Consider the following 72,089-nt stretch of genomic DNA (forward strand, 5'->3'; position numbering starts at 1 on the left):
ACAGGAGACACAGCCACAGAGGCCAACAGAGTGTTCCCTTTGCTGGGTCCCACCAACGTATCTGCACCACTTGCAAAACAGGATGTCTCAGAGGTGGGTGGGATATAGGGCTTTGATCCACCCACTCCACCTTTCACAGCTCTCATTTTTGCCTCCCTTGTTCACTGCTGGGGGAGAGGGAGATGGCCCAAAACCTGTGGCAGTGCTGTCCTGCTGCCTCAGGAACACACCTCTCCTCAGCACCCTCTGCACTGGGATTGCATCCCTGTCCTGGCATGGACTCCCTCAGTGCCAAGTACTGATGTTCACCCAGGGGCTCCCAAGGCTTGTCCATGCAAACCAGGCTGGGGCCACCTCCTGCTGGATGCCTTCAGGGATTAAGCGGGAAGGTCCCCAGGCTGTGGCAGTGGGCAGCTACCTGCACCTTGGGAAAGTGCCTGGTCATGGTCTGTGAAAGCTCACAGCTGTCTTTCAGTGTCTGCTTTTTCTCTCTCATGAGTAACATGATGTTTCTTGACACTTTCACCTTCCTCTTCCTTGTGTGTATCCAGGGGAAAGTGTCTTTGACTCACATTCCCGTTTCACCGTGACGCATTTCAGCCCTGCCCTGCTGCAGCCTGCTCTGACCACTCGCCTGAGAGCAGCACCAGAGATTTGCCAGGATTTGTCTTTCCTAACTACATTTCTGATGAGGAGCCTTTGCGTAGTCTGTCTTTGCGATCAGCCAGAAGTTGTAGGTCCATGCTCACCTTTCCTAGTCAGGCTGGACTTCCAAACAGCTTAAATTTGGCTTTCTTTTGCCCCTTGCTACAGGAAGAAAGCTTGAGCTATTGCTTTCAAAGGTCTCTTCATCTCAAGGGCTTTTGTGATACCCTCGTGTCATTGTTTGAGCAGTGGTGATGGAGGCATCCAAAACTAGATGCTCAGGTGTTTTCACTACCCCTCCCGCTCATCTCAACAGCTGTAGAAACACAGTTCCTGGCCATGGAACACACACGTCAACCTACAGCCTCTGGCAAAGGCGATGTCTTACCTTTGTTTCCCTTTCAGGAACAAGCATCCACAGCATCCATTTCTCCTAGGCAGATAAACCCAACTTTCAGAATATGAAGAACTTTGCGTCCATTTAAATACTTATTTGCTAACACAAAAGCAAGTGCCCCCATGATTTAATATTCTTTGCGAAGTAATTGGATAGAAGTCCTTTGTTTCTTTTCCTCCTGTCAGCTTGCATTTGTTTAATTTGGCTGTCGTGACATGATGTGACAGATCCCATGCTCTGTTTTTAAAGATAGTGAAACTCTGGGATTCTTCTTTCTGCATTGTTAGAAATTTATGTATTCTCCCCATTCACTCGTACATCACTATTGTGTCAGATTACTGACCCCCTTAAGAATAAATGCATTTTAATACAGCTGACCCAGAAACCTCCCAGAGGGGAGATAAAGCCTAGCTCTGAGAACCAGCTGAATTTGCTGTAACTTAGAGAGGAATCAGAGAAGGGTCCAAAGTGGACAATGGCTCAGTGCCATGGTTATTTCCCATTAACATGCCCACATTTCCTGCTGCTCGCAGCATTCTGGTCCCAGGGTTGCATCCACTCCTCCAACTGGGAAGGAGCTGCTCACACAGAGTTTTCAGCAATGCTTTCGTGGAGATACAGATTCAAGAGAAGGCAACAGGGCTGTCACAGAAACCAGGGATCCTGATGTCTGGTACAGCAGGCATTGAGGGTAGGTGTTACTCAAGCACAATGCCCACAAGGGCAGGAAGGCAGGAGACACAGCTGTCTGCAGGAGTTGGGGAGGCGCATCACAAATAACACCTCCTACTACATTTGCCTGGCTGGCAGTGTTCCTGGCACTTCTCTTTAAGGAATGTTTCCCATAAGAAAGGAGAAACAGTAGGAAATTGCAGATTCACACTTGTATGTAAATGCGAAGCTGCAGAGAGCAGGAGAAAAAAAAATGTCATCTTTCTCTTTCTAGAAGTTTTTATACAGTTTTCTCAAATTTCATGCAGTGAATCTTGCTCCCTGTCCATTTCAGCAAGTTGTTTTAGAATGATTTCTGTAAAATGCATTCAAAGCCCAAAGGATGTGCTCAGTTCTGAATACCACAGGCGAGTAGCACTTCCACTTCTTTTGCTTTGAGGTTTCTGAGTCAAGTGTTTGTGTCCCTGTAGGGGTCTTCGGCTCAAAGGAAATGTCTTCAGATTATAGCCGTGGCAAACGGGGGGAATTTGTGTCACCTTGGATGACTACAGTTACCCATCATGTTATTCTGACACCTTCCCCACGCACCACAGGCCTTAGGTGTTTAATCTCTCTACTATAGTGCCAGTGACCAAATAAAGACTTTTCAGACAAAACTTCTTTTAATTTACAAATTGTGTGTTGAATGTTAACCTCAAGCAGTTTATAATGGCCACAGTGTTATTAGCCCTAGGAGTCTCATTTTGCAGTGGCCCTGGCAAGGACCTTTCCCCATGGGAACAGCAGATGCGGGTGGACGCTGCCGCTCGGGAGCCTGCCCACGTGTTCTGTTTGCCACCACAGCCAGTCTGACTGTATGGAGCCTGTGTCCACAGAAGGGATGGAACCTACTGCCGATGAACTTCCCACCCACCACTGCTGAGGCCACCAGGAAGGTACTTCAACTCAGCAATATGTTTTGCACCCACCCTCCAAGGGACCAAACCCTCCATAATGGTTTCCCTGTTTCCCACATGTATGGAACACTGGTTTAACCTATTAACACAGCAACATAGCAAAGAATGAGCCTTTCTGCTATTTTATTACTGATGATCAAGGGTGGAGGGATGAATCAGAAAGTGGCTAAGTTCATTTGCCTAATCTTCCAGGGATAGTGCATGCAGACTGGATAGGCTCTTCTAATTCATATCTGCCTTCCCTGAGGGGGGTATGAAAGCCAAGAGGAAAAAATAGCTGAGATTTCAGATCTCAGGTTGATTTTGCAGCATGGCCAAAAAAAGAAAGCAAGCTACTCCTCTTGTTTGGAGCTGAAGAACATTTGCTCTGGAAGCCCTTGAAAGAAAATAAACACCATGCAATATGGTGTTGTTTGTACAATCAGTTTTCAGTGAAAAACTTCACTTTAAATTGTTACGAAGATCTGGATCACGTATGTGAATTTAAGGGCTATGCAGTAGCCAGGGTAATATTTATACAAATGCCTAATTAGAGAATAAAGCAAGTTACACAGAAGGATGCATTTCTGAGGGCTGTTCTCCTTGTCTCCAATACAGACCCACAGATATGCATATGTATACATATATACATACATATATGCATATATGTATGTATATATACACACTAGAGTTTATTTAGATCTAAGGCCCATTTAACAACCTGGCTTTAAGACTCATGATGAGATTAATCGGGCATGATAATTGTATGCACTTGAAAATGACTTAGCAATTATACTTGAAGTTACCAAGACCTTCTATGATGAATTACCTTAGGATTTTAATTCTGAAAGAGGTAAGGACAAGGTTAAAAAAGGTCTAGTTTCAAGAGAGTTGAGCACTAGATAATTATCCTGTGCTGCTGTGTATTTACAGCATGTACTGTTGCCATAAATCTTCAGACCTGTTGCAACGTAATTATTTCTGTTTTCCATAATATGAAATGGAAAGACTTGGGATTCCCTGTTCAAATCCACGGATACTTTTTGTCTGTGGCCCAGAGAGGGGACCTGGCTGTCTCTCAGGTCACTTCGGGTGACTTATTCCACCCTCCTTTCCTTATGCACCAAGACATGGATTGAGGTTCCGGATATCAGGTACATGTTTTGGAAATTTTAATGGAAAAGGATTTAAAAGATCTGTGTTCAGAAACTGAAGCATTTAAATTCTTAAAAAATGTGGTGTAAGTGGCTGTTGCTTTCCTGTGTCAGCTGAACTAAGGGGAAGATGGAGGACTGGCACACAGAAGCACACTTTTTTCATCTACAAAATCTGTGCAATAAAAGCAAAGAAGCCATAAATTTCTCTTTCTGTTCTCAGCCCCTCCAGGGCATACAAGGCTGTGGTCCTGGTATGAGCTGGATGGATCAGTGGTCTCAGCCCTACGGGGGACCAGGGGATGGTTTCAGCAGCCAGGCTTGGCATGCTGGGTCTTCAGTGGCTGGGTGGGTGTCCTCAGGTGTGGTGTCAGTCCCCAAGTGTGCAGGCAGGACTGACACACTTCTCACAGCAAACGACAGGCAGATCTCAGCTTGTCCCCAGCAACATTACTGCGTCTTCGATGGAGTTGCAAAAGCAAAAGATTTCATCTCCGGTGCCCAGGCAGAATGAGAAGGGGAGAGGTGGGGTTGAATGAAATCTCTGCAGCACTTAAGTTCCCAAGTAAATACCTAATTAGAGAAATGTTTGATTTCAATAATAAATGAGCAGAATATCAGGAGACATGAGTACTGGCAAAGTACATCTACAGCAAAGTCTTTGCAATGGGGGCATTTTTTGGCCTGCCCTCCTAAGATCCTCATGTAAGTGGAATAAGCATGTGTGCAGCTGCTAAGGGTAGGGCATGACTTTCTTCGCTCTTGCTTGAACAGTTTGGAGGCACCCATCGGCAAACCCACCCTCATCAATTCTGCATCTTCCTGAAAATGTACTTTTAAGCACCTTAATTGCATTTCAGAGATAACCCTGCAGGCAAAGTGACAGGAAGAGAAACCATATGGAGCAGTTTGGCGGTCAGGCTCTTTGTTTTAAATCAATCAAACATCTGCGGCTAATGTAGCTTTGGGCTGCTCCTCAGGAAACATTAGCCCTATTAGTCTGGGCTGGCAGGAACACAAAATAATATATTTATGGACAAAGCACATGTGCATTACTGTTGGAGAGCAAGCGGAGGAGGAGGAAGAGAAGATCTGTGGTCAGCACTTTGCCTTCTCAGGAGGTCAGCTCCAACAAGCAAAGAGCAGGAATGTGGAGTTCTGTCTCCTTGCCCCATACCACCCACTTCTCTTCCTGGTAGCAGCCTCAAGACCTGCTGCCCCAAACTCTGAGGGGAAAGACCGCCCAAAAGAAACTGCATGGCTTCTTACCTTAAAGGAAATAAGGTGGGACAGTGCAGTGGGATGTGTTGCAGTCTGCAGGGGCAGCAATGGAAGAAAAGCACCAAGTGGTGGGGCTGCCCATGTTGTGGCTCCTCACAACACCACATCTCTGTAGAGCTGATGGACCATAGCAGGCACAGCACAGGTATCACATCTCAGCCCTCCCCTCTCAGCACACAGGGGGCTGAGTGCTACCAGGCTGAAAACAACACCATTTTGCATCAGGGACTACAAAAGTCGAGGTGGGCTGGTTCCCTGTCTAGTGTTCCCTTTTAAATCTAGACAGCCAGTTCATCCCATTTGCCTCTCATGTCGTGTCTTTATGTGTGCTTAGGTTACAGCAGCAGCGACAAAGATGAGGTGGGAGATGGAAGGGGTAACAAGGCTTTTTCATTTACATTGTCATGCAGGCAAATACAGATGCATTTGCAGGTGCATCAATAAATGAGAGGACCGAGGACATACGCCTGCCACAGAGCACTTCTCCAGTCTGTCTGCCCATACCCCAGTTTCCTGGGAAATAGAGAGCCATGACTGAGAGCATGAAGAACAGGAGTTTTGGGGAGGCTTTGCAGCCAGCCACTGCCCCTGTGCAGGAGGTAATTTACACTAGAGAAACTTTAAAAGGTGTGAAAATACTGTTTGTACTTTTAATTAATTCCCCAACCTGCTTTTTAGGCTTCTTTGTTTCTATTTCCTGCAGGGGGAAACTGAAAAGCCTATGACACTAGGGGGGATAAGGTAGAGCAGCCATATTTTCTAAGGAAAAATACATCACTGACACATCTTGATTCTGCCAAAACAAAATGTTGTGAATCCCAAAAACACAAATAATTGCAAGTTTAAGAAAAAACTCATTCAGAATAAGGAGTTGTATATCAGGTAGACTGAGACAAACCTTAATGACTGAGACCTGTCCCTTAGTGACACTCTGAAATAATGACACAGCTATGACATTTCAACTAGACTTTCATTCCAGCACTAAATGAACGTGTCTTCCAAAATATAGTCTAATTAATCTATTTCTATTTTTTCTGATGCTGATAACACTGGGTGAAGTCAGGGATTTGGGGGTACCTTAACTGTGACTCTCCAAATTTTATTGTTTTATTCTATCTTTGCACCTCTAGAGATTATAATGGCAGGGGCTGAAGAGAGGAGGGTGGTAGAATGTGCAATTTGGGTATTATTTTTTTAATCATGCATCCATGGATGCATTTAGCATTAGTGTGTATGTATCTGTTTGAGAAGTTTCCTCTTTTGCCCACGTTGAAAATATTAGACTGGTACAGTGACTGTGAAATGCAAAGAGAACACTTTTACATAAAGGAAACATAATTACTTAAATCTGGAGAATACCAGCTCTATTTCCATTTCTGTTTTTTCATGCCCATGCCTCCATGTAAGCTCTGGTTTTCCTGGGGGGATGCAGAGAAGCTAAGCTGGTTTTGTTAGGCAGAGCAGCTGAAGCAGGTAAGTCTGCATGCCCCACAGACCTCCCCACTGCCTCTGCAGCTCACGTCCCTCACACGCCCCTCATCATCCTCCTGCCCGTATCCTCTCCCCATACCTCACAGCCCTTGTGCTTCTCCAAAATGTGTGTCAGCTCCCAGAGTTTTCAGTTGCACTAAGACCATTTCTGCCCCAGGAAATACCTCCATTTCTGAGCAGACATGTAATTTCACCTTCCTCTTCTCTAAAGGGATAGATGAATTCTGCCAACTCATGACCCCATTCTCCCAGGAGGGAGCTCCATCCCCTGTGAAATGGGGCAATCTCTGGGACAGCCATTGTTGCCTTTTCCTTTTCCAGAGTGTGACAAAGCTTCTGTGCTCAATGGCAGGGGAAGGGCTCACCTTACCTTCCTTCGAGAGCCTGTGAATGTAACCTGTATGAAATACTTTTTCTCTAAGGGAAGGCTGGAGAAACATCTACACTACACATTTTCTCTGGTGCATTCATGAGAAGGCACAAGTCTGAAGACTGCTGCTAAATTTGTTAAAGGATGTATTTTCCAAAGTACTTGTAACTCAGGCAAATTATCCAATTTATTTGCAAATTTTTTGAAAATCCATCCTCTACTCAAAAGAGCAAGTGCTGTAATGGTGTCGGAGACACACTGCATCCCTATCAATCGCTCACCACCTTCTCCAAGTGCAAAGAAACAGCACAATTTTCAGTAGCAGCCCCATCTTGCAAAGCACTCTGTGTTGGTTTGAATTCTTCCAGCATCACAAGCAAAAGGTTTCCTTGGGTCACCCAGAGCTGAGGGGCTTCAGGAGGAAACCAGGGGATAACTCAGCTGTGAGAACAGGGAAACTGCTGCTGGTGGAGCTTCTCAGTGCGGCCATGGGTCTCCTGGGAGGGTGAGAAGAATAAGCAGGACGTGTTTCTGGGTGGAAAAAATGGTAGAGGGGAGTTTGCTTTGAAAATAACATGTACTTCCACCCACAGACCACATCCCATGATGCGGAAATACAGGAGGTAGCTGAGGTCTTGCAGCAGACTTCTGAGCCTTGGATGCCCCATGGTTCCCCCGGCAGCTCAGCGGAACAGGAACCTGTGTTTTGTGGGTCACAGAGTGGGATGGCATCCCAGGCAGCACACAGGGTTTGAATGGACTGAATTTCCATAACTTCCACCGAGGATATTACAATTAGGAATCATCCTAGCCCATAAGGTGAAAGACAATCATCATACATGATGTATTTGAAATCATCAACTACAACAAGGGGAAGTTTTTCTTTCTTGACCCATACCTTGTGGGAACACTTTTTCCAAGGAAAGGAAGTGAGATCTTTTCATGAGAAATGATAGGAACTCAAACCAAGGGCATCAGTTTTCCATGTGCAACTGAGGGTCTCTTGTGACTCCTAAGAGTTCATCCACAACCTCTCTGGGCAATCTGTTGCTGCATTTTACTACCCTCATTGTAAAAAACTTCTTCCTTATATCTTATGTAAACCAACCCTCTTTTAGTTTATAGCCATTCTCCCTTGTCCTAGCACTACATACTGCTGTAAAAAGTCCCTCTCCAGCTCTCTTGTAGGCTCCTTTTAGGTACTGGAAGGCTTCTCTAAAGTCTCCCCAGAGCTTTCTCTTCTTCAGGCTGAATAATCCTAACTCAGCCTGTCTTAATAAGAGAGGTACTCCAGCCCTCTGATCATCTTCATGGCCCTCCTCTGGACTCACTCCAGCAGATCCATGTCCTTCCTGTGCTGATGACCCCAGAGCTGGACACAATACTCTAGGTGGGACTCACGAGAGCAGAGAATCACCTCCTCGACCTGCTGATCACCTTCTTTTGGTGCAGCCTGGGATGTAGTTGGCTTTCTGGGCTTCTGATCACCTGTTGCTGGGTCGTGTCCAACCTTTCATCTACCAGCACCCCTAAGTCCTTGTCAGCAGAGCTGCTCTTAATCTGTTCACCCCTCAGCCTATACTGATACTGAGCTTTGCCCCAACCCAGGTGCACAGTACCAAGTGATCTTTGGCCCATGGCCTCCAAGCTGGAGCCCTTTGGCCTCTTGCCCCTTCTTTAGTTGTTCATTGAGGAGGTTGTGCTCAGGTGGGCTGCAGCAGCCCTTTACAAACAGGCAGTGAGGAGCCTTGCCCAGCCTATGTGGTGGGTTCCCAGATAAGGTGAGCTGATAAAGGCTTTTTGCATCTTCACCCTGACTGGCACCGCCTCTGTGACCTTTGCAAGACCCATTGTCCCACAACATAAAGAGCATCTCTAACCTTCCCCCTAGGTACCAAATTAAACAATGTTTGTTTTCTTTTGCTTTCAGCAGGTTCTCTAATTATTAACTGTGCAGAGGACTCAGGGTTTACTGCATGGGTTACTTCCTCTTGCTGGGGGAAGGTGCTCTGCACAAGCTGGGGGCTTGTTTGCTCCTCGTGCTCCTGCAAGATAAGAAAGACATTGAACAACAGGAACCCAATCATCTTCCTTTTTCTCCCTTGACCATTACTTTGATTCATGGTACTTTTTGTTTGTCACTGATGAGTAATGAGCTATTTCATCTTCATTCCAGATCTATGCAGAAATGATAGGTACACATCATGCAATGTAAAAGATATAGAGATTTAACCCCTTGGCCCAACAATGCACTGGTAATAACATGTGCCTTAGAAATACTGCTGTAGTAGTGGAGGGAAGAAGTATTTTTTTTTTAAATCTACCTTTGATTAGAGACATACATTTTTGGAGTGACAGCCTGCCAGAAATACAGTGTTACACAAGCTCTCATCATCTGAACCAGCATCCTGGAGTTGCTCATTTTTCTCTCTCAAGGTTGTATTGTTATGCAATTTCAAAAGCAAGGCAGGGACTAAAGGTGTACAAAGACAAAGAAGGTTTTGATGCACTCCCAGGAGCTCAGGTCCTTTAGGACTGCTCATTTAGGTACATATGTTTGAAATATTTCCCATGTTTTTTCTCAGTTTGGCCCTTTTTTGGCACAGGCCCCATGCAGTCTGGGGCTCAGAAGTGCCACCCAGCCCTGTATGTCGGGTGCCTTGGGGTCCCACTCTCCCTGTGCCAGGCTGGAGCAGTGCAAGGAAGGTGCTGTGCCAATATCCCAACCACGTTTCCATCCTTCTGTAGCACATGGCACATACTTTGGTCCCACCTTGAGCAACGCTAGCCAGAAAGCCCTGTGCCAGGTCAGCCTGGTGGTCCCTCTACACCAGTCCCCTTCCTCCAGCAATGCACAGTACAGCAGAGGCTTGGTGCCTTTGGGATCAGTATAGGTTGGAGGCATTGGCACACCAGCTGGCAGGAAGCCCTTACTCATACCCACCTGACTAACCCCAAGTGCTGTCAGGATAATATATACGTGTGGGTTAATAGAAGTGCTGAAACGGTGATGGTTTCCCAGAGTCCACCAGAGCTGACTCACAGAACAGAGCTTGGCCAGAGATGACAGGGCCATAGAAATCAGGGCCCTGACCTGCTTCTCTCTCAATTATTTATTTATTTTGTTCATCATCTTCTCCTTCTGCTGTTGGCAAGGAGAAGAATTCATAAATGAAGGTAATAAATGCGGAATAACAGCTAATCTTAATTGACCAAAGCTTTCCTCAAAAGCCTGGATTGTGCTGGATGTAATACGCTCTAAATGTAAAAATGTAAGCTAGGAAATTACACTGGTGGTTTTACATGCCTTTAATCTGCTGGGTTTTATGCTGCCAAGCAACAATTCAGGGTGGGATCCATCTGTGAGGGGGATTTTTTCCCCTAGAAGAGGAAATCTGCAGTTCAGCGTCCTTGCATTGCTGCTCCGTTTTGCTGCCTCTGCTTCCCAAACCTGCAAATTTGGGCTCCAAAGTGGCACCAGTTGGTAGGGTTTTATTTTCTGCCTAATCTAACTTTGTCTTTCTGATCATCTGCCACATGTTTGGTGCAGCCACCATGCCAAGACACCACTGAGATGTGCCCGAGGGGACCCCTGTATTTTGCCAATGACATTTTACCTTGGTGGGTTACTGATTTTCTCTCCAACTATAATGCAGCATGGACTGTTATTTTTTTCAAGGAAGTATTTTTCCTCCCAGGAAGTGGATGTTGATGGTAAGATGTCCCCTTATGTTCCATCAACTGCAGCACATTTGGAAAAACTGGTGCAGGATACCTAGGGGCTCTTTAGGGCTGAGGGGAAAGAGGAGGAGGCCAGGCATAGCCCCAGCTATTCCCTACAGGGAGACAGTGCTTGGTGCACCTCTGTCAGACTTCTCTTCCCATCAGAGGGTATCAGAGGGCATCCAATATTTTCCAGTGCTCCAGGGAGCCAGGGCTCTGGTGGCTACTCCCTCTCCTGCCTTGGGCTTGCAGCACCATCTCACTCCCCACATTTTTTATCTGTAAGGAGGTGTCTGGAATGCTGGGGCTGGGACATGTAAAGGATGAGGGCCAAAGAAGAGAGGAAGGTGAGGAAGAAAACCTGAAGACAACGGCATTTTTGCAGTCTTGCCAGGATGCTTCTGCTTGGGGTTTCTTTCCTACCTTCCCATCTTGGGTAGGTCCCCGCCTTGCCTGTCATGCCAGCTCAGCTGGGCTTGTACTGCGGCACTTTCCTGAGAACATCCCAGAGACTTCAAAACCTCCTCCTCGTCCTGGCAGAATGACTTGCAGCTTTTCTGAAAACTGGCAGGCAGCCTTGGTGCTTTACCATGGGAAGAAGGTTAACTCCTTCCCTCCTTTTCTCCTTCCCTTCCCCCCAGCCCAGTGCATCATCCTGCTGGTTTGTCCGGGAACTGGCTCTAAGGAACAAAAGAGGAGGAAATAGTTTATTTTTAAGAGCATTTAGCCCTCACAGCTCCTTGGCTTGGTGTGTCAGGAACCCAGCCTTGCACAGACAGCCAGAGGTTTCCTCCGTCTGAGGCCATGAGATAAAGACATTTGTACGAGGTTTTTGAAAGGGGCAATTGTTGAGGGCTTGGGGGCCGGTTATTTGCAGGGTGTGGAACATTTTTAAGTGTGGACAAAAGATTTATCCTTCAGTCATTGCAGGGAGGAGCTGGCAGCGGCTCAAAGGGCGTCCAGTTCCAAAGGAATATTTTAAAGTTTTCCTATTTTCTAGCTCTGCATAAGAGCAACCTGCAGCAATTGCACAGCTGGGCTCCTGCCTCCTCTTCCTAGATTTGCCTTGGGCTTGCAGCATCATCTTCTTCAAGAACACTCATTTTCTTGGTTAATTTTCAAAAAATTACTTTTTCTCTTCCCCCCAGAGGAAGCTCTGCAGGTAAAAAAACCATTGGGATTCAATGGACTGCAGCTGCAAACCTGGCTCCCTGGTTTGCACCCAGTCAAAGTGTGACCCTGGGGTGCTGCCTTCATTCTCCTCTGTCCCTGGGCTCCTCTGCACCCCCCATCTCCCCAGGGACACTCTTGGTCCTGGCCACTGCTCAGGTGGGAATTACCACCCTTCACCCACCCTTGGCAGAGGCTGGCCAGGATGGTCACAGTACATGTAGTGGGAGAGGTGATGGATGAGGAGGAAGATGACTGAGAGGCTGCCACAGCAAAGGAGTCCAGTCCAGTAAGCCAGATTTTAAACTTTTTCCTTGTTCTTTTTCAGACAAGATTCTCACTCCTGCAATGTCAAGATTTCAGATTATTGGGAGATAAATTTAGAATAGATCTGAAAAGTAATTTAGAGACCTAAAAATAGCCTGTGAGCCTGTCTATCCAGTGACTGTAAAACCAGAAGGGAGGAGGAAGGAGAAAAAAAAGACTGGGGGAGTGGGGTGAAATAGGAATAAACTATTATGAAAGCACACAGCCATGACACAGGGAAATCTCTCGCACATGTGTGCCTGATCCCTGGGATCTGGAACTGGCTTAACTTGTCCTGGCATGCATTGAGAAAATATGGCCAGCTATTCTGATATTAAAATCAAGAGATGCCATTTCATGTCACAGTGGGTAGCCCTGTGCAACTGCTCACTGCTTCACCCTCTGTACCCTCTTCCACTAGGGCATCATCAGTGCCTGTAGCCCTGCGAAATGTGATCCCTGATCTCCTTTCTTTCTTTCCCCGATAAAGTTGTGGGAAACACCATTTGCCCTCAGTGCTGAATCAGATGTGGAGTCGGTGGGAATCAAACAGCAAAGGGGAATTTTCTTCAGGAGTTTTGGGAAACTGAGTAAACAAAACATGGCTGGTGATGGGGATTTGCTGTAGCAAGGTTGGACCTGGCGACCACTGACAGCCTCACCTGGCATGGTGAGCCAGGTCCAGGAAAACCCAGGAGCCACCAGGAAATCCAGCCAGGAGCAAAAGGAGACGGGTTAGAAGATAAGTGACAATGTATGAGTAAGGTGTCTGTGCCAAGGAGAAGCCACCCACAAGCACAGGGCCGCAGTCCATGCTGAAGGAAGGACCAGAGGCAGGCAGTATAATGCAGGCAGGACTGGGTACTCCAGCCAGAGCTGAAACAGGTTTCCTGGTCCCCCATGAAAAAAATAAGTGGGACCAGGGTACTCAACCACCATCACAGCACCAGAGGCCCAAGGGGGAGTGTGGCAGCCCTAGAGGGGCATGAGGAGGGAATGGTGAGGACTGCAGATGTTTCCAGCTTGCTGCACATGAGATGCAGAGAGGATATAAATGCTGGTGCTGTGAGCTAAGCCTTGCCTCGTATCACGCCTTGCTTTTATAACCTCTTCTTTTTAATATCCTGTTGAGACAAACAGCCTGTGCATGTGTGCTGGGGGGACCTGCCAGGCAGCTGAGCATTTTAAAGCATCTCGCCCTGAAAGATGCTTAAATGTCCCAGTATTTCTTAAAGCACTTCAGCCTGAAAGATGTTGTAAGAAATTCAGTAGTGCAGCAAGTTCTAGGCAGCCAAATTGCTCCTGTCCCAACCTTGATCCCTCAGGAGCAACAGAGAGATGTGACATGGCCATGGGTCAGGGTCGCACACTTTGGTTTGCTGGTGACAGACCATGGAGGACAGGGTTTGCAGCAGGACAAGGAGACAATGTTATTGGTGCTGAGATGGTCGGTCAAAGGACTGATAGGATGTCATGGACATCTCCCATGCAATCTTCTCAAATGCCACTGGGACACTATAATGCTTTTGTTTAGCTGGAGCTGCCATGCATGGTGACTAATACAGGCATTGAGCAGATGAAACATGATTTTCCATATGGTGACACTGCTGGCCACTGTAAGTCTGCATCATAAATGCACTCCTGGATGCAACTATATCATCACCTCTCCTTCTGTACGTCCCATCGAAAGAGGTGATGTAGCTGCAGGTATTTCTCCTTGCCCCCTTGGCACAAATCCCCGCTTCCAGAGCGTTGTTAGATGTCCAGAAGCACATGTGAGTGAGGCACACAGAGAGCAAGAGCCTCCCCTTTACTGCCACCTATGTCACCTGATGACTGATGCCCAGCACAGAGTTTTCCCCTTGAACTGTGAATCATGTTCTGTAATAGGTGCTTTTGAGGCAGACACATCATCCTTTATGTGGTCTGTCACCACATTCCCAACTCCAATCAGAAAGAGAGATGCAGACAAGGACAATGGCAGGGGCCAAGGTGTCATCTCTTGCACCATCAGCGCACAGACTGGGAAGGAGGGTGCCCAGCAGCCACAACCAGCAGTACAATGCCTACGTGGGCTTGGCCATGGCCATAATCCCCTAAACTGTGGGGTGAACTTTCAGCCTCACAGGCTTATCCCAGCACCCTTTGGCATCCCAGTCAGCCCCATGCTCCAGTCATAGAAGGGCCAAATCTGGTTGTCACCATCCTGAGTGGGAGACTTGACGTGATGGCAGCAGTCACACCTCTTTCCAGCTCCCACGGTCACCAGCCCCACCTGTAAGTTATGGTGAACCATCCCTTTCCCTCAGCAGCAGCTGGTGCAGCCTCAGTTTCCCCAGTGAGAAACTGCGCTGAGTGGGAATGTCCAGGGAGGCACATCCTAATCCCCTGTCCCCAATTATCCACGCCAGGTGCTATTTGGTGTCTGCCTCAGAAAAAGCCCCACTCTTTTAATGAAACATGTAGCTCAGGCAACTCATAACCTGTTTTTGCAGGGCACACTAAGCCTTTTGACTGGTCTTCCCCTGGGGTAATAGGCCTTGGGTGTTGGGTTCCTGCAGCCCATCTCCACGGGATGGTCCCACCTGGGGGATAGCAGGGTCTGCCCCCACCAGAGCTGCACAGACCTCTGTCCTAACAGTGACATGCAGTGGCGGCAGGCTGCAATGGAGGCTTGAGGTACCTTTGTGCTGGTGCAAGTTACAGCATGTTCTGTAGCTGTATTTATACTGTTTTTTACTAAAGGGTCAATATTATCCTGATAATGAATTCTGCCCTTGTTTCCTACAGCGTTGTTTCCTTCTAGCTCCAATTCTGTTACCTGTGAGTGCACACATAGAGGTCTACTACAGCATTTTCTGCAGAGACCTGGCTAAGCAGCAGCAAAGCTGCCACCGCTTTCCCTAGGGCATGGCCAGCCAGGTGCTGCTGCAACTTCCAGAGTGAGAGGCGAGGCTGGTGCAGGCTGGGGGATCCCTGTGGGATATACACTCACATGCCGTGTCCCACTGGGCCCATCTCTGAGCTGTCTCCCCATCTTTGGGGGTCTCGACCCTTGGACATGAGAGAATCACTGGAAGGAAGGGAGCTTCTCCCATGCCCTCGGTCCCTCTCAGCAGGCTGCCTGGGTGCAGCACCCACTCAGCCCTGGCAGAGCATGCCCAGGGCCGTGCCCCAGCACATACTTCTGCACTGCTTACCTGCTGCTGCTTGCAGATCAAGTAGCTAATGTCTAAGCAGTCCCATTTAAACCCACAATCAAATTACAGGAACAAAATTAGAAGCCAGACTGGAGCCACTTTAAAAGTTGCCCCTTATTTAATAATTCTGTCGCAGTTATTTTTTCCTCTTATCACCATTTATTCTCATTCTGGGGCTGGTCTAATAGAGGAGGTTCATATGTAATAATAGAGGAGGTTCATTTGCGCTCCCCCTCCTCTTTCCAATGGCTAATCTTTCTGCACGGATTTCATTTCTGCCTTGTGAAAAGACATTGGGATAAATAAAACAGTGATGCAGTACTACAGAGGTCTACGTTAATGGGACCACATCACGCTCACCTCTTCTACGACCTGCCCTTTGCTGTATGAAAGGAGTGAATCAAACGGATGAAATTCCTATTTCATCCCTGCCCCACACCTATAGATATCAATCTATCATGTGTGGAAGAAGAAATTGCAGTGCAGCTCTTTCCCTAAAAGCAGCGCTGTGCAGAAGCAGAAGCCCGCAGGAAGTGCTGGGGTGGTTTGGGAGCGCCATCTCCCCTCTAGTGGGGTCTGCGCAGAATTGATGGAGAAATGGAGGCAAGAGCCTCGGCTTCCCAACCGACGTAAGAAAGGAGGCGAGAGTCTCCCCTTGCCTCCCTGCTCCTGCCATCCCTGCTCCGCGCGGCTGACAGTGCAGGCATGGAGATACTGGAGAGGCGGGAATGTGCAGCCCCAGCTGGGAACACGTTTGTGCTGAAGGAGCCGGGGGAAATCCCGTTGTAATAATTTGCCTATTAATTAAAGATGTGACTTGATGAGAGGTTGGATTCCTTCACTTGGCTGGATTTTCATCTGTTTCCAGATATTGCTGGGATAAAAATAATGCATTTTGTCACTAACCCTTCATCATTTTAGCAAAAACTATTTTTACAACCCTCATCAAACAAATCTATAGCCATTCTACAATAGGCAAACACTACTGTGTGGTTAATAGTTGCTGTCTCCCAAACTGCTGCTGAAATCTGCCAGTATTCAAATAAAGCAAAATAGTTTATGCAACATTTTGGTGACAGCTGCCTCTGTTTGACACACCTGAATCCTTGTTTTCTGTGAACAAGGCATGACTAACTCACAGTAGGTACCAACTCAGGCTTTGCTGGCAGCAACCATGGCAGGTGCCACACAGCCTGTAAGCTATTTCACGGTGATGCACAATGTCCCAGCAATGTCCCTGCTTTTGCAGTATTCCCATACCCACTGGAATGGGGGCTGCAGTATGGGAGATCTCCATGAAGGTAAGTTGGGTTGGATGGGGCTTTGAGGGTTGAAACCAGATGATCTTATAGGGTTCTTACAACCCAACCTATTCTGTGATTCTACAATTTGTTGTAGAATCCCAACTGGGAGACCTCCTGCATGGCCAGGCCTTTTGCAGGGCATGGAGGGGGGCTGAAAGGTAGGAGTCAGTGCTAGGGGATGAGCCAGCTGGCAGGTTACCTCCTCGCTTTCCTCTGTGTCTTGCCTGCACCCACTATTAACCTGCAAATTTTGTTTGTAGAAACAGCCATGTATTCCCAAAGGCTTCAGCTGCGAGCAGACTAGCTGCTGGGGGAATGCTTGGGTAGAGGTGTTTAAGACGCTCAGGAGGCTCAAAGGTTTCATCCTGCAGCTCAGGCAGCTAGATGCAGGGAGTTAAATAATCAGTCAGGGTTGTGCAGCAAGCAGAACTGAGAGCATCACAGTGCTCAGGGCCTGCAAGCCTGGAAAAAAAACAGGGCCAAGGGCTGGATGAGGCTCCCCATCCCACCACTCTCAGGAATCATCCTGGTGCTGGTCCTTCTTCCCCCATGCATGACCCCACTACTGGAGTCTTCCTTCCTGTATCTGCGGAATGGTTATTTTTTTTAACCCTCTACTCATCAAAGCATCTACTCATGAGGTAAAACTGGCCACTGGTGCATGGGCGAACACAGGGGCTCAGTGTCCAGTAGGACAAGCTGAGGGAGATGGCAGGCACTGAGGGGAACGTGAATGTCGGGGAGACATGAGCGATAATCTCCTTTTCAGAGGGGTTCTCTAGCTGGGGGATTTATAACCACTGAGCTGTTTAGCCTCCATTTTAGGTTTGAGCTCTGAGTGAATGCAAGTATTTTTAAATAAAAGTCAAAGCAGAAAGGCAGCTGGATATCAGGCAAGCATTTACATATGCTACAAAGGAAGTGATAGCCGCACCTTGCTCCACAGACAGCTCCAGTCATTTACACATCAAATAGGTGAATGCAAGAGTGCAGAAATAGACCTGTAAATATATGGATATCCTATTTTGCAGTAGTTAATTTTCAAAGCACATCTACTTCTTAGCATATATTTTGGGTCACAGTCCACAGCCCTTGCCCTGCTTTCCAAAACTAGCTGTTTCAGTTTGCTAGCCTTCCTCTACAAGTGAAGCATAAAATGCAAGTAAACACCTAACTTCTAGTGTTGTCACCCCTTTCATCTTGCTGCTAATTACTAATGCAAATTATGTACATATCTAAAAATGTCTTAGGTTCAGTGCAGTACATTCTTGCTACTTGTGTTCCTTATTTTTAAAATATATGTGGCAAATATTTCCAGATTTTATACTTTTACATTCTCCTGACCACCTCCAAACCGTGAGGTAGGATATCTCTGTGATCACAAGGCAACAAGGCAAACTGGAACAAAGCCAAGACCCTCCGCTCCTCTTGTAAAAGATGAAATTATGATCTTTAGTGACAAGCCTTGTTGTACATTCTGATTTTTCACCTTACCTCAGGCAGTCCAGTGACCCCCTACCTCATGTTTTGCTATCAGCTCACTTTTGATTTGTGAGAACACAGTTTCTCATGATTTCTTGAGCGCTGTAGGAGACAGCCATTCTTTAAATGTTTCCCATCCGAGTATGATTCTTGAGTTAACGGTGTCCAGCTTGGGAAATACCACTTGCATTCAGAGGACAAGCCTTAGTCAAAGGAGGGATACCAAAACTTTACAGTGCCCCATATAGCATAGATCCATGCTCTCCAGCCAGTCTTCCCTCTAGTTGGTGCTGCAAGGCATCTTCCTTGCCCCGGTAAGCTGTGTTACTCTGCACACTAGGCACCCCAAACCTTTCCCTCGCCATTTCCCTTATCCTCACCCAGAGCCGAACTGGCTCTTGAACATTCCCACAGGTCCGCTTTTCAGCTGAATTTTGCTATTTTCAGCTGCCTTGTTTCTTTCCAGCTCACACTGTTTCTTGTGGTGTACGCTGTCATTCCAGTTATGTGTCTCTGCTCTATACACTGGTCTGTCCATCACCTGTCTGAAAACCTGAAGGCTCCACCCATTTTCATCTACTGCCACTGACACCAGAAAGCAGCTGCAGCACACACCTGTGCCTTGTTCCGATCTTACCAATCGCACTAAAACGTGTCTCTCTCCAGTTACCTTAGTGCCTCACCCTTTCACAAGTTTCACTTGTGTTTCCTACAAAACATAAATCCTCAGATAAAGGCTTCTGGCAACATTAGTGTGCTGCCATGCTTAAACATTGCAGGATAGGTTGATGGTGACCGGCCAATGTGAAAGAACCCAACAAAACAAGAGATTAGGGAGGAGCCCCTAAGAAATTACTCCTTTAAGCAGCAGCTGACTATTAGCCTTAGGCTTCTGGAGATTTACATTTGAATAATTGCAAGCAAAACAGGCATTCCTTTTATGTCTGCCCATACATTAATTCCAGATTTTTTTTATTGTATTCAATCTTGTTTTAACCCCAGTGAAAAAGTTGAGTAACTGTGATCTGGAAGGGCTGGGAATTTGAGGAACCACAATGCGGACCACAGAGAGCATTTTAGACAGAGACTGGCAGATCAGAACAAACAGTTGTAGGAATGTTCACAGAATCATGGAATATTTTGAGTTGGAGGGGACCCACAAGGATCATGGAGTCCAACTTGTAAGTGAATGGCCCCTATGGGGATCAAACTCACGACCTTGGCATTATTAGTATTGTGCTCTAACCTTAGAAAGATAATTATTAAAAAGAAATGCCAGCATTGATTTAATCCACGTGAAACCAGATGATGACATTTCTCTTGTTTGGACCCATTTTTCCAAGCTCAACATGTATGAACTCACATTTTCCATTTCCATTTCACAATCAGATACAAACAGGGACTTCCTTGTGATGGTTGTGAATGTTTTATTATAGAGTCTTATCAGTAAGTTCTCTGAAAATCAGTTTTTCGGAACTAAAATCTAATCTGGCAGGGTTCAATAAGTAACAAGATGAACTCAGCCATGCAAACAAAATATTACTAAGTTACTTTAAATAAATTTTATCACAACAACTTCAGGAAGAAGAGCATGTCCTGGAGGCTTAGGCTGTTAATCTTGCATTTCTATTAATATTTTGGATTCTTTTTGTTATGCTCTAGCCTCTGGTACACAGCTGTCTTCATTTTGATGCTAGAACAGGATAGATCTTTGGGTGCCTTTATGCCTGTAACTCTTGTCTTATTTTATAGTGCTGTAATAAAAATAGCACCATCAGAGTTCAGTGCTCACCACAGTACATTGAAGCAACTGGTCATTGCACTGAAATAGAACTTCTAGGGAAACTGAGATTATTCCTAGACAGTAATTGCTCACAAAAGGTGTAGCTCCCAAGTATTTCCAGTATGTGCCATTCCTTTTCTGTTCAGCACCTCCTATGACATTTATTCCGGTAATTTGATCAGGTTGTGCTGCAAGCAATAGGATATTCAGAATTCCATCTTGACCTTCAGAGCAGCATTTAATACTGCCTGGAAGAATACCAAGAATCATTTTCCTTGTACATACAATCAACATTCTGAGCTTGCAGCTACTTGTTGACAAGCGCTCAACAGTTTCAGTTAAATACATGTAAACCTAAGAACACTGAGACATTTGAAAATAAGCATTACCATATTTTTAATGTATTTGGATGGTTTAGCTCAACTTATTAATAACTCTTGATTTCCAGGACTTAATTGCACATAATTTTTACAAAAGCAATATCTTGTCTTAACATTAATCAAATATAACATTTAAGATTTATTGTGCAAAACATAAGCAGTAAGTCTTATTAGTACAATAAGCTGAAAAAGCAAGGGATATTTAAAACAATATTCACATGTGGTGTGCGAGTTTTATCCCTACTTCCAATTTTTGACGTGGAATCTAGAATTCCCATCAGTAAGTGCTATCCAAAAATAACAAGTTTGTTTCACCTTTGATTACTTGGAGGAGACTCAAAATTTATTTTGTGCATTAGGTTTTTACACATAATTAAAACAGGTGTTTAAGTTGATAAATACAAAATAAGACACTGATAAGGGTGATAAAAACCAACACGCTGAAGGCATCCACCTAAATGGTGGCATGACTGATAATTTATAGCTTATATTAAAAAAATGGAATAGATACTTCAGATTTTCCATTTTCAACTCAAGATTTTAGCAAATAACCCAAAATTTCATTTTACAAATCTGGTATCTGCTGATTGAAAAAGTAATTTAAATAAATACTTCATTTTAATTAAAATCTTTAGCTTGCTAGATATTAAATGCTACCAGTCAAGGCAGTCACAAAAACTGTTTGATGTTTACATAGCACCATATAGATAAAGATCTCCTTTAGAAAGAGAGATTATGTTTGGCTGGGAACATAATCAGAGTATTTCCTGAATATTTTAGGTATCTTTGCCTTCCACACCATAAATATATGCAACAATTCCTTAATTTGAGAAAAAAATGCAGAGAATTCCATTCAAGCTTTAACACGGTGCTATCATTAATTCAAATTCTCTCTACATAAAAGTATCAAGATCTCTTCAGCAGTCAATTTAATATTCAAAAACAAATCAATAGTTTTATGTAAACTTGTTAAAATACAAACCACCACATAATTTGGCTTTAAAGTGACAAAGTATTTTCCTTAATATAACTTACTAGGCATGTGAAGAACTAATGTCAAACTATAATTCAAAAAGATGCAGAGACTGGACTATCTCTGATATTGAAACACTCAATTAAAATATATAAAGAATCTCCAAAACATATAATTATAATTCGTTACAGTGGTATTGTTCATTCCAGTAATAATCCTTCCTACAAGGAGGCTGCATGTTAAATAAAATACACTACCCTGTTCTAGTTAGAGAACATCAATATTCTCCCTCTGCCTCTCCTTCAGCCTGAATTTACTAAAAAGTAGACTAGGTTTTCTACCAAAGGAAATGGGAAATATGCTCACTATCCAAGTGGCCATTTCCTAGCCCTAATCAAAATCTTATCAGCTTATCTACAACTGTTAGGTTTAGACTAGTAACAAATCTTGCAGTAAAGTGTTAAAAATAGATGGAGTAACTAACAAGCCATCTTCTGCATTTTCAATCACTGAAATCTACACATGGAAATATTTATGGAAGCATGAGTGCTGGTGACATCATTGACTCTCACAAACTGAGTCTTCCGTAAAAGTTGCACAGATGAAAAAGGATGCCTTGAGATAAATGGAAATAAAATTCAACAGAAGATAGATTTCCTAATATTGAACCTCAATTTCTTACAAACTAAGAGACATACTTCAGTGACAGACACTGCTTGCTACTTTGGCCCCATCCCTCTTACAAAAATCAGCTTCATAAGCTGTTATCACTCCAATTGAATAAAAAACCCCACTCTCTTAAAACATCGTATATGGAGTTCTGGGTTCCCAAAATAAAATACATATGCGTTTTCATAATCTTGCTATGAAACATCAACTAAAAAATATGAACATTCATAAAGAAACCAAATTGCATTTTGTACATTGTATCTACATTGATACAGTTCTCTCTGTTGGAGAGTTCAGCATTTTTAGAGAGTTCGACATGTGCAAGTTTCAATTAAATTTTGAAGAAAATTCCAGTTTCAAAAGTTACATGTAATTTTGTATCTAACAGGTCAATAATCTCAAAAAAACTGTACAAAGTTAGCTTCAAACTTCTTCATCTCCCCCAAAATAGGCACTCAGTGGTTTAAGTGTGCAAATAGCATCTTAGAAGAAACAGTGTGCAAACAGAGCCTGTCCCATTAGCTCCGCATTCTTTAGTGATTTCCTAAAGTATTGCCATTAAATGCTATCTACGGTATGACTTTCTAAAGAACAGAAGACAGTCAGTCCACAGAATCACAGATATCTTTCACTTTCTGATTGAAGTCTTCAGGTTGATCAGCATACACATAATGACCTGCACCGAGGATAGCCTAGAAAACAAAGGTGAAGAAACAGGTCAGATTCACAAAAATGTAATAAACAAATTAATAAATACTGGGATAAGGTGAAAAACCTGACTTTTACACATTAACTAGGACCTGGCATCATACAGCCTAAAAAAAGACTCAACATACGGAAGATGAAAATCTTCTTTCCCCTGTGAAGGAACTTTGCTACACAGGAAAAGAGGGTAAAATTACTGCTTATTCAATTGCACACCTTGTTAAAAAAACCCCCACCATTCAAGTGGGCACCAGTCACTGCAAAGCAAACTTAGAAGAACATGCTTTGCAATATCAAACTTCTGATGCATCTGCACTCCCTGCGCTTTCCACTCAAACGGTTCTGCCAGGTTGTTCATTAATCCTGCAAGTGTTTGCGTTAGAGAGAGCATCAAGCCACTTGGATTTTCGTATTAAAAAAGTGATACAGAAGAGACTAAAGAAGGCACTGGGATAAATGATTAAGAACTCAGAAGCTTAAACTGCTGGGGATTTTCTAGACTCGTGGAAGCAGATTTCAACCCTCCAAATTAATGACTACTATGTTAAACAGAGACAAGTAAAATCCAAATGATGCAATATTTGGGGGGGAACCCCCATGTTTGTGAACTAGATTATTTCACAGCAACTATGTAACAAAAGTAAGGATTTAAGAAAGCATTATTTCTATAATTTGTTATTCTCTGTAAAACTGCTACGAAACCATCACCCATAGTGTACAGCAAAGACACTTGACCTATTTTCTTTCCCTTTTACAATTGATCCAAGACTAATATGTATTTAAATCTATTTTTCCCTTCCCTCCTTAAAACACTCTCTCTTAAGTCTCTAACTGAATCCCATAAATGTACAGCTATGTTATTGTGTTAAAAACCCCCAGAAACTCATATTAAAAATTAATTAGAAATAAACACACGTAATAAACCCCCAGAATTTCTGTGCATTTTAACAAGCATGGCACTGCCAGTCCATGTCTTGGTCTCATTAGAGCCCTTTCCACCCTATGGGTTTTTGAGTGTCCCTGCAATTTTTACCACTCCTATTTACCTTTTAGAATCTGTATTTGGCTTGACAAAATTTTAATCTGGAATGCAATAAAGTTGTCCACAGTCCTTTCTAAAAGCCATTGGCCAGAATGGAAAAAATCTGCCTGAACAGTACATGCTTATCCCAGCAATACATGGTATACTTTTTAAAAATGACTTTTTGTTTCAACTCCCTTTCTGGTTAAGCAGTTAAGTGACACTTTCAATTTGAATGTTAACATTTATGAAATTTATCTGTGCTCTTTAATACAGTTCAATAAAACAGTTCAATAACAATGTCTTATTCTCTGAGTTTTAGCTCTGATGTCAACTGTATCAAGTTATAAAATTTTATTTGAATGAGTTGTTACAGCATACTATCAACATTGCATATTGTCACTTCTGTCCAGAGAGTTCTAGACATCAGTAAGATGACAGCTGGTGTGTTCAAACATTTTATCACCTCACAGCATTGTAACATACATGCATATTCAATTATCACAGCTGACTGATGTGAAAATGTGTGAAGAGTACTTTTAAATTAATTTGGTTTTATAGAAATAAAAAAAATGCAGAGTGCACATTCCCATCAAGTTGCAGGTACACACATTTTAATACTTTTCTAAACAAAAATACATTAGCTAGGAAGAAAACACTAAGTATTCTTTTAATGACTTAGAGAAAGATGCTTACAAGAACCTAAGCACCAGGTACAAACCACTCTTACTAAAGAAATAAAAGCATTATATAGACAGATGAAAACAGTTTATGAGAGCCTTCCTACTATGTTACACATATATGCAGATATTATGACTGCTGTGGTTTAAAACACAGACAAAACCTGTGACTACAAAACCTACTTGTACTAGCACACTGTAGAACAAAATAAAGAATGACCTTGCTCAAAGATCTAGTTTGGCTTGTAGTGCTACAGGAAGTTTTGTTCTTACTTTGGGAACTCAACACTTTTGTCTAGGTTTTCTCTGATCTACAATGTGTTTTCTCTCTCCCTGTTACAGAAAACAGAAGTTATTACCCCAGGCTCTAAGTCAAAGGGACAGCATTTCCACAGTTGATATAAAAAACAGAGAATCACAGGATGGTTTGAGTTGGAAGGGACCCTAAAGATCATCTCATTCCAACCCCGATACCATGGGCAGGGACACCTCCCTCTAGTCCAGGATGTTGAGAGCCCCATCCAACCTGGCCACATGGATATGACTTAAGCAAGTCCACACAATAAACAAACAAGTGCTTTAAAAGTCAACTTACTATTGTCTTCACATATGAGTTTGGTCTCAGAGACTGGATAGTACTGCCAGAATTACCATCGATACACGAACGTGCTCCATAGACCACAGTGATAGGAATGTCTTGATCCATTTGTGAAATCCGTTGCAGCATCGGCCTTTTTGCCCATCCGTAAGGAATAGTCATGTTCTTGAAAGCTGTTTCACCACTTCAAGCCATTCAAAAGGGCAAAAACAATTCAGTTTCCATTGGATCTGCTTTTTATCTAATTTGGGGTATCTGTGCCTTTTGGTAGCACAGAGTACACAAGGCTGGGATTTTTCAAAATTAAGAAATATAAATTTTCAAGGTTTACACGTAATTTTCAACAGAAAGACCCCATGTTTTTACAGGACTGAGTGATAAAACTTAAAAGAATGAAATGCCTTATTTTAAAAATTTTTAAAGAAATTCTTTACAGATTAAACTACTGTGACAATTTTTTAATTAAATTAGTACCCACACTCTCACAGAATTAACACAAGTTAACAGGAAATACAGAAATAGGATAGTTTTTACTAGTTTCTTTATCAGTTTCTGGAATTCAGAAAAAGTGCAATGTTATCTTTTCGTTCAATAAAATAAATGCTACAATTAAAAATAAAATAGCATGCACACTGCTGCCATGGCCATTGGAGGGAGTAGCAGGCACTCAGTAAATGAATGACAGACTTCAATACATACACTGGGAAACTCATACTCACCTGGGTGACTGTACATTGCAGTGATAGATATATTCAGCCACAGTGTTATCATCAAACATCGATGAATATTTTCGCTTGAAATCTGGTCTTAAACGCTGAACAAGGCTTAACCCTGTTAAAAAAGAAAACACTATTAGAGAAGAAATGAGTATAGATGACTTTATCAGATTGCTTAATACTTTTCATTACAACCCTCAAAACATGTCCGCTTTAAACTCGTGGCTAAGCTCAATGACTTCTAAACCAGTATTTCATTTTAGCACTTGCATGTCTCAGGAAAACACGATGGCACTACACCAAACAGGAATTAAATATAAGAACTCTGCAGGATTTTATGCTGCACCCCCTGCTAAATACATACAGGGCGTGTTTGAGAAAGGTCACCGCAGCAACAGAAGAAACCTACAAAGGGGACCAACAAAAGGGCTAAGCAGAGTATCTTTTTGTCACCAGTTTAGTCTCACATAATGCCAATACCTTCTTGCTCTGGTAGCACTGAGTGGTCCAAATGCATCACACCTTTCAGAACCAGAAGGCACTGTTGAAAAATCTGGGCTGTTTTTCTTTAAGTCTGTCCCCTCCTATTACAGAACAGTCTGCTTCTGAAGCTAGTTCATTTAACTAGTGTTTAGTTGAAAAAACAGAAGTCTATGGTGAAAAGCAGGTGTAGAAATCTTGACATAAGGCACAAGTACTGGTCTAAATTAAGAGATTTAATGTTGAAAACTATTGTCCTCATGCTCTCTTAACAGCCAAAGTAGAGAAGTGGGTCGTTTCAGGGGCCAGTTCAGGCCTTCTAAATTTAAGCTTCTTTTCTGAAACACTGCTTTAAGGAGGAAGTGTCTTCTAGTTGGCCAGATGGATCTTTGGGACAAGAGCCTCAGCACAAGGCTAATTTTAGTCTAAGAATACTATTCATCCCTAATATCTGATCTAAACCTACCTCTTTCAGTTTTAACCCATTACCCCTTGTCCTATCACTACATGCCCTTGTAAAAAGTCCCTCTCCAGCTCTCTTTTAGGCCCTCTGTAGGTACTGGAATGCTCCTATGAGGTCTCTCCAAAGCCTTCTGTTCTCCAGGCTGAACAACTCCAGCTCTCTCAGTCTGTTGTCACCGCAGAGGTGCTCCAGTTCATGTCTGTCCTCTAGACTCACTCCAGCAGGTCCACGTTCTTCATATGCTGAGGGCCCCAGAGCTGGATGCAGCGCTCCAGGTGGGGTCTCATGTGAGCAGAGCAGAGAGGGAGAATCACCTCCCTTGACCTGCTGGCCACACTGCTTTTGATACAGCCCAGGATGCATCTGGCTTCCAGGGCTGTGAGCACACATTGCTGGGTCATTTTGAGCTTCTCATCAACTAGCACCCCTCAGGCCTTTCTCCTCAGGGCTGCTCTCAATCCATTCTCTCTCCAGCCTGTACTGGTCCTTGGCATTGCCACGATCCAGGTGCAGGCCCTTGTGCAGGCCTTGTTGTACTTCATGAGGTTCACATGGGCCCACCTCTCAAGCCTGTCCATGTCTCTCTGGATTGCATCCCTTCCCTATGGTGGATCAACTGACTGCACAGCTCAGTGTCATCGGCAAACTTCTGAGGGGGCACACAGTCTGCCTGCCCACAGTGCTGACAAAGACTCTGAACAGTGCTGATCCCAATACTGATCCCTGAGGAACACCACTCATCACTGGTCTCCACCTGGACATTGAGCCACTGTCCACAACTATGTGTGACCATTCATGGTTACATTTCCCCTTTTCCAGATGGCAGAAACTTCATATTGTTGTTAATCTGTGCAATTATGATGATGTCACTCCTTCCCTCCCACCTCTGGCCAAAGGCCTCGTACTACTCACATAGACCTTGTCACAGTGATCTATGCTTTTGTAATCTTGAGATTAGATATTGCAACACGCCCTTATGCACGCTTTAAACAGACTTAGAAAACTAATACAGTGCAAGAGAAAATAATTCCCTTATGAAACAGTGATTTAGCTCTCAAAACAATGAAGATTTTGTAAAATCCTACAGTTCTCTCTGCTCTATTTTCCCTGCAGAGAGTTCAATTGCTGGATTATTCTTCTCTGCATTTGGCTTTTTTGAACACAAATGATACAGTTGGCTTGGAATAAGAGTACCTGGAAGAAAGAGACTAATTCTGTGTCTTCCCCTGCTATCAGCATGGAGGTCATGGCATAAGTGTTAGCAAATTTTAGAATTCACTTTCTATTTTGATAAGAAGTGCTTTGTCTGTGGGTCCAATGCAAAACAGTTCTTCTCTGGGAATTTACAGGGGAGAATGAAACAAGGATTTAAGGCACCTTGGAACAATATTTTGGAATGAAATCACACTGATTCATGCTTGTAATGTTTACTGAAGACACACTTGTCTGGCTGCTTTTCCACAGTGTCTATGAAAATGCTGTAAGAAATACTAACACGGAAGACAGCAAGTTCCACAAAAAGGGTGTGGTCACCGTGACATTTCCGTTGTCCTGAGAAATTTTTATGTGTCCAGCTCTAGGAATGGAATTCACAAATTCAACCTAAGCACCAAACCCCCTATACTGTGAGCCTCCTGGGTGACCATTCCAGTTAAGTGAAGGAAAATATGCAAATCCTCTATCTGGAAACCACTCAAATTAAAAAATACCTCTGGATTCTCTTTCTCTCCCAGTTTTAATTATTTGCCTGCGGGTCTGATTGGTCAATGTGATACCATTACGATATTCCAACGAACCTGGCTCACATTTAAGTGCTTAACTCATACCTCTGAACAAGATCAATTGGCTTTATAGTGAGGTTCAAACAACTATGCTTGCCCAGCAGCTTAACCACATTTGCATGTAGAAGGAAAGCTGTATTTGGTTCAGTGCTTTCACGAGGTTGGGTCTGATGCCTACCTCACAGGACAGTGTTTAAACTTACTCTTCTCTAAGAAGTATGCCTCACCTGTCAAGAACTGTGCATTAAGTTGATGACAGAAAACGTTTTTAACACATGCAGTGTGAAAGAGATGAAAAAATTTTGAAAGCACTGCCCTTTACAGCAATGTGTAAGCAAGGCTAGGTTTGGGGACACCTTGCCAAGACAGTGTCTGTTTCTGCAGCATGGTTTTGAGTGCGCTTATTGCTAAAGGAGACAAATTTCAGCTTGGAACTCTTCCATATGGATTGATTTATGCAAGCACTTGTTATTGGATAAAAGGTATTAAATCAGTGCTTATCACTCAATATGCTTCAGGTTGTTTTGTTAACCAGATTAGCATTTTACTTAAAAAAAAAAAAAATCTGTTTGTACAAAATACGTTGCTTGTCTGACAAGCTAATTTTGTCACATTCCTGACAAGAAAAAAACAGATCAGCATATTAAAACATATATATTCTATAGGAAGAGATTTAGGAAACAGATGTGGTTTAAATGTAAGCAAAGCCTAGGAATCTCACTAGTTTATCTTCAGACTGAATACTAAAAAATGATGAAGAGGTGAGTTAATTATAACTCGGAAGAGACCAAAAGGATGTCTTTTTCCAAGCCTCTCCAGCAGATACTTCTGTAGTACATGGAGCAGCAGACAGATAAAACTCTTTTTTCGATAGAAGGAATAGATACGATGACTTTAAGACTTTACTATGCCCTTCTCCCCACTCCTCAGATAGACTAATACCACAGTATTTTCAGTCATTCCTACCTAGTCCTAGTATTAGGGTATACAGAGTTTACCTAACATCTCATCAGTGCTGCTGAAGAAACACAAATATGAAGTACAGACTGCCACTGTTATGCAGGACATCAATGAGGCCCACAAGACTTGCTAGAGTAATAAGAAAATGACTAATAGAAAGAACCCAGTCTCAGTTTAACTTCTCTAAATTCAGAACAAAAGACAAACGAGTTTGTAAGAGACTGCCTTCTAAACGTTAACAGAATTTGGAAATCCTGTTTGCCCATCAAACTGCAGAGAAGGGAAATTAAACGGACTGTGAGCAGAGGCAATCAGAAAAAACCCTTTCACAATCATGCCTCTCTGTCAGGGTTCCCCAATAGATGTCCACATAATCTGGCTCACTGTAACTGGAGCCTACAGTCACTTACTGTAGCTTGTCGTAAACTACCGTATTAGTATTTCTAATAGCAAGAGCTTGCTGCCCTCTTGTCCCAAAGAGTTCAAACCTTCCTCAACCACTCCCACCTTTCTTCAACTCTTTCCTCTGTGGGTGATACAGACCTGCTAGAAAGCTTATCATAATGTGCTATCTGCCCCACGTTTATGTTTAACCAAAACAGAAATGGTACTTAAGAGTATCTAAAACTTACCAAAGGGTCCTGCTATTCTTAGCCCAGCTAATGGATTAAATGGACTCAATATAGCTCCTAGTGCTTTGATCCAGATTGGAATTGGTCTTTCGTGTTCAGCATTGTCAGGCCTCTCTGGAAAACCCCATGGCTCCACTAAGATAAGATGCTTGACCCTGTTGGCAAAAAAAGGTGAAGAGGGTTAGAGTACAGTAGCTTTTCTTCAACCGAGTATGACGAAAACATGTTATCTGTTTTACAGATACATACATACAACGTGCTTTAGTCACTTCAGTCATAGTGGCTTATTACCCGGTTTCTGATTTATCAATGGTTTTGATTTCAATTACTAATTAGAGAGTGAATTGCACCTAATCATGTGTACAAACACCAGAAACTTGGAAGCACGTGTCACAAAGAGAGAGTCAGTATTCAATACTCACTGTCACATAAATTTGAGAAAAAGGATAGTCTTATTTCTATTTTTAAAAATAGCCTAATCCACGTGCTCAGTCACTATTATTTGCAGGAGCAGTTTAACTTGAGAGACAAGAGGATAACTGCACCTACTTCATTTAAGTAAAGTTGCTAGAAGTCTAAGATCTCTGTTCTAAGAAGAGACACAATTTAACTGAAAAATCATTTTATTAAAGTAAAATTTTAACTGAGAGAGGTAGGGCAAAACTAGCAGATATTTTCTAAATTCATTGACTTTAGGTTATGAAAGAAATGTCAGAGACAATTTGTAAAATCATTACTCAAAGGAATATCAGTGCAGAGAGCACAGTATGAGTCTGCAGCACACGCAACTATCGGTCACTTCATGCTGTGGGTCCCCCTAAAGCAAAAACTCTCTTTCATCTTGGTAGATTAGAATCATCCATTTCTGTTTAATCCTGTAACACTTACTCTGACTGTCCTAAGAACTGATGATTTCTGAAAAAAAGTGACTCAACTATAGTTTTGCACATTTAAGGTGGTCTTCCATGGAAGCTTCATCATTATTGCTCTCTACAACTACCTGTCAGGAGGTTGTAGCAAGGTGGGGGTTGGTCTCTTGTCTCACATATCAAGTGATAGGACATGAGGGAATGGCCTCAAGTTGTGTGACAGGAGGTTTAGACTGGATTTTAGGAAGAACTTCTTCACCAAAAAGGCTACCAAGGATTGGAACAGGCTGGTTCAACCTGGTCTAGTGGGAGGTGTCCCTGCCCACGGTAGGGGGGTTGGAACTAGATGATAACGTCCCTTTCAACCCAAATCATTCTATGATACCATGCCCAAGGAAGTGGTTGAGTCCCTGTCTCTGGAGGTATTTACAAGATGTGTAGATGTTGATCTTAGAGACACACTTTAGTGGACTTGGCTGTGTTGGACTAGATGATCTTAAAGGTCTTTTCTAACCTAATGAGTCTATGGTTCTATGATCTTTACTTCTTCATGACTTCCTTCTCTCTTTCAAAACCATGAGATTAGATATTAATAAGGAAAAGTTCCTAGTATCTAAAATGATGTCAGAAGTGATTCCAAAGGCTATTTTTGGACTATAAGCAGTTGGGAAACCAGAAACCTGTGCTTGGAATGAAGGGTTGGAAAGGATTAACCTCACAAAGATGTTTCTTGGCTGTTGGCTCAGCTCTTAGTGTATTTGCACCCTGCAGCAAACAACAGCATTAAGAGAGGACAGGGTATAATCTAACTGTACAAATGAAGCAGGAGAGATTAGAGGCAAAGGAGTGCAAGCAACGAGGAGCCATTCAGGACAGCCACACATTCTGTGCACAAACTATGGCATTACATACAGCACAGCAAACACATGAATAAAAATAGATTAAGGTTTTTTTCATGTTTCCTTTCTTAACAATTTCCTTCCTATTTGGTATTTCTCCTTTTGGTAATCAAGCCTAAAACATAACCCAGGATAATGGGAAGTTGACCACGAGAATCACTCTAAAAGTAACAGTCCAGAAGTTGCAGTATTTGAAAATCACGGCCCACCTCCGCTTGGGAATACTCTAAATGGGACTCTTTCTGGATTAGTAACCTCAGATTTTCCATGAACAACTCTCATACAGTGTAGCAAATTAACGGACATCTGTGCTTGGAGAAACAGACCTACTTTCCTAACAATATGTATCCAGAATCCCTTAAGCTTCTAATGCATTGTTAGATAATCTGGCTGAAACATGTGCTATATTTATCATTTGATTCAATGCTATCTTAAGATCAAATTTGCCAATTTGATGGTACCGGTTTAATTCAGAGAAACATTAGTAATGTGAGAGCACAAACTGTAAACCCCTCAAATTAATTAACCCCAACTTAAACACAGTGAGGCAAGAAAACAGAGCACCACTTTTGGTGTAAGTCAGCAGAGGGGAGAAACAACATTCCATCCCACAAGGATAGGACAGTGCCATTTATAGATTCTTTGAAAAAAGAGGTAAGGAACTTGTAAGCGATCTCTATGAAAAACCAACTACACCTATCTAAAAGTTGTTTTATGCCCAAAAGGATAATAGGTTTACATCCCTAAAGCAGAAGATCGCATTTCTTCATTGCAATTCTCGATTTAGACATCTACTTTCACACGTCATTTCCAGCCACTTGTGCTAACTGTTGTCCACTTAGAAAAAGAGGAAGTGTTTTAGGAATAAATGATGTATGAAATTATATAAAAAATATCCAAATAAGAAACGAAGAAATTATAAAACTTGACATGAATATAAAAGAAAAAGGTATGTTTTGTATAATATAGAATTTGCCATATGATGTGGAAAGCTAAGCTTATATTCATAGGGGCCCACTATGTGTATCCCAACAAAAGTATTGTCCTTTTTTAATATGGAATTACCTCAGTGGGATCCTAGCCCACCAGAGGATATATAACCAGATTATATAAAAGAGACAAATTACTACTTTAAGGGGGAAAAAAATGTATTAACTGTTGGCCATGATGTGGTGCAGAAAATGCTGATGAAATACAATTAGAGAACTGCTGCGGCTGGGTTGTTTTGCAAAGGAGGAATATGAATGGCATACAGACAATTTAAATCAAACAGTCACTAAAATAATTTTTACATTATCATGCTGGCACCAGGCTGACTGCTAGTGCATAGGCATAAATTACCTGGGGGAATAACATTCAGAAGTTCCAACGTTATCGGTAATAGTGGGAAGTTTGGCAGAAACAAGCCTATTTTCCCTTTACAAAACAATGTTTAATCAGAGATGTCACAAACCATTCACCAGTAAATACATTCATCGCCATTTTTAACAGGGCAAAGGGGTACTGAACAAAAGCAAACAGACAAGTACACAGAAAATCGTGCTTCCCAGATCTACCTATTTCTATTCACCTGGAAACTAACCACACAATTAGTACTTTTCATTTTTAATGCTTAGAATTCAGTGTCAAGTTTCTTTAGACCAGCATAAAGATAATCTATAAAGAGCCTGATAAAGTAAAATCTATGTTAAAATCATTAGTCAAATACAGAAAAGGAATTCCTTCATTCCTTTATTTTCACATACCTTGATGGGTATTTTAATGAGTAAGCAGCAGCCAGGAATCCACCTAGGTTGTGTCCAAGTAAAATCATTTTTTCTAATCCCACCTCCTTTCTCCATTCTTCTATGGATTCCACAAACTGATTTTCTGCTTCCCGAGCATCAGTGTCAAAGTGTGGTCTACTGCTACGCCCAAATCCCAAGAGGTCGAAAGCATGAACGGTCCTGTTCTCACAGAGATCTTCAAAGTTGAGAGCCCACAGTCCAACACCTCCTCCAAACCCATGCAGGAGAACAAGTGGAGTTTTATTTGAAAGGTCTGGAGAGAATGTCAGTGTCCATATTTTATTTCCATTAGATATATACACGTACCGTTTATTGTATATGCTTGCAATACCTGAAGAAAAAAGTGGGGAAAAATGATGTTGCTAGACACGCCTGGTAAAATATGAAGTACACTCTATGGAAACCACTGTTTTAAATAGGAGCTCCCTTTCAAAGGAGAGAGCCTCTAATCAAATATCTTCATAGGGGAACAACGAAAATGTAATTTTAAACCTGTTTATTTCATCACAGTGTAAAAGCCATATTGAAAAACTTCTTTGATTATATGTAAATTTATAGAAAATCTAGTTGTATCTATGAAACTTATTAAAAACCAAAGACTTACATTTTAGCATTTTGTCCTCAGCCTCTTTAAGGTGTAGCAGCGAAGTGGGACACCATGCAGGAAGCCAGCTGAATAACCATCCTAACCTACAACAGCAACACAGAATAAAAATGTCTTGAGCAACACGGTAATTTTTGGCACCATTTGATGCTTTGAAGACATTTCTTTTGCTGCTCCTCATAAGAGAACCCATGTAAACCACATGCTGTCAAGAACAGGAGTGTGCAGTGGGAGGGAATTCTCTTTCTCCTGACTTTTATAAAGTGGTATCACGATTAGAGGCATTCTTCAAAGACTGTGCAGTTTTTCCACTGCGTGCTCTTATCGGAGTATGCTGATCTGGAGACATCAGCCCTCACGCCAACCTGACGAGCCTGTCAGGATACATAACATAATCACTGGAGTTTCCAGCCTCCTCTTAAGTTCCTTTGGAAGGCTGCCTGCACACCCATTACCTTATGTGAACCTATTACTTCCAAAAAAAGCAATGAACTGTGCGCTCGCCAGCCTAACCTGAACTGATTAATATACTAAATTTAAAAAGTGAAAAATAAGCAGGTCTATCCTAGCAAAGCAAAAATCTAGGACCTTAATTACAAACTTAGAAACAAATTCCCAGAGGAAAACAAACCTGCAATTCCCACAACAGAAGCTGCTTTTCCAGCTGTGAGTTACTATCTTGGTAGTGCTAGCTTGACCATGAGAGCAGGGGGAATGACTCAGCTAGCAGCACTGCCTCACCTACAGTGCTGCAAAGGACACAGCAATTTGGTACAGCTTTTACTGGGTGCTAACTCATCCCTTGTTTTTACCACGGAATATTCTTTTTCCACGTCACACCTGGTTTTGAAGTGGCTCACACTATCAGTGCAAAGGTTGCTAATGCAGGACCCCAGACCATTCCTCACAGGCAAGATGATAGGTCACCAAACTCACAATCAACTTTCTCTAGCACTCTTCCTACACTGAACTGCTTTCCAATAAGTTACAGAATTTTCAGGACTGAACACTGTGAGTACTAGTTATACAACAACTAAAAGACAATTAGGTTACTAATGTCCAGTTTTTCAGAGTGCACAACGCATCAATAATAAATTAAAGATCTGCTCCCCCTAGTTCTTTATCCAGAGGATCTTCCCACATTTTAAGGGGCAGACATCCTCCAGCTGCATAGACACAAATTTATGACACCACATGCAAGGTTTTCTGGGGATGCACAGTGCAACTGCGAGAAGCAGTGTTCAGATTCATACAAATGTATTAGGGGACATAAAAAACCCCCAACGCAAATGATACCTGACCAAAAAGGATGAATCATCCAATCACCTATGCCCACTGCTATTCAGCATTCTTTACTCCTCTACTCTAAGGTCTGGCTGTCCTGTAAATAACCTTCCTGACCCACCAGACCATGGGATTTGTTATAATGAGGGTCCATGGGAATTGTTATAAACATTATAATTGAGGGACTGGGAAGGGATGATTGTATGTCCTTCCATGCCATGACCTCATGCAATCTAAGAAATAAAGGAACTTAGCTTCTTACAGGAACAGGTATCCTACTGTTTTGCTTCCACATTAAACTATGCATTTATTTAAAAGTAAGATTTTTAAGAGGTTAAAGCTAGGACAAACCAAAAGTAATTTCATACCCAAGTAACTGTGAAATCTGAGTTTAACAATAACACTAATTGTGTCCAATGCTATGAATTACTCTGGTAAATTATTAAACAACAGTTAGATCACCACTCTTCTGAGTCAAACTTTCTGTTAGTTATGTGCTCAACTATGCATTTTCATTCTTAACTCTTAGGTCAGAAGCAAAAAGTCCAGTCACTATTTTCCCCAAGCTGATACTATATGAACTGCTTCCTCTCAGCAAAACCACTGATTTAACAAAGAGAATACTTTAAAGATTTTATTTACAGAAATGTAAAGCTGCAACATGTCAATATGAAAACAGTGCAGAGATACGGCCACAGTGAAATAAAAACGTCATCTACATTTCACAGTCCCAGAGTTATATTTCTCAGTCTTAGAGAGGTACCTGGATACTCAGGGATATTATTTAGAAAATTGCCACAGAATGGGAAAGCTGTAACACAGGTGCCCACTCTTGTTAGTTACAAGTACTTTTTACAAGTACTGAGATTTTAATTCAGAAGAAACACTGAGTACATGTATAGTTTGACAAACACAATCAGCAAGGTGAAATATTTAGAATTAAAACTATGTTTGCAATTCTGTCATTTTTTACTTCCTGAACTAAAAGAGCAATGATGAAGGCTTTCTGTCAAAAAACAAGCACTTTCTAGAAAGATTATTTTAGAAAGAAAATATTTAGTTTTGAAGTATTCAAGACTTAATCCTTTGTTTCCATCTTTCCAGAAATGATTTACCACATTGCTAGGTGTTTTCCACATATGGAGAATAAGCAACTACATCATCTATTTAAATCATTCCTCTGATAGCTTTGGAAGACTACAGTTGTATAATTTCTTTTCTACATCTGTGCTAAATGTGTCTTCTAAATGCACACAAGAACACCAATTGCTTACATGGTGTAGCATTTTTATTTCTGTGATATAAAGCTGTAAGTACTATATAATGTCAAAAAAGAAGCAATGGACCTTTCAAGATAGTGTGTTCACCAGCAATGGAGATGAGTTACGAAAGAAAACCAAAGATTTCAGCAGCAGTTTCACATTGTAAGTGAGCTACCAACTGCCAGAAGAGACAGACCCCACTCTACTCTCATCACCCACCACCTTCCCTGACACTCTGTTCCCATCTGTCTTTTTACAAAAAGAAAAGTCAACAGCAGAATCTTGTATTTTGAGGAGTTAAGAGAACCACTGGGCTTAGCTGCTTGCTATATCAAAAAGTGTGAAATAAATCTGGCAACTGACAGCCCAAATTTTTATCATTTTTATACTAATTGTACTTATGGGTGTTACACATCAAATTACCAAGGCATATAACTAATGGAATTTAACCCATGTATTTGTGGCCATGTAGTAACATAAACCAGCATGCACATCCATGGTAAAATAAGCAATAACCAGTAGGGCTAAGCATTGCATAGGATGCTTCCTCCGTCTTCTGTTTGAGGTCAGTTACAGTTTTCACAGCCACCTGAAAAAGTCTATAGTACCAGAGGCTGGAAAAATCAGAGGCCAGCAGGTGGGGGGCCAGCTGACCTGCCAGGCATTCAGAGAAGTCACTCTCTTTGCCAACAGAACTCCCCACTCCCAGCAACATATCTCAGGAAGGAGACCAGAAGGTAAGGGAAAGCCCCAGAGACACCCACCAAATGACCTCAGACACAGAGAAAGTCTAGGTGATTAATGTGGGACTAGAAGATTAGTGGAGACCATCAGTAGCCTATGCTGATGACCAATACAGTAATAAATGATGCAAACAAAAGGGACACAAATATCTCAACAACCTGGAGCTACAACCACTGTGCACAAGGGCTAAACCAGCAGGCAAGACCTAACAAGTTGGCTCGTTGGAGCAAGTGTTCTGTGCCTCTCACTGCATGCATAAGAAAGGATAAAAAGAAATAATAAAAAAATAATTAAAAACAAATAGTTATTACTATATTTAGACATCTAATGAGAAAAGAATAATTGAATATTGTGTTAAATGTACCTAAGGATAACACTGCTTTTCCTTAGCTGCTTGAATGTTAATTTGTTAATTTGAATCAAGAACTTGCTGTCACAGCACAGCTTGAATTGCCTAAGGGTAACTTTCAAAAGAACTGAGAATCAAGTGGAGGCAGAGGCATAGTGAACCTGACCCACCCATCCACCTCCACTAATTAGGTCAAACCCCATGAAGAATGAGGCAAATAGGTAAGTTGGGTAGTACCATTCCATCAGCTACATTAACCCTATTCAGCTTGGTGAGAATTGATTACATGCAAGACAACTGATGGATCTGTAGCCAGTTACAAATTTTACATACTCCACAAAAAGCTCATGAAAGCTTAGATAATACTGAATAATTGAAATATCTATTTTAACACTGAGGCATGTACTCAAACAGATGAACAGTCTCTCTGATTTCTGGTTTCTAATCTGGATTTTAAAAATGGAAGCTCTACCATATCGTGACATTCATCAGAATTTGCTTATAACTCTGTCTAGGAGATATAAATGTACAGAAATGGAGCTTATTCTCTCACTTTTCAAGTTTACAACTTACTTACATTAGAGTTATATGAATGCATGGCTTACAAGATGTATTAAGCCTGAAATCATTTGATGGAGGCACCTTTCCACATACACCACCACTGCAGAGCTAGCTGTCATAATTTGTAGAAAGCCTGTGAGGCAAAACAGCAAACCAAAAAATGTGCATTTTCCAAACAGGTTGTAAAAAAAGCAATAGAACTCCCCTAAGTTGGAAAAAATGAAAGCCATACCATTTGCTACCTGATGATTTGTCAAAAATCACTGACCCACTGAGACAGGACATGCAGAGACCTTTCTACAGTGCTGAATATAAATTCAGCTTTGAACTAAGAATTCTGAAATTAGTACAGTAATCAAAACTCCCAGTATGCACTAGAGTGACAGAAGTGCAGAGAATAGATTTTCCTGTCGTGAAGAATTATTTGACTTAAAAACTTCATCAGTAGGGAAGCCAGAGCTCAGGGTATACAACAATTGCACAATAACTCACAAAGGATTACAGGAAAGTAACTGAACGCATGAGCAACAGAGCTGTCTATCTGTTTCTGTCTTGCTCTCAGAAGATGAGCATATTTAATATTTTTGACTGAATTTTTGCAGCCAATATTGCAAACTACCAAGATTTTAGCTAGGGAACAACCTCAAAACCTTAAAAAGCTTAAACACTGAGTGAACTCACTGGTAAAGCACTTCAAGCTTTACCCTTTACCCTTAAATCTTATTAGAATCAAGTTGATCTCTCAAAAACCCTAACCCTCTCCTCTCCTGACTCTCAGAATTAATTTCAGCTATTTATAAGTAAGGAAAGAAAAACAAATTAATGCAGAGAACTTGGTACTGTTTCTACCCAGCACCAAGAGAAATGGCATTGGGATTTTCAAGGTCATCCAGCTGGCAAGGCACCTATAAGTACCCATCAATTTGAGCAACCTCCAAATTAAGCGAATCTTACACTGTAACAGAAAAAACAGGAGTAAGATAATGGAAAGACAGCTCAGACTCTCCCCTCTTGTTTCTGCATAAAGCATTTTTGAAATACTGTGCTAGCAAAAGAATTGAAAATTGCCAACGTGTTGAAATCTAAATATAAGCAACATAAGGCTCACTTTTCTCAGGTCTCACATGAATCTCATCACATAAAAACACTTAACCATGTTACTTTGCAACTCACTCAGCCCTTTCAATTGTTATAGAAATACTAAGAATGGGCAAAAAAGGAGGAGTGAAAAAGAGCATCAGGTATTCATAACTGGGTATGAGGTCAACATATCAAATTTACAGCAAAGTGCTAATTTAAAAAATAAAACTGTTTTACAGTAATGCTCTAGGAACACTCTACAGTCAATGCAGGATTGATGGATGCTTAAGTGAAATGGAGATACCCTTTTACCCTTTACATTATCTTTTTTTTCTTTCTATTTTTTTTAAAAAGGAACAGTAGAAAGAAGTCTGTTTACTGAATCTTTCTGCATTTTACTCAGCAGCAGTCTACAAAAAGCCTAAGAGGTAAGTAGGATGTGGTTTCTTCCACCATCAACACCACCAACTTTGGCTACTAAATTTCAAGTTTAAAGGTGATAACCTGAAACAACACAAAGCAAAAGAAACAGTCAAGGATGACAAAATCAAACAGGGCTTTCTGTGTCAAAAGGTCAGAGAAAAGTAGCAGGTTTACATCTGGCTCATTTCTATCCAAGATAGAGTTAAGTTATAATAAACTTTTCCTTTCCCATCTCATTAATTTAATGGCCTGCAACACCAGAATACTGTGTGCTGTTTACATGACTGATTATGGCAAGAATTAACACTTCTTTGTTAACAGTTAACATCAACATTACCATGGCAAAAAAACACCCTAATACTTAAATAACAGAGAATATTTTTCTTTTCATTATCACTATATCCAAGTTCCATCTTGTTCCCTCTTTATTCCCAGGGGAGTAAAATTCCTCTTGACGATAGGTTGTTTAACAAATCACTGGTAAAAAAAATAGCTTGGAGAAAAATGCAATAAGTCTATTTCAAACTAGTGAGTGAAAAAAACAAGAAAACATGTTTCTATAACTCCGGTAGATTAAAACTGAGGAGATAAAGAAGAAGCAACTATTTTCAAATCAAGAAAGTTTTAGAATTATTATATAGTGGAACTACATATCTCTGAATCAAATTTGATAACATTTTTCCGTTATCTAAGACTAATAGTGATAAGAAATTTAAAACACATAAGGTACTACGCTAAAAAGGGGATGTTACTTAATAATTGTGGATTAAATTTTATAAACAGGTTCAAGTTCTTCTATATGGTTTTGGACAAGCCAGAAGTCTCTTTAGCATTTCAACAACTGTAATCACTTAAAATCCATGAAAATTATACATTCAAGCTTGGTACCAATTTAAAGCAGAAATCTAGCTATGAGAGGAAAAACTGGGGTACAGAACAGTTTAATGTAAAGAATATAAATAAGTAAATAAACCACATTCTTAATGACTAAGATAAATGCACCTTCTGTTCAAAGAATATATAACAATATAACAGTGAGGTTTTATTAATTATAGAATGAAGTAAAAACTATAAAGCAAAACACATTTAATTGAAAATGACAGAAAGTATTACTGATTAGCATGAAAGAAGACTCAAATTTCCTAATCAAATTTGTAAAGTTTAGAAAATTAGAAAAATATATTTATCATGTGAAAGCAGCATGCTCTGCATGAAACTGAGAGCAAGAGGCAGCAAATAAACATGTATTAGAATTGAACTTTTGACAGAAGTCGTTGACTAGAGTTAATATTCAGTGTTGGTTTGTTAATTCGGGGAAAGCCAATTTTTATAATGAGAAAGATAAAACACACGGAGAAGTCTGGGTGTCAGTTCAACTCTGAGAAGCACCCTACTTCTGTGGTTTTATTCCTGCTGGTGTTAATATGTAGTAAACTGGGTGACATAATGCCTGAATCTCAGGCCATCCTCACTGCCAGGAGATCCTATCAGATCCAACAGCACACCACTCCTATTTTGCCAGTTCAACTATTTGTTGGCTGCTCTCTCTGTCAGACTTGTGAAATGATACAGGTTTAAAAGACACTATATTTTAACCCAGATAATTATGGAGACCCAGCTATAGAGAAGCCACAAAGTTAACCAGCAGACCTATAAGCTAACAAGACCGAAAAAAAAACTAGTGAGTCAAGGTGGAGGACAACAAGCTTTCAAGTCAGAGCTGCCACTGACAGACAGTAACATATAATCATGACATCAAGTCTGCTTTTAACCAGGCAGGGATGTTTCTGCAACCAGGCTCAGGATATTGTTTCATTGGAACCTTAAGAGCACAACCAATTTTAGGAATCCTTGCAGTCCTTCATTCCTGTCCCTAAAGTACAGCATGTTCTTTAATACTTCTTCTGAGAACAGTGAATATAGTCAGAATCATTCAGGCATACAGAGCCCACGTACAGTAACTGTTGTTGTGAAGGCTGTATATCCAGGGACAAAGCTTCTGCGCGTACAGTAGAAATCAGATGCAGCAACCACAATTTGAATGGGATGTTCCTAGGACAAAATGCTCTGGCAGTTGCAGACAAACATCAGGAGAAGAAAAATATTCCATGTTTCACTTTCATTGCATGAACAGACTAAAAACATTGCAACCCTCAGAGAAAGACCTTGAGGAGCATACTAAACAGGCAAGATCTAGAGGGAAGTATTAGGAATATGGTGTGGGAACAAAACCTCAATTCTTTACCAAATGTCTGTTTACCAACTTCATGAGGAGACAAAAACTGGATGAAATCATTGTGAACAAGTTAAAAAGGACACCAATATTTTTTTTCCCCCCTAGATGACACTATAACCCTGCCCATGAAGTTCTGTTTAGAGGAGTTTTGAGCCAAGATGTTCTATGCAATAACATGTTGTGAAACTCTTGGAATACTTCAGTAACATTAAACCAGAATGTTTTGAAAACCTCTGCATAATATTTCTAGGAAGTGTAATGTACATCAGCCCCATTCCAACAAAGAACCCATGATAAGGTATTGCAGAATATTGCTCTACATCAGGGCAGAGGTGAAAGCAATGCATTCCTCATGTACTTACTGCATCTTGAACTCTGTATTCAGAACATTCAACATCAGAATTAATGCAAAAAATCAGGAGCAAATTTTCTTACTGTCTCTACTTATATTAACAGTCCTACACAGGACTATCACTTATCAAAATTAACCTGACATGTACCTAATGAATGTGAATCCCTAACCAATGAGCATTTTCTGACTATTTTAGCGATATTAAAGGTTACCATATTTATGTAAATTCATTTGAGCAACCTGAGCATTCAGGAAGAGGAGAAGACCTACAATTCTGCTCTCTCCCATGCTGAACCTCAGACATAGGTACACCTTGCCAGATACCTTGCATCATTGCAGCTCCCTCCACATTCTCTGTCTCCCAGCACTGCCTTTCTTCTTTTTGTTTTAACCATATGTATCTTTTTTATACACTTACGTAATTTCTTCCGCCCTCCTTCTTTCAAAGCAAGCGCTTTTTCAACATGTCCCACAAGAATGAACTTTATCCGTGGACTGTCAACTAAGCCTGCAATCTGTAATGTTCATATTGCTTACAAAGTAGCTGTGGTAGCATCTAATGCAAGAAACCATTCAGCATGAGTGCAACAACAAAGAAACCATGTGCGTGGTCACACAGCTATTACTTACTCCTGTTACTGTTCACTGCTATGCAGGTTCCAAAGCTACAGACAAGGGCAGTGTCCTGTCCTCCAAAATATCACAAAGTCTTGTCCACAGTCAGGTAAAAGTCAGGCCACAATTATACTACAGAGTAGAGAATTAATTAGTCCTAACAAGCTTAGGAACATCTGAAGAAATGATGTTCCTCCTAAACTTGCAACACACTGTTTAACACACAGGCATTTCCCCATGAAAACTTTAAGGTCCACTAACTGCTAACAGTACCCAGTGAAGCAAGTTGAAGCAAGCCCTCCATTACTTCTTGCCATCTCTCCTGAGGACTCATTGTTCTATATTTTTATTTAAACACTAAAATAAAAAACAATTCAGAGGAAAAAAAAACACATTAGCAACTACATACCAAGTGTGGAAGAATACAGAATACAGAGATAAAGATGCAGGTGGTGCAGGGGAGAAGAAAGGGGGAAGCTGCACAGTCCCTCTAAAACTACTCAACCCTGTGACAGAGATCACATGTTTAACACACGGGTTTGGTTCCACAGAGGACCTACATCCCTCTGCCTCCTCCACAGTAAAATCCCACCTGATAGAACTTGGCGTTGCCACAGCTTTGAAGAGTTTTTACAAACAACACGCTGCACATTGCAGCAAGAATTTGTGAAGAAAAGCATAAATAAAATTAAGGAAATGAAAACTTACACTTGGTGCCCTTCAGATGTTATTTAACTTTCTACTGCTTCCATTTTATTCATACACTGACTGATGTACTCCTGCTGCTCTTCAGCAGCCTCAACCTTGCTTAAACCTTGTCAGCCTTCTCATACTTCCCATGCCAGCAGCCTGTGTTTCAGAACATCCCCAAGTTCCATCAAACTGGGTAAGAGCAAAGCATGCATGTAACAGGCACTTCTCACCAATCTGCACCACTGTCTAACCACACTCTACCTTGCTTATCATCTTTTATTTATATTCTGTAGTATATTACACACAATTTAGATCACAACTTAAACAGGATGTGGGTATTTTCATTCTTCCATAAGGAGCCACATAAGAATACAGATAAAAAGCTATCTAAGGCCCATGATAGCTCCAAATATGCTGTACATAAACCCCACTTGTACCTGAGCATGAACACACACTGAAAACAGGTTGTTTCACTGCAGAGCATTAGAGCAACTTCTACGTTGTATTCCTTTATCAGTCACCTATGGTGACAGTTACCTTTGTCAAAATTCAAGAACTGGTATTCAACATTTTGGTCTACCTAGCTTCATTTCCATTTCTTGGAAAACCTAAAAATGCACAACCCTTTTGATAACAGACTCTTTCCTGTACATGCTTACACCACAAATGCTTTAGATGCCAAGGAAGTGCAAGTAGTCTTAAAAATAGTCAAGAAGCTAAATGAGTCTATAAAGTCATTGCATCAAAAGTCTCCTGGTAGAAAGGTAGAGATATAATTAATAAGCTTTTAGCGTCGGTATGACACTTACTAAATGCAACCAAGAAAAAAAATTCTACAAGAGTCTGCTGGAGCACTAACCCACCCCATTTCTTCATTTTTCTCATTGCCCTTCTCTTCCCTTACTCCAGTACATGAGTGGACTTTCTCAATGGCAATAGGCGCTCTTGCACCTTTTTTCACATAATGCATTTTTATGCCTGTACCTTCCCCTTCTTTCTGTAGTCTCCTATTATCCTGAGCTTTCTATGACAACAGACTCAAAGCACCTTCCTCCTCTGCCATTCCTCACCGTGTTTTCTTGCTGTCACTTAAAATCCTCCTTTTCCCCTCTTAACCTTATTCCAGACTGACCTCATTCCCTTACACAGCTTTACTGACTCACAAATCTCTCTTCTCCACTGACCTCTTTCCTGCTGCTCAGCTTCTCATCTGGATCTTTCAGAGCCAGTGCAAATGCAGACACTCACCTTTCCTCCCATGCCCTCTTCTCTCTGGCTGTCAATGCAAATCATGTACAAAAAAACTATCCTGAAAGAGTGTCAGAATTGCAAGTAAATACTCAAAAGTTATGAAACATAAGAATCAAAATTTCCTCAGAAAGCAATCTTAATAAACCACTATATAAGAGAAAAGACATTTTAACAATTTATCTGTCGGAACAGCTGTTCAGATTCTCCCATACAAGTTAAGAATAGTCAGAGAACCTCTGAAAGCTGTCCCTTGTGGAGGGGTAGGTCTCTAACTGGGCCTACCAGCCCCCATCAGGTTCTAAAACACTTTGCATATACCCAAATGTAAGCAAGAATGGCTAAAGTTTGCATTCTCCAATGACTCACACTCACCAGCACTATGGCAACCCCACACCTAGTCACTCCTCTGGATTTATGGCTCCAATTTAACTTCCACAGGGGCTATGACTCCCTTCACAGGTACCCTAACCCTATTTGGCAACTTTTGCAGTAGTGTCTTTGCTTGATACTTGGAAAGTAGGGTCATGAGCACCTTTCTTCTGCCACTGGAATGAGAAGATACATATAAGTACAGGAAGCCATTATAAACAATCCTATAAATGCCTGAAAACCTGCTCACACAAATACCTTCAGATGAGCTCATGGATGTAAAACAAAAGGCATTAAGCACTGAAGCTATGACAGATACAACCCTACCAGAGAAAATAACAGATTCAGAAAAGAGGAAGGAAATGTCCTTTAACCTTTTCCTACATGTGCTTACCACGCTGCACTTATGTCTCACTCAGTCTTTAAAAATGCTGACATTTTTAAATGTCCTGCACTATATGAAAGGCCCTTAGAAGTAGTCTCCTTTCACAAAGAAAAGTAAGCAGAATCCTGCTTTCAGCAGCCTACCCACTCAGTTTGCTTTAAAACCTAGCTGATGTAAGCAGCAAAAAAAAAAATCAAGAAAAATTCTGAGTTGACAGTGTCCCTTCATGCTGTAAGATCATGCTTTAACACACCACTATGATATCCTCATAAACCACAGTAGTAAGGAGTACACATAGGCTCTATTAAGCCTAGTAAACTATTCCTCTTTTATCAATGAAAAAGTTCACGTCAAAATTGTATAACAAGTTCTGTAATACAAACAAGCTTGAAGGACAATACAAAAATAATTTTGAACACTGGTGTTTGCAGTGTACATTTTTACCTACTACTCCAAGCCATTATTTTGTAAGAATACAGGCCACTTACAAGCAATTTGATGTAAGCTTGTAAGTGCAGATCCCTTAAAACTTTTCTTTCAAAGAAAGCTATTCCACTTATCTCAGAGGGGAAAAAACCCCCGAGGATTGTGGTTTGGGGATTTTTATCCCGTAGATACATACACACATTTGGTAGCTGCTATTCCTAGTTCTATTGCAAGCCATACGCAGTCCGGCTGCATCCAGGTGGAATGTAAGTGAATTCAATACTGGCAAAAGACTTATGCTAGGCTGTTTGCCTCACAGGCACAAGTCTACATCTAAAACTTACACACAGAAGGTCCGAGGCTGCAAACAGGTTTGGAAATCACTAGCAGGTGACATGCTAACCAATTAATCATTGTCATTATGAATACTAAAACACCTGTCTAGTTAAACTTCTCATTCAAAGTTGGGAAAGGGTCATAAAAATATTTTTCAGCTGAGATCTTCCAGAAAGTAACCGAGCCACTGTTATTCTGTTTTCACCATGCTTTTACACAGTTGCAACAAAGAGAGTGCGTTGCATAACAAGTTGAGTCACGCTATTGTTTTGCAAAGCACATAAACTTCGCATTTATTCTTTGAATACACCTGTCACTCATAATTTAATCTAGGGATTTGATGGTATATTGTAATTCTTCCTCTCACTGCCACAGCATTCTATATCAGAAAATATTTAACATATTTCTCTTGTTTATCAATTTCCTCAGGGTACTGAGCTTTGCTCAACTTCAAAAGATAAAGAAATGCTAATTTTGATTATTGTTAGAAACAGACCAATAAAAGTGCTAACATTTCAAAGCTAATGCACTTTCTGAAAAGTTAATGCACTTCAAAGCTAATGCATTTTCATGGAAAAAGATGATGAGATTTTGTTCTTAGAAGTCTTTAGTGAATTGGGGGCCTTGCTCTGAAAGATTTCACATCAAATGGCCTGATTGCTCAGAAGTTCTGAAAATCAACACCCTTTAAAAGCTGTCCAGTTCTGTAAACCATGATGAGAAACTTGCAATAACCCTCTTGAAAATTCAGCCTACTATTCCTAACCCTATGTCCAGATCAACTAGTGTTACAATCCTGCAATCCTGACAGGCAACTCAAGTTGAGGGTGCTTGGCACCATCTCAGCAGCACTCAGCATTCTATGTGATAAAACCAGACAGCTGATACAGTTCAGACTAATGCAGTGACTGAACATACAAACAAAACAGGTTGAGGCAGGGCTATTTTAATTCTCTTACTTAGAAAACCCATAAACCAGCAACAAGAAGCTTTACAAATTGCTTGTATTTTACGAATGCAAACAGGTCAGAAAAAACACAGAACCAAGAAGGGGACTGTAGTTTCAAACGGGTAATGTCGCAGAAGGTGGGGGTGGGAGGGAGAAGATTATTTTGAAAAGTTATTTCGAGGAAAGGAGGAGAGAGCAGAGTTACAGAGTAGACAAAACTGCATAGTGCTTTGAAAGAGAAGCCTTTGGAGTTTGGAAAAGATGGATAGTTCGGTTCTGGTCAGATTGAGCTGGCAGAGCAGGAAAAAATGTAAGATGAAATATCAAAGTCCTAAGTTAGAAAAAGGATTAAAAGGAGAACATGATTGAGAATGCAGGTAGTTTTGAAAAATAACAGAACAGACACATAACATGACAACATGCAAACAGTAACATCCTTAATTACAAAGTCATGAATGCACAGCATGATTTTCATGCAAGTAGATAAAGAATTTTAGGTGGGATTTCTTAAAATAACATAAGATTTCATTATGCAAGAAGGGACATGGAGAAGAAAAGGCAAGAAATGGGTTTGTGAGGGCCAGGCAATTGGCAATGAGATACACCACCTGATATTTAAGGCATAGAGAAATACAAAAAATTCACGTAAACAATGCATACAAAGCCTATTTACACATCTGACAGAGGAGATAAAGCACATGTGTGACAAAGGCACTGCTAGATATCTTCTGATAGAGCAATGTTTGGACTAGACTCCTAAAAAATGGTGGAACAAAGTGGGAGATAAGTGACCAGCAGACATATTAATTATGTTTAGTGAACAGTCTCAGATATAGGATGACTGTATTATTCTGTAGTGGGATAAAGGAGGGCAAACAATGTATTTGGGGCCAATGGAAGGGTATAAGAATGGGTCCGCAATGAAAGCTGAAGTGTATAACAAAAAACAAAGCATACACTGAAGGACTAGGTATGAGAAGGCATATGTGAGCAAAGAATATGTGAACTGAAGAACAGACCATTGGTTGGTAACTTGTACAGAACCACTTGAATGTACACAGAAAAAAGATATAGTAAGGAACTGCATAGTTTCAGGCAGAAGAATGACTAATAGCTATAATGAAGTCATATATTGAGGGTGTAAGTCTTTACAAACAAGTATTAGAGATTCATGTTAGGAACAGGGGCAGGATAACTTATGCCAGAGAAGACATTTTGGTAGATGTGAATGCCTTGGGATAGTGAAAGGGAAGTTCACAGGGACAGCTAGAGATGAGATAAGCATACAGTACTAGAAAAGGGAAAAGTTAGAACAACAGTTTATGTTTGTAATTTATAGATTGTGCTCTCATTTCCTACTTGTATCAAGTACAGAATGATGACACAGAAAGCTGACAAGCTTACTGTCTGTTCTACATCAAAGTGAACATATAGAAATGATGGAATGAGAAGATAGGGTACCTGTGTGCACAGATAAAGCTCCAAAGGCACACAGAAGCACGGGCCAACAGTATATACAGACGTGTGGCCTCCGGGGCGCAAAGGGAAGGGTGGATGACACTCGGAGTGCGCACACACGCCAAAGCAAAGAAGGCAGAGAAATGCGTAGGCACACACCTGCAGGCAGGTGAGCAATGACAACAGCTGGCCGGCCACGGCGTTGCTCCAGCGCAGAGGGCGAGCAGCGGGGACACGGGGCTCGCAGGGAGCCGCCGGCAAACCCTCCCAGGAGCCTGCCCGTGCGAGGAGACACCCCCGCGCGCGGGAAGCCGTGGCAGGAGTGCGGGCTAGGCGGCAGGAAAACATGGCAGGCAGTGTGCCCTCACGCTGGGAGAGCGCCCGAGGGGCGATGCAGGAGCGCGGCGGGGCCGGAGCGGAGCGCGGAGGGCAGGCGGGAGTGCCCCAGCCCCGGGCACACAGACCGGCCGCCGTCTCCTCCCCGCAGTTCGCGGGCGCCGCGGCAGGACGGGCCAGCGCCGGGTGGAGGCGGGCGAGCAGCGCCTGCGGCGGCCCGGCCCGGCCCGGGCGCCCTGTCAGCCTTCCTCCCGCCGCCCAGGACACCCGTGGGGACGGCGGGGGTCACCCCGGTCCCGCTCCACTCACCTTTCGCTGGAGGTCTCCTCCTCGGCCATGGCGGCGGTGCGGCGGCCGGGAGCTGACAGCGGAGGAGCGGTGGCGGTGGCCGGGAGCGCAGCGAGGGACAGCGCGACGGCGACAGCACCAGCCATCACGGGCTCCTCCCTCTTTTCCTCCCTCCCGCTTGCCCGCCCGCCGCCTGCGTCAGACCCGCGGGGCCGCCCAGCCCGGAGAGCGGCCGCCCCGAGAGCCGCCCTGCGCGGCCGGGCGGCCCCGGTGCTGTGTGTGGGCGTCGTGCGCCCACGGGGAAGGGTCCCACCGAGAGGGGAGGGGGTCTCGGGTGCTTCCCACCCGCCCGCCAGCGGCCTGGCTGGAGTAAGGCTCCCGGTGGTAGGACCTGTGTCCCGCTGCCTGATCCCGGGATGACGCCCGTGAAGAAGGGCCGCGGCTTCCCGGCCAGGCAGAGGGTCGTCTGTGCCCCGTGAGATCTGCGTCTGGGGCGCACTGTGCGTATGTGTACAGAGTGTGGTGTGTACACACTGTACGCTGTGTACATTGTACATACATACTGTGTACAATCACAGTTTGTCTATACATGTACATAATGTACTGTGTACACACTGTGCACCAACCACACTGTACGTAGATACTGTGTACGTATATGCACACGCTGTACACACTGTGTACGTATATGTACACGCTGTACACACTGTGTACATATCACAGTTCGTACATATGTGTACATACTGTGTACACAATGTACGTACTGTGTATCACAATATGTACATGTGTGTACACATTGTACATGCTGTACACAGTGTTCACACTACATACTGTGTATGTATCACTGTGTGTTCATGCGTACATACTGTACCGTGCACTGTAGAATGTACATGGATACTGTGTACATATGTGTACACATTGAACATAGTCTGTACATGCATACCAAGGGAGAGTGTTCCCCGCTGCCTCCACAGGGAGTAATGTACAAGGTGGGACACAACACCTGGCAATTGCATCGGAGAGGTGGCAAGGCCTCCGTGCCAGTAGGCAAGCTGACAAGTAAAGCAGGAGAGGTAGAACCTAAACAAAACCCTCAGCCCCTCCACAGACAGAGATCTGTGGACAACTTGCTTAGCAAGGCCTGCAGAGAGAGCAGCAGGAGTGGCCAGCACAAGGTTTTCGGGTTTGTAATGTTTGTTTTTATTTATAAGAAGCAAATTAGGAGTTCTGGATGCAACTTAAACACTACCTGTCCCTAAAATGCTTACAAGTAGAATAACTATTGCAATTGTGATTTTCAAGTGTTTTGAAAGACTTAAGTGAAGCCGTGCCCATAAGGAGGAGAATGCTGGGATGTGCTTGTTTTAGACAGCCTTTAATCTCACAATATTGGTCGTGTTACTGTTCAGCTGCATAAGGACTCCATTCGTATCGAACAAACAACAAACCTTAATTGAAATAAAGCAGCAACATGCAGCAAGTGGAAGGAGTGGTGAGAAGTTCATGTCTTGTGTTTCTTCTGAATTTTGTCACTGAGCTCTGAAGCACTTTAGAAAAACAGATGCAAGGATAATTACTGTTTCTTTTGGTTTCTGAAATCCCTTGATAAAAGGCATAAGGTTAATTTGGTAATAGCTGAAATACTTCTCATCTAAAACCATTCTGCAATTCAACAACAGCGATTGTTGAGATTACACAATCTCAGCTCGAGTTTGTTTGGCTGTGTCACAATGCTTTGGCAATCTGATATTTTTCTTATGAGTGTATTTATTTTTATTATTGCTCTGAAATATTTTATTTACCAAAAACATGGCTATCATGATCACTGGCAAACGTTTCCAATGATGCTCTCTAGAATTTGCAAACAGCCTGAAACAATAGTTCTGAATGCTATGATTTTATTTCTTCTTAATTTCAATGTAATAGTGAGTTTAAAACCTCGTAAGCGAGATCTACCCCCTGCTCATGGGACATACAAGTGTTAAGACACAGTTATCTCTGTGATTTTAATTCAGATTTTAATCACACAAGCACTAATTGGTTACACTTGTTTAAGAATTAAATGTACAAGTAGCCCACTCCCACTTAGCAGTCCTTTCTCTTACTAAGGAATGACTCAGTTTCTTTAGAACTGATTTGATTATGTGGATAAACCAGCTGTATTTCTGTGCTTGAAGAAATGACTGCGATAATGCTGATAGAAGAGAGTTGTGCATCAGTTGGCTAATGTTGCAGTGTAAATAAATGAAGGATGGCTGTATCATAATGGGAAGCAAATAGTTCAGACGAGTTTTTTCTTTTTTTTTATTTCAGAGAAATTTCTGGACACTGAAAATATCTCTGACTCTAAGGGAATGATCCCTGCTCCTGTTTAATATCTCACTTCTCTATGTTGATTTTTAGTGGGACTTGTATCTGGCCCTCTTTATTGAATAAGTTTAATATCATTCTCTTTAATAAGTGGTATGTTCCCCAAAGTTGCTTTAGAAGCCAGATTTATATTTTCAGATCTCATTGTCTAATATAGATAAGATTAAAATAGAAAGACTTTCTTCTCTCACAGTGAAAAAGTAAAATTGAAAAACAACCAAAACAAGAGATGTCTGCTCGCTTTGTTGCTACTCTTAGAGCTTCCATTATAACACTCCTTTTTCAGGGCAAGCATCTTTTCCTGCTAACATCAGAAGAAAAAGCAAGTACTTTTTACTAGCAGAAGAAAAGCAATCCAGCTGACCTTACAGGACCTTGTCCTGGATTGAGATTAAAAAAAAAAATCATTCTCCATGCTAGAGAAAATTTCCAGGCAACATTACAGAAGTTTGCATGCCAAAGCCATCTTCATTACTCTGGATTTCGCATAATACCTTTGAGACTATGTTAGAGGCTAGTTCACAGTAAGGGTCACTGTTCTTAGCTGTTTACCATTTGGGGTTGTATTATTGTCTACATCAAAATTCTTCAAATACAGAGAATTTATATATTATATATTTATATATTATATAGCTTACAATCCTGCTTTTGATCTAGCAGAAGTAGCTGCTTGCAGCTGGAGCTTGTGACTTAATAAAGCACAAAAAGAGAGCAATAGTGTTTATCACCCACATTTTTTTAGAATGACCCACTTAGTAAGCTACTTCTCTAAACTGCATCACAAATAACTTGCCAAAATCAGTCTGAGCAACCAGCCACAGAGAGGGTAGACTGGGCCAAGTATTTACAGACTGAGGTTGTTTATGCTTGTTGTTTATATGAAAGTGATAAAAATGACAGCTTGATGAAAGTAATGTTGTATATTTGGTAGATCTGATTTGGTAGCAACAATTAAGGTGGCACCCCAGCTCACAAGCAAAGGGGCTCTCACCAGTTGCATCCTGGCAGTGTTTCAGCAAGCCTGTAGCTGATTACCACTAGGCTTCTGCAGGCCCAGTGTTTCTTGCTCTCACAGATCCTCTTGGTCTAACTGTCTACTCCTTATATTCTTCATCTTTTAGTTCAGGCATAACTTCCAGCAGAAAATTTGAGCCCAGGTAGCCCAGGTTGAAAAGGAGAGCCCCCTTATTGTTACGTTTTGTGGGGACTCAGGACAGCAAGGAGAAAGCATAATAAAACTGACTGGTTTCTGCAAATTAACCTGTTTGTGATGGCAAGAGGACCTTGAAGCCATTGTAGAATGTCCCTGGGAGCTCTTGTCCATGCTTTGCTGTCAGTGGAAGATTTACTCTCTGCCATGCTTCTTCAGGGGAGAAGCCTGTTTGTCAGCTGCCTCAGGGACTGGAGGTGAAGGTGTTGGAACTAGCTGTGGCTAAACCTGAAAGGAAGCCCAAATAGGGCTGGAAGACTGAAGATTTATGCAGCTCTCAGGATGTGTAAATGAGGAACTCAGCCCAGAGTGCTGTTGTCTGTATTTCTCTAGGAAGCACTTGTGCTGTTGCTGAGGTGGGGGAGGAATCCTGATTTCAAATGAGCCTCTTCTGCATGGTTCTGGACTGCAGTATTATGTCAGTCTGGCAGCTGGATGTTTCAGCTTTGGCTATATCATTGAAGAAGGGAAAAGTCATAAAAATGTCAGTCGTTGGTGGTGTCAGTCATTGATGGAGATTCATATTACTGGGCCCTTTTAGACCCCAGTGATCTACAAGGGCACTGAAGCCCCCTGGGCAGCTTGTTCAGACTTCTGATATGTCTAACTGCTTTGTGGACTCTGTCACAGTGCTCTCCTGCAAAGTGGAATGGCAGTTTGAGACCAATGGCACCGTGCTTGTTGTGTTCCTAGTGTAACTACTTCATGGTAGCCTGTTTCCTAGACGTATCTGGGTGCAGGAACAGAATTTAAAATAAGTATAGTTCAACTACTTGGAGGTCCTCATTTTACCAGCATCTTTCAACCAATATGTCTCTTGATTCTGGTGAGCATTAGAAGGCTATTTCTACAGATACCCAAAGTCCTGGAAGCTGTGAGGGATGTTGCTGACATGGGGCACCCTCTCTGAAGTGAGGCTAATGTTTCGCTATGGTCCTTGTGCCCCAGGCCTGCCCTGCATAGGAAAACACTCTGTCTCAGCCTCCTGTTCTTTCACATCCTTGCTGTACAGGAGGGCAAGCTTTCTTGTGCCCCTTCCAAGACTCATGTCTGATCCTGCTCTGGGAGCAGTCTGTCTCTAAACAGGAAAATCAATGACATGGTGGCTGTGACTGTAAGGGGACAGTCTTGGAGAGAATGTCTGGGGCAAATCAGAGCCTCTGGTGAATCTGGCACTTGAATGAAAGAGTGTAGTTGAGGAGAGTGGTAAGAAAAGTTTTGCTGATTACTTCACCAGGGTCATGTGATGGGAGCAAAGAACATACCAGTCCTGACTGAGCTGCTGTCACACCATCTCAGAGTGGGTTTGCATTCAGAGCCCCTGTCTGCCCTATAGGCACCATTTTGAAACCGTGCCCACAGCAATTACGGTAGAAAGTTGAGTAACTGTGTGCAGGAGTCAGCTACAAGGAGGCCAGGAGAAGTTTAAGTGCTCCAAGGAGTGAGTGAACTGCAAAGAGAAGTGCCTAGATACAGATTTTTTAATATATCAGTATCATCAACAGCTGAGTCCATGACACGCTGTGTTGCTAGGCAGAACTTCCATCTAGTCATTCTTGACTATTCCAGAGAATATGACTCATATGTGATTAACCTAAAAATTCCCTCCTAGACACAGGAGTGGCTGGGGAGACACAAGGTCTCATATTTTCAGGTGGGTGGAAGAGTGCTTCCATCAAGGGTGCTGTGACTGTGTCTGCCTGGGTCATATGTGCTCTCTGTGAGAACCCATCCAATGAGACACTGAGCTGCTTGAGATAGGGTGTGTAATTTAAGGAGTGTTCCTGTGCCACAACCTTCTGTTTCCTCTCCCTCACCTGTGAATATGAATACCTACATGAACACACAGGCTGGAGACAGATGAGCCTTCTAGACTTTCTGAAGACATTCACACAGAGCAATAAGGCTATTCTAGTTCTGATTGCAACTAGCTGAAGAGGTCAGGGTAAGCATTAGTTGAGACTTGCCATAACATAGCAGAGTTAGTGATATGCAGGACCAGAACAAGGAGTATAATCAATATGAACCCCATAAAAGTCAGGAATGCAGACTTCAATGAACTTGGAGAAGAGGAGGGCGGAGGTCACCTGGGAGACTTGTATAACAGGTAAACAAAAAAAGAAAGAGGGAATTCACAGGAGTTGCTAATATTAGGAGCACAAATACAGATTTTCACTGTGAAGCAAAATCAGCAACTGTATTCAGGAAACCAGCTTGGCTAAATCACTCAAATTGAAGAAACAAACCTATAGGAAAGGAGAAAGTAAGTTAGCTTTTAGGCTGGTTGTTATGGCTGAGAATAAAAGTGTAACAGAAGCACATAGGAGCAAAACCAGAAAGACACAAGCTTGAAATGAAACACAACTAGCAAGCAAAATAAAATATCCCCCCATCACTCCAGAAGCCCACTAATTATGTGAGGTAGAAATAGTTCTCTAACTGAAAAATGAGAAAACTGAAAGGTGTCAAGAAGGCAGTACCTTCTAGATTCACTATCCAAGATCAGTAAACTAAGGAAACTAATGCACTATCCAGGTGCATTTTCAGTTAAGAAAAGGGTAGAGTATTTAAGCCAGGTATTTTCAAATTGACCTCAAGTCTCTCTTTGTCTTAGTGTATTTAAAGATCTTGCTAACAGAATCTCATTGTCAGTAATCAACGTATTTGAAAAATTACAGATGCTAGGTAGGATAGAGGGACGCTGTAAAATGACAAGCATGGTAGAGGAGAGGGAGGAGAAAGAACAGAAGGTATGACGTTATTAAGCAAATTAGTTTTGATTTCTGGGAAAATACTGAAAAATATATTTGTACATCCCTGAAAAATAACATAGGAATGAATAACTGGCAACAAGAAATCACAAAAAAACCCTCAAAAATCTGATTGCCTTTGCAACAGCATGACATACCTAATGGATAGAGAAGAACTGTAGATTTGAATCTACACTGATGTCTTGATTTTCGGGGTACTTTTTATGTGATTCCCATAAGCAAATTAATAAAGTATGTTCTATATTGATCTGCAGCTAAGTGCATGCAATGCTTGTTGTAAAACCAGAGTTATAGGATGGTTTTCTATCAAAATGGAAATGTGTATCAAGTTAGACTGCACAGATTGAGAATCTGGTGACCTGGGTGGATGCTTATAAAAGGGAAAATGCTTATCGAATTCACATATGTGTCAGGCTGGGAGGAAGTAAGTATGATGGAGGACAGGGGCAAACTAAGAAATGATCTTCAGTTAGAAATATGGGAAAAATGGGAAGCTAGTCAACCAAAACAGCTGCAGACTGAGGCAGGAATAATCAGCTGGACAGGAAAACTGGTTAGGTAGCAGTTCTGTACAGTAGTAATTCAGGCTTTGAGTGGTCAAAGACTGAGTGTGAGTCAACCATGGCTTGGTATTGCAGAAAAAGTTACGCTTTCTGCTGGGCTGTATTATGAGGATTAGAGTTTGCAAGACTTGGCAAGGAATTCTGCTTTGCTTAACAGTTGTAAAGCTAGTTTTGAACGTTGCACATGAAGAAGGATGTGGACCACCTAGAGAACAACCAGAATGTCAGGGGCCTAGAGGAAACGGTGAATTATTTCAGATTTGTTAATTAGGGAAGAATAGGAGTAGGAGAATGACAACAGTTCTCAAGTATTTGAGGAGTTACTAATGAGATGGGAATAACCTGTTTTCTATGTCTACCAGGGGCAGACATTGCAGCCAGGATATTTTAGTTCAGACATAAGGACAAATGTTTTTCAGGGTGGAGGGACTGCAAAAAGGTTGCCAGTGGTATGGTCAGTCTGTCGTTTGGGTCTTTAAGAACAGACTGTGCATATATCCTTAATAAACAGAAATTTAGTAGGTATAGTGAAGCGGCCTAGAGACGGGAAGGCTGTCAATATGACTTTCTCAGGACCCTTCAGCCCTCTGTTTCTATTGTTTTTAATGTCATAGAATCATAGACTCATAGAATCATAGAATAGTTTGGGTTAGAAGGAACCTTTAAAGGTCATCTAGTCCAATTCCCCCCCGCAATGAACTGAGACACCTTCCAGTAGACCAGCTTGCTTAAAGCCAATCAAAAGTCAACCTGAACTCGAGTACTTCCAATGATGGGGCATCCACAGCACCTCTGGGCAACCTCTGCCATTATCTCACCACCCTCATCATAAAAACGTTCTTCCTTATACCAAATCTACCATGTTTAAGTTTGAAACTGTTGCTCCCTTTCCTATCACTACAGGCTTTGGTAAGAAGTGGATCCTATCCACCAGTACACCCATTGTCCTGTCTCATGTCCTGGAGCCTGTGCCACTCCACTTGATACTAGTTGAAGGTTTCAACCCAAAAAATCCTCCTCAAGATCCTGCTGCTAGTTAAGTTAAACACAAAACACAGTGTAACTTCTCTGGTGTAAGAGATTCATCAAATCCTGATCTCATCCTCAGTCTGTTGGTTGTAAATAAAAACTTGTGGAATGTTTTGGAGTCTTCTTTTTATATAAAAGTACATTTCTTTTTTTTTTAACCTTAAAGCATATGTTGCAATACTCAATGGGTCAACAATCTCCAAGCATCTGCCATGAGTAAATACAGGAAGCATCTAGTGGGTATTGTACTTGATATCTGGTAAACTCCGACCCTGAGAATTTCCAGTCATCGCTCTTGTGAAATAATTTCTTACTGCAGAGTTTTTTTGTTAAAAACATTATTTTAATACCTCTCTATACTTGAAATACAATAAATGTTTTCAATCAGATTTGTCAAAGTAACTGATAGTTTTTCAGCCATGTTGAGTCTCAGTTATTTATGTATACAACATGAGTAAAGAATAATTACCTCGACTAGCAAAATCTTTTGCTTTGTGTGTGTGAAGGGAACATTGAAAGCAGTATTTAAAGTCGGTCAACATGTTTTGTTACAATTTAATCATTGCTTCTTCTTTTGAGAGAAATTGTCCTCTTTTTTTGTTCTCAAAAGATAGTAAATCATTAGGGGTCAATAAGGCAAAAAAGAAATATTTGTTATTTGTACTGATTCTAGCTGGTAGAAAATAGCAGTACTAAGTAGTAGTAGAGTGAAAATTACTCTTCTCTTTGGCGTTTGGCCTTTTTAACATAAAGTTACTTTTGTAAGGCAGTGTCAAGATGAGTGACTGCTTAAACTCAGTTTAAAGTATTTTTTCCCCCTACCTTGTAGCCTCTGTTGCTGACCAGATTCAGCCTTGTGAGGTTTTCTTAAATTAGGAGATCCAGTGACAGAGAACACAGACGTGTCTATGGTGCACCATTTTAATTTACAAGAAATGAACACGGAGTCTTATTTCCCCAAAAGAGGAAGAATCAAACCAAACAAGGCATAATGTCTCTTACAGTTTGTTCTTTCAACTTGCTCTTGCTGATATGTAACTGCTGCTTCTCTTGCTCTCCGAGGCTTTTTTTTCTGTTTGTTTACTGGGTGCTGATGACAGACAGAAAAGCACTGTCCTTCTACACTATACTGAACCTTTGCATTCACATTCAAACCACAGTGCTACCCTTTATACCATATATCTTAGTTCCCACTCCAGCCTTGTCATGTTGGTCTGGATTTCAGCCACGTTTTTTTTTTACTGTCAGTTACTGCTAAATAAAAGCAAATTTAGCATAATTAGATAAATCTATTCTGCCTGCTATTTTCAGCAGTGCCCACAGAGCAAAGTCAGTGGCTATTCCCAGAGATGGCAGATTTACAGGATGAATTTATGTTCAAAATTAAATATATATTTATGTGTTACTTAATGTTCAAAGTGCTGCAGTATATGGCAATTTATATGCTGCACTTGCACGTTGGTTTTTTCCTTCGGGATGAAAACACACTATCATTTCTGAGAGAAATGAACTCTTTCTCCCACTAGTATTTCCTGCAGGACCTCAGGAGAGGGCTGGCTTTGGAACTGCTGCTTCCCACAGCAACAGAATGGTGCTGAACTGTTGCTGTGAGAGGCAAGCACCCCAGAGTACAGCTCCTGCTGAGTCTTGAGCTAAGTAGGAGGAAAGGACAAGTGACCCTGCTGCTCACAGAGTCAACCCTTTCCTTTCCTGGATGCTTTGAGTTTCTGCGTTCCCCCTGAGGTCCTAATGAAGCTGTCCTGCAGCTGCTATCTGTCACAGCTGCATGATCTCTCTCTTGTTGGGCAGGGAGTGGTCATGGAGTTCAGACCTTGTCCAAAGGTGGGAAAACCTGCAATTCATCAGTGGAAGAAATGGTTCTTGTGAGTGGCAGAGTTGGTGCATCTGAAGTGGCAGAAACTCCACTATTACAACAAATGCCATCCACGAGCGTTCAGTGATTTAACAAGACAGTTTCTGAAATGGAGTAAAAATCTTTCAGGGAGGAAAAGAGTATAGTTTTTTTCTAACAGGTTGTGGAACAAGGTTATTCTTTCAGCATTACCACATCTGCAGTTCAAGACAGCTAGCTGTCACACCTCCAGGTAAGCTCCTTGGTGAACAAGTTCTTCAGCTGAACTGACTAGGTCCAGATGGGATGCCAACAGCAGCTGTGGTCACACCTTCTCATTAAGTCATGTGTATGATTCTGTGTGATGTAGGAGAGCTCTGTCGTTGACCTCATTAGGATCAAAAGCAAATTGTAGCGGCTGCCTGCTAGACCCTGTGATGGCAGCAAAAGTTTTGCCATTGTACTTTTGTACCAACTTAACACGTCATGACTTCTGTCTTCATATGCAGGGACCCAATCAACTGGAGCTCTTACCACGCTTCTGGGATAAAACTGATCAAAAATAAAATACTGGACCAGAACCTGCTTTGAGTTGGTTTATATTTCATAAAAATTTTAGTGAGTTAATTGCTATGGAATTTTTTTTCAGGATTTTTTTTCAGTTGCACTATTGCATCCAAGTGCACAGCTCATCTGAAGTGTCTCCCAGCTTCAGAAAATGTTCTGATCAGGAATCTTTTAATTTCTTTTGATTTTCTTTATGTTATTTCACTAACCCTTCTTTATGTTTGCTGCTGAATATACATTTAATTACTAAATTTAGTGCTTCTCTTCACATGACCTATTTCTTTTGAGTCTTAGTGCTGTTGCTTGGATACGCTTCTATCTTCTTTGTGAGACACTTGGTTTTATCTTGCTTTTTTCTGTGCTTTGGGTGATACAAATGGATTGCTGTTGAATATTTTTTCGGGGTTTTAAATGTATTTGGTTCGTCTGGCACCTTGTTTTCAGGAGAACTTTTGTCTTTGATTGCACATCTGTGGTTTTAGGAATAGTATATCCTGTGTAACATGGAACATTGTACTGTTCTTGCTTTTCTTTACAATCAGTTACAAAAATGACTCCATTATGCCAAGTAAAGGCCAATCACTATATAACTTATGAGAATACTAATATTTAGAGATAAACAGAGAGATATTCAATTTTCTTTTTGTATGTGTACTGTAGCTGCAAGGTAATTCCTGAAACACCCTTACATGAATTCATCTTTTTGTTTTAGTCACAGGATAGGAAAGGTAAGTATACAACAGGAATAAGCTCAAGAATTTTAATTTGGACTGACGCATTCTTACTCCTGTGTGGAGTTTTGCTTATGCCGTTTCAAAAAAAGGTATAGTAGGCTAGAACAAGAAAAAGTTGAAGGAAGGATGGTAGAGACATTCACAGGGGGAGAATAGCTACCACATGTTGAGAAGTTAAATAGGTTACAATTCTTGGCCTAGAAGAGTGATGGTGGAAAGCAGCATAAGAAAAATCATTAAAGCAATGGGTGGTGTGGAAAGGCAAACAAGAAGCAAGCAAAATACAAAAATTAGGAGCATCCTGTGAATCATAGCACAGGTGAAAAAAAATCAGAAGGAAGTACTTTTTCATGTGACAGAAATAATGGAATATAATGCTGTTGAAGACTAAGGAGCCAGAACTATAATAAAGGGATTAGGCAGGGTAATGGAAGACGTCTGTTGGTTGTCATTGAAGATAGAGGCCAGATACAAATCCCATCTCAATCCTTTGGTCACTGACTGCTGGAAGCTGAAAAAACAAAAAGAAGGTTCAGAGCATGTTGCTAGATTTCTGTACAGCTTGTATTCTGATTTATATAAATGGCCTATGTTGCTGCATCTTCACTGCTATTTGTAACTATGCTAACTGAATTAAAGATACCTCCCTATACTACAGGCTTATCTTGATTTTGCTGTGTAGGATGTTTGGGCATGTAGAGCAATTCTGAGAAGAAAGGGGAAACTTTTAAAATTTACTCTTGTCAAAACATTCCATATGCTTACTGGTGTGTGGCTAAGTAATCACACTGACATGAGTGTTTATTTAATACTGTGTATTTTCTTTGTAGGCACACCCAAAGTTTCATTATGGTTTGTACTGCTGGAGAAATAATAGAAATCAAGGAGTTAGAATTCCATGAAGAGCACAGTAATTGATGTTGATGTGCTGTGAAAGCACACACATGAAATGAGTTAAGTACATGGACACTCCATTTATTAACAGTATTAACAAATGTTACTTACATGAAGATGTTACTGTAGGCTGTAGAAAAGAAAAATTAATGGGTATGCTTGTTAATCAAAGTGAGAAAAATGTATACAATCAAGTTCTTGATGGGTAACTTCTTGCGTAGAGAACTGATGCAGAACACTTCCCTCTCAAGAAAAAGAATAAAGTGCCCACCTAACTTGAGAAACAAAAAGCCAAATAAGCTGCTTTAACGTAGCTGTCTAATACTCTTTTTTTGTTGTTGTGTGGTGTATCTCACTGTTGCTTCTGAATGGTGCAGACCTGTCTTCAGTCTTGTGTATCTGCCAGCCCTCTGCAGATTCTTTGATACCCAAAGGTGTGTCAAGTGGCTCTAGATCATGCAGATAATCTCTGTGAGTGGCAGCTGAAGGGTCGTTGGGGAGCCCTTGCTGACACTCCTTCAGGTAACAGAAGTGTGGAGGGAACTATCTGGGGAACCAATTCCTCACCTCGAGGTGTCAGGGCCCTGATGTACAGTCCAAAAATATAAACATTTATACTTCAGTTACATGGGCTGAACTTAGTGGAGTCAAGACAAATAAATCACATTAAAAAACCATGTATGTGTCCGTTATATAAGAACAGATTCCATGCTGTATAGAGTATAGTACTGGGTACATCACTTTGATTCAATTTTTACTCGATTTTGGTATCTATTATGGAGGAAGCTTTAATAAAGGTCAGTTAAATGCCGAGGTATTGTTTCTTCTGGTCTTTTAAGGATCTATCATTTCTTTACAATTTTTTTCCCTATTCAGATTTGTTCAAATGCTGTTTGAATTGTCATGTACCAAACATGTACATTTAAAGTAGCAAATAAATGTCTATGGCTTCTGAAATTAAAAAACCAACGTGTTGAACTACCTTTATTACCCACTGCATCCCTCAGAAAGTTGAATGATGACACAGTAATCATGACATGTAATTATTCCATGACAAATAAATAAAAAAATTAACAAAACAACAATTATAGATCTAGAAAAAAAAATCAAGGAAGGTAGTAATATATAAAATAATCAGCAAAATGTCCATCATTAAAATAATATTACACAAACAATATTACATCTTACCATAAAAGCTCTGTATTTTTTTAATAAATGTTAACATTTTTGCAAACTTACCATGTTATTTTTCTTCATATTTATCATACAACATTACTTTGGTCATACAACAAAATTTCAGGAGTATATTGAGACCTCCTGAAAGACTACTTAACTAAATTGGGCTCAAATGTTGTTCACTGAAGGCAAAACATATTTCACCTTTGAATTTAAATCCTCTTTAAAAAAGTCCAAAAGGGATGCGCGTTTAATTACTTTCCTAATGATTAAGGAAAAAAGTCCAATGTATTTGGTAACTCAGTATTGCTTATTAAGAGTTCCCTAAGGAAAGGATGTGGAAAACCCCTGTATATTCACAGCACGTCTTTCTTTTGGCTAGATGATGCTGATACCTATGGTCTTACAGCATGCGAGGTCAGTGTTGCCAAGTGGATCATTTGTTTTCAGTGTGGGTTACTGTTAATTACATGGTCTAATATTACCAGTATCTATCTTAATTCTGCCATTTTCCCTGCTTTTAAGAAAGTTAAATGCCTAGAATGTTTTAGATTGAAGTGTTTCAAACCCAGCTTAGTGTGAGTTTCAAACTTGTCTGAATTGGCAAAGCTCTGCAGCTGCACACGTTCTCAGGGGTTTCAGAGTATACAACCATATTAAGTTGGAACTGGCACAGAACAGCCTGTTCTACCAGTTGTTGCCAGATCCATATTTCCAGACACAGAAAGATCCTCATTTCCAGCAGGTCCTACCTATCTGGCATGTGGAAAACCATCTCTCTGAACAAACTGTTGTTTACCATTAGGGGTAGCCCTTACCACCAGCCCTTTGTAAGTACCTGAGGGGGTGTCTTGACTGGGTGCATTACGTGTGCGCTTACACCAGTGTAGTGACTACTTCTGGACACCTGAAACCATCTCATTCTGGAGGTGGGATTTTAGTTCAGACAAGCTGGTTCAGCTGGGACACAGGACCAGACCTGCTTCTTACTCTCACTTTTGTCAGTAAGCTGTAAGCTTACTAACTTTCATGCAGATGGTGAAAACATCAGAGTAACAACATAAATAAGTGCTGACAGTCACTCAGCACTTCCCAGCATTTCCAGAGTGTCCAGAAGAGCAGTCGTTCTCTCACAGCTAAGTGAGAAAGAATCACAGACACTGTTGCAGGCGTGGATTTAATAAAGCAATAGAGGGTTTAATCCTCCCACACCTCCACATTGGCCGTCACTGCCTCGTTCCCTGCTATCATACAGGGCACTGGTGCTATAAGTGTAGCGCTGCAGTTTCTCTCAGAGCCCTCAGTCCCAGTGCCTGTGAAGAGGCTGTGGCTGTCTCTGTCAGCCAAGAAATGTATGTCTCTGCCTGCACTGCTGGTCCATGCTGCTGTGTGTGCCAGCCCAGGGAGCCTGCCTACCTTATGTCCCTCTAGGGGAGTGCGTTCTTGCCACATAGCCCAATATGTCCAGGGTGTGCACCTCCAATGCATGATCCTACACAGAAGAGAGAAGCCTTCATCTGTCGACTTTGTGTAGAGCCTCCATGCAGCAATAGTGCAGTAATATAAGAAGCATTATACTCCCATGATTCTAGGGCCTTACATGCAATACTAGTTAAACTCACTGTGACTCACAGGCAGCTTTAAATACACCCACTCACACGCAGGCTAGCTGAGATTGTCTGTACCCAGACACTTCACATCTCATTAAATCTGAAGTGAACACAGACTCCTGGTTATATAACATAATACCAAAGTACTATGCTGTTTTTCCTGAAAAGGAAAGAAAGCCCAAATGGAACTTGCATTCCACATTCTGTAAAACCAGAAGTTCATGACTTCAGATCCCCCAGGAAAACAGTTTTTAAGGGCAACAGTAATTGGTAATCTTTTCTTGACTTGCAGTTGACATTTCACATTAAGAATGGGGAATCCTTTGATTTAATATTTTGCTTAGCTTATTTCACTGTAGTACCAGGACAAAGGAGAACTCCCTTCTGCAACAGGGCAAATACTATACCCTTCTGCCATTCCATCTTGGCAAACACTAGACATCTGCTTCAGAAGGAACTGAGAACAGAAATAGAATTTCTGGCTTTTACTGCATTGCATTTCTAATTGCTGATTGGAGATGATTCTACTAAAATAAAAACTTCTTAAAATTAGATTTTCTATATCTAAGTGTGCTTCAAAACAGATTATAGAATTACAGACTACAGAAGTAAAACACAAATTCAAACACCTTGATAAAATCAAGGTTTTTCTGTACAGATTCACAGTACTAAATTTTAAGTGGACAACTTGATACTAATAAAGATAATATACTAGTCTCTAGTTAGTCAAAATTTATATAAAGTGTCTTTAAATTTACGAATGTTTTGTATCTAGTATTTTCTGAATGTATGACTATAGCAGGCAGGTCAGGTTAAACATTTTTTCAGTTTCACTTCAAAGGCCTTGTGTTCCCCTGAACTGTCAGAAGATATCATATATCTTCATGACTCCATGCTCTGAACATTTGATGACAGCACTGGGACCCACGTGAACACAGATGGTGAAAAACTGTACCACACTGCATTCAAGGAACTAACTAGAGGCCAAAAGTACATGCTGATTTAGATCAGCACACGCAGTCTTTTAACAATAGCATATGCACACTGCCTAGTTCTGTCAGTACTTTACTTGTCAGTACCCTGTGGAAGAGATCACAGCGAAAGACTTTGTCTTTTGACTCATCCCCTTTCTCTTTAATAGCTAGTATCATTTCAGTGACTGCTACAGTATTTCACTGAATATTTCAAATGGTGCTCTTTTCATTAGTTCAATATTTTTTTCTTGGTGTTCTTGGTTTCTAAGGGGGCAAGGTCCATAATTTCGTGAAGCTCAGTGATTACATTTATATTCTCATCAAAAAAATAAGAGTGATTTATTCAAGGCTTGTGATTTTTGTTTCTGTTTTGGAGTCTTCAGTGAGTAAACATCTGTATGCATCAATTTGGGGTCACCTGAAAATAGTGTTTGAGTACGTAAGATGTAGTGTGTAAAACTAGACTGACATCAGTAATAATGACAAGTTTGGGACCTTAGAAAGCAATTAACAGTAATAGGATATCTGTAGTTTAATAGATTTAAATAGTTTTGTCATTTTCCAAGCAATGGTGAGAACAGTCAAATAAACAGATGTAAAATTCATACTAGGGGATAGCAGTTAAACAAAGAAATTATATGCAGACTTGCAAATGTATCTTACGATGTGACAGTGTATATTGTATGAAACGAAAACAGATCACAGAGTCTTTAGATTTAAAACTATTAGGCAGCTGTCAAATCTATGATCATTTTGCCAGCAGTACGCCAGTGCTACTGTTCTTGCCTAACTGTATACGTGAATGCATTTCCCAAGAGAAATCAATTTATGACAGTGTGAAGAATCAGCTAGAAAAACTCATCTTTTCATAATCAAGAGCTCCAGTTCCCAAGTTATGCTTCAAGTTACTTAAAAGTTAGAGTAAAATGGACTGTATAAAGATGTGGCATTTACATTTAATACAGATACTTTCGTGAAGTTGTCTGTAAGAACACATTAAATAGTTCATGAAGCACAATAAACCATGTGCATATCTGATGTAGTTTGAAATGGCTGATGGTGTTTCTTCTCTCTGATTTTGGTTTGCTTTAAAGCTTCATGCTGTGGTTGTCCAATGGCTGAATTCAGGCACAAGGAGGGAAAGATAACTGGAATCATTAACTTCTTCAGCCCTTCTACAGCCATTCTCATTCATAATTCAAAGCCCTCAGCATAGGACTGTAAGGGGATTTATCATGTTGTTATCTTCAGTGAGTGTTACTTTGAAGGTAGTGGCTGGAAGGACTTTTACTGAATAATAAATCCCTGAACTTGACTCACCCAAACCTTGTTTAAGCTCTTTTTGCTATGATCATAATATAGCAGCTTAGTTAAGAGTTAGAATAATCTTCCTTCAGTTCCTAAATCCAGGCAGAGATATTATTAAAACAGGTATTTGAAAAACACTACCTACTGAAAGGCTGGTAATCAGATGGTACAGTCAGGGACTGCCTCTGTGAGGCACAGTCTCAGGCATAAAATCATGGCTACTGAAGAATCCAGACTCTGCACATTTTGTTAGAATGTATTAAATTCTGCTATCTAATAAATCATAGTACTCAACCAATTGACTGCACTGTACTGTTTCTAGCCATGCACTAAACAAATCAACCAAGTATGTTCTGTCCAGGTGGAATGACAGACACCGTTCTCAATAATAATGCAAAGAAAGAGAATGAACTTCAAATTTAAATATACAAGACAGCTTTTTTGTTGTTGTTGCTGTTTTTGCAGAAAATGCTTATTCCAGCCTTTACAATTGATGAAGCCTCCAGCTGAGAGAGCAAATATGGTGTCATATGTCAGTCACTGAATGGAGGCTGTCCAATGGAATGTACTGAAAATTCCAGTGAAGATTTACTTCTGAATAGACCATTCAGTCATAGGATGTAGGAGTCTATTCCACAGTAGGTGGATGGTGAATTCCAGTAAACTATGTTCTTCTAGGAATTAAAGACTAGCTAATAACAACAGAAGGCCATATAGATTAATCAGAAACACTGTAACTTCAGTAACCTCATGGCTCCATTTCACTAAATGCAGCAAAATTCAGCTTTTTTGCTCCTGATAGTATTACAGTGATGTTAACTGGGCTCTAGTGGTAAACTGTGAAGTCTTTATATGAATTCATATGTTATTTGACAAATTCATGCACGGCTCTGTAAGCCAAGATCCTAACTCATCTTTTGGGACATTAAGTGCCACATATACACGTCTTTTAAATACCTCCAGGGATGGTCACTCAACCACTTCCCTGGGCAGCCTGTTCCAATTCTTGACAACCTTTTGATAAAGAAATTGTTCCTGATATCCAATATAAACCTCACTTGGCACACCTTGAGGCCAATTGCTTTTGTTAGTACTAGTCTGGGGAGAAGAGGCCAGTCCCCACCTGGCTACAGCATCATTTCAGGTAGTTGCAGAGATCTCCCCTGAGAATCCTTTTCTCCAGGCTTAACAACCCCAGCTCCCTCAGTCACTCCTCATCAGACTCGTGCTCTAATCCTAGCACCAGCTTCGTTGCCTTCTCTGGACACGCTCCAGCACCGTAATGTCTTTCTTGCAGTGAGGGGCCCAGAACTGAATCCAGGATTTGAGATGTGGCCTCACCAGTGCAGAGTACAGGGGAACAGTCACTGCTCTGGTCCTGCTGGCTATGCTATTTTTCATATAAACCAGGATACTATTTGCCTTGACAACTCTTAATTTATTTTTCTTCAATTCGTGTATAAATGATGATTAACATCTTATGCATGTTTTATGTTTTACCTGCTCCTCCTGTGTAATAGTTTCAGAATGGTTTCTCTCTCCTCTTTCAGGCTTAGGCAGGCTGATCCCCCTCTTTTTATGTTGCTTCCATTTTGTTTGACAGAACAGGGTTTTCTGCTCCTTGATAATCTTATTTGGAAATAATAAAATAAGATAAAACTAGATAGGTTTTATCAGGTAGACACAATGTGAAATGGCAGAGGTGTGTCTTCCTTGTACCTTACAAATTACAATCTATCAGCTTCATCACTCAGTGTTTATGAATCAAAGCTACCATACTTTGACCCAAACAATGCTTGGACTGCCTGAACAGACCTATGTGAAAATTCCTGTCAGGATGTAAAAGTTGTGCCAGGTGTGATTAAAAAACCAATTTCCCCTCTATTTGCAGGAAGTTAAAAACATTTTAATAATATTTATTACACTCTTGGAAAGATTCTGTATAATCTGACCAAAAACACCACTGAAAATGAGTAAAATGTCACGGTATCTTACTCTGACAAATACATAAATTGAAATTTAATTACTCAAATTTTTATGTAACTGCCATTAATAATGCAATAATGCAATTTAATGTAATATTAGCCTTAAACTTCAGGTGTGCCATCATTCATTTTACATAAACTAATAAGTCGTTAGCTTGTGAATGAAAAGGATATTTTGCTGTTAATTGCTCCTTACTTTTATGATAAGAAAATGTTCCAGTATGCCTCAAAACCTAGGTAAAGGTAAATCTTAAGAGAATGATTGCAATTATATATGACTTCAGATAAGAGCCAATACTAATCTCATTTATGCGACTATGCGAAGTATGGTTGTCATACCATACATATATCTACATACATTTGAATTAATGAGAATTACTGTATTGAAAGGTGCTTTCCTTGTGCCAGCTCTTGATCTTATCTAACCTCTTTCTGAGTTCATTTAAATCACTAAAATAGAACAAAGCCAAACAAGCCAGAAGTAGGTGGTTTACTGTGGAGCTGGTAAATTGAGTGGGCTCAGAGATGGATCTGGTGAATGAAAGAATTGCCTTAAGTGTGGGGCAGAGCCACTCATCTGGCAATGAGAGTTATGGGGAGAAGGAAATGCTAACGGTGGACTGGGAGTGAGAGCTCACCCTTTTAGTAGTAGTGAGATGCTGTATGGACTCAGAGAGGCATTGAACTATACTCAAAATATGAGCAAAGTTTCGACCAGGTGTAAAAGATTATTTCACTTCACAGTAGCTTAATGGCTTGTTAATTTGGCTAAGTACTGTGGTAGTCATTACTCCAGGGAGAAGAGGGTTAACCACAGAATAAAAATAAATCCTCTGCTCTTGAAATTTTCACAGATTTTTCTTTTGTCTCTCTTTTTTTTCTGCATTACCACAGCTCATCCATTCTACTGTGCCTGCAGTCTGCATAGTGACTGACAGAGACAGACCATGAAAACGCTATAATCAGATAACAGAATTGCAAGACTGGACTGCAGTCATTCACAGATACATGCTTGGGATTTATATTTAGCTATAATGCCAGTGCAGTTTGCAATTTAGCATGGGCATACCTGATCCATCTTTAAATTAGCTAATCCTCTTAAGGCAAAATTTCTAGTCATTCTAACACTGTGATTGGCACAAAGTAATTTAATTTTTGCCATCATGATGAGACGGTTTCCACTGCGCCAGCAGTGTATGTGTGTGTAGATTACTTTGTAGGCACATCCGCTATCTACTTATGAATCCTATTTTTCTTTTGCGAACATAGCTTTATGTGCTAACCTTTATGCACGGCTAGCAAAATGCAAACCTTTAAGGGAGAAACTGAGAGTATAACAGTTAAGAATTCATTGCATAGCAAGAATATGACACCTAGTGGATACATGACATTGAGGAAACGTGACAATCCCATCAAGCAATATTGACATTAAATGACCCTGTTCAGTAGAAAAATTAATTTGATACCAGAAAAGACATTGATCTTGAATGACTCTTTTCCTGGGCCAAAGTAATTGGATAATGGCAAATCCCCACTGAAAACTCATAAATGTAAGAGGTGTCAGCGATAGTTTTAAAAATATTTTTTGTAAACCACTAGCAGACTGAAGATCTCAGGCCAAGAAGGCCAGAGGGCCCCTAAAATAAAGAGTCCAAAGCCCAATGAAGACATTGCGGATATTCAAAAAGATGCATCCAACATGCAAAGCGCAAGGATAGTGTCTAAAAAACCCCTTTTGTTAAACCCAGTTCTCTGTTGTTGCCATGTTGTTTCTTCAGGAATTGAGAGTTTTCACAGCTGGAGATGCTCAGAGGTGAATAACTATTCAGTGAGGCCACTGGAAGCTGGACAAAACTGAAACACAGTTTAAGAAGTCTGACTAATACATTCTGCCCAAACTATCTGATACAGATGGTGTCTGTCTTCTACTCCCCACCGTAGTCTGTAGTACCTGAATTTCAAGCATTCACATATCTCTATTTTCCAGGGTGCCCTGGACCCTTACTGCTTCACTGTCTATAAATAATAGAAAAACTTATCACCAGAAACTGGTATTTTATACTGGCTACCAAACACAAATCAAACTTCTCACTGTAAAATCTACATACAAAAATCTGTATTTATTTCCAAATATGTTGAAAAGGCTTCCCCAAGCCCAGCAGTGGCTTTGTTGGCCAGCTCCTTCGCCTGTCACCACTGCTCTGCAGTCACACTTCTTGCTTCCCAGCTACAAATGGATGTGTGGAACTATAGTCTCTACAAAAGTCTCAGTATCAAAATGCAAAAATGTCCTCTTTTGCCTGTACAAAACAATGCTTGGAAATAAAACTGACTCAGCTGAAGTGAGGGCTGAAGCTCCAGGAGGAGGTTTTGGCTGTGTCCAGGGAAGGACATGAGCCAGCAGTGTGTCCAGGTGGCCAATGGCATCCTTGCCTGTATCAGGAACAGTGTGGTCAGCAGGACCATTGAAGTGATTCTTCCCCTGTACTGGGCACTGGTGAGTCTGCACCTCGAGTACTGTGTCCAGTTCCGGGCCCCTCAATTCAGGAAAGATATTGAGGTGCTGGAGCAGTCCAGAGAAGGGCTACAAAGCTGGTGAAGGAACTGGAGCACAACGCCTATGAGGAGCCGCTGAGGGAACTGGGGTTGTTTAGCCTGAAGAAAAGGAATCTCAGGGGAGACCTTATCACTCTCTGCAACTACCTGAAAGGAGTTTGTAGCAATGTGGGGGTCAGTCTCTTCTTCCAGGCAGCCAGTGATAGGACAAGAGGACACAGTCTTAAGATGTGCCAGGGTAGGTTTATATTGAATATAAGGAGGAATTTCTTCACAGAAACAGTGATTAGATGAGCTGCCAAGGGAGGTGGTGGAGTCACTGTCCCTGGAGGTATTCAAGAAAAGAGCACTTAGTGCTATGGTCTAGTTGACATGGTGGTGTTTGGTCAGAGGTTGGACACAATGTTCTCAAGAGGTCTTTTCCAACTTAATTGATTCTGTGATTCTGTGACAGGAGACAGCACAGGGAGGGAAAAGTGAAAATAAACAAGAGGATGACATGAGAGCTCGTGGTCTATTCAAGTGTTGATACAACACTGACCTAATAACATTTTCGACCCATCATGCTGCAAGGGGCGGGCGCCCAGACTGGGATGGTTTGAAACGGAATGGGATGGGCCCCGTGTGAGGGGCGCGGCCAGCGGCAGCCGGCGGGCGGTGCCACGCTGGGCCGGCCCGGCGCCGCTCCCGGCCGGGCCCGGTGCCTGGGGCCGCCGCCAGCTTTCCGCCCCTCCCCTGCCCTCTCCGCCCTGCCCTGCGGATGTGGAGCCGGCACCGGCGGTGAGTGGGGAGTGGGCGGCGGTCGCCCAGCGGGAAGGGGCCTTCGCTGCCGGCGCCGCCGCGAGGGGAGGAGCCTTCCCCCTTCCCGCCCATCCGGCCGCAGCGCGGAGTCAGCGCGGAGCCGGCGCGGAGTTGGCCCCCGCGGCGGCAGCTGTGACACCCCCAGTCCTTGCCCCGCCGCGGCAC

The 72,089-nt window shown here is 41.5% G+C and overlaps 2 protein-coding genes across 2 annotated transcripts in view; one reads left to right on the forward strand and one right to left on the reverse strand.

Annotated features, from left to right (window-relative positions):
* Positions 1 to 19,537: 19,537 nt before the first annotated feature.
* On the reverse strand, positions 19,538 to 49,687 carry ABHD5 (abhydrolase domain containing 5). Its single transcript, XM_027659473.1, has 7 exons — positions 49,549 to 49,687; positions 34,131 to 34,216; positions 33,485 to 33,857; positions 29,972 to 30,126; positions 25,659 to 25,770; positions 24,937 to 25,123; positions 19,538 to 22,627 (listed from the first exon to the last, which is right to left on the reverse strand). The coding sequence occupies exons 1-7, from the start codon at positions 49,671 to 49,673 to the stop codon at positions 22,538 to 22,540; spliced, it is 1,128 nt and encodes a 375-aa protein (XP_027515274.1). The 5' UTR covers positions 49,674 to 49,687; the 3' UTR covers positions 19,538 to 22,537.
* A 22,119-nt stretch (positions 49,688 to 71,806) lies between these two features.
* ANO10 (anoctamin 10) overlaps positions 71,807 to 72,089 on the forward strand; it is a 124,953-nt gene continuing 124,670 nt past the window's right edge. The window contains exon 1 of the mRNA XM_027659427.1: positions 71,807 to 71,903. The gene's annotated coding sequence lies outside the window, so the exon portion shown is untranslated. The remainder of the gene's footprint in view (positions 71,904 to 72,089) is intronic.

The sequence above is a fragment of the Corapipo altera genome, unplaced genomic scaffold (genome assembly GCF_003945725.1).
Source record: "Corapipo altera isolate COAL_440 unplaced genomic scaffold, ASM394572v1 44b, whole genome shotgun sequence".
Lineage (NCBI taxonomy): Eukaryota > Metazoa > Chordata > Aves > Passeriformes > Pipridae > Corapipo > Corapipo altera.

Coding starts and splice junctions, on each gene's coding strand:
- ABHD5 (XM_027659473.1), bottom strand. CDS start 49,673: ATGGCTGGTGCTGTCGCCGTCGCGCTGTCCCTCGCTGCGCTCCCGGCC. Junction 33,858..34,130: donor TGAGGACAAAATGCTAAAAT/GTAAGTCTTTGG, acceptor TTTTTTCTTCAG/GTATTGCAAGCATATACAAT. Junction 30,127..33,484: donor TCATTAAAATACCCATCAAG/GTATGTGAAAAT, acceptor TTTTGCCAACAG/GGTCAAGCATCTTATCTTAG.